This window comes from Bactrocera neohumeralis, unplaced genomic scaffold (assembly GCF_024586455.1).
Source record: "Bactrocera neohumeralis isolate Rockhampton unplaced genomic scaffold, APGP_CSIRO_Bneo_wtdbg2-racon-allhic-juicebox.fasta_v2 ctg453, whole genome shotgun sequence".
In the NCBI taxonomy this organism is placed as follows: domain Eukaryota; kingdom Metazoa; phylum Arthropoda; class Insecta; order Diptera; family Tephritidae; genus Bactrocera; species Bactrocera neohumeralis.
This window is the reverse complement of record NW_026091547.1, coordinates 98,458-170,546: the sequence shown is the minus strand read 5'-3', so window position 1 is coordinate 170,546 and position 72,089 is coordinate 98,458. Positions and strand designations below refer to the sequence as shown.

Below are 72,089 nucleotides of genomic sequence, written 5' to 3'. Positions count from 1 at the left end.
ATACTCAACTCTTTTCGTTTTCGCTTACATAAGTATGCACTAACAGCGGACATTACTAAAATGTACCGTCAAATAATTATGCATGAAGAAGACAGAAATTGTCAACTTATTGTGTGGAGAGAGCATCCTTCTGAGCAAATTCAAATTTTTCGTCATAACACCGTAACATACGGCACTGCGCCTGCTCCATTTCTCGCAACACGGTGTTTGCAAATGCTCAATGATGCCAATACGATGAAATATCCACTCGGTTCATTGGCCATCAAAAGAGATTTTTATGTTGATGATTTATTAACAGGGTCCGAAAGTTTTGAGTCTCTAGATCTTCTGAGAAGTGAGGTAATTCAAATATTAAACTCGGCCGGATTCACCTTAACAAAATGGTTTTCGAACCACCCTAAATTTTTCGACAGTGATTGCACTGAAAAGTCATTAAGCTTCAATGACAAATGTTCCACTAAAACGTTAGGAATCCATTGGTTGCCGAAAGAGGATTTGTTTCGATTTGTTTTAGATGACAATTTTAATGATCTGCGAGCTACTAAACGAAACATATTGTCAGTTTCTGCTCGCCTTTTTGATCCGAAATCCAAGAGTTGACTGACAAAGTACATTGGCGACATGTGACGACGAAACAAAATCCTGCGGATCAAGTGTCTCGGAGTTGTAACGTGGACGAATTGAATAATTCAATATGGTTTGGCGGTCCACAGTTCCTCCTAGAAGACCCCGCATTATGGCCAATTAATAATCACTTCCAGCGAAGAAGCATTAGAGAAGAAGAAAACTACATTTACGTTTATTTCGACTGTTGAGAAAAATTCAATATTGGACCTCATTGAAAAATTCTCTTCTCATAAAAAATTGCTTCGTGTGGTCGCATATATATTTCGATGGATCAGGCGACCACCAAAATCCTCCAGGGGTCAAGATCTGACTTCAGAAGAGCTAAACTTGAGCTTTCTAAAAATTGCACAGGTGGTCCAACATTCAGAATTTTCGGATGTTATTCAAAAACTGACGAAAGGCACCACCCTACCCGCAAACTTGCAAAAACTCAACCCGTTTTTGCATGAGTACTCGGATATGTCGCTGTCGTTCAAATTAATCCGAGTAGGAGGTCGCCTATTAAATGCACCTCTCCCATACGATGCCAAATTTCCGCTTTTATTAAATAAAAGTTCGCACTTCGTTATAACGTATTTACGGTTCCTGCACATTCGAAATCACCACGCTGGGGCTAAAGCGTTGGTTGCGCTTCTTCGAGAACGCATATGGCTAATTAATGCCCGAGAAGCTTGCAGTAGAACCGTAAGAAACTGTATACATTGTTTTCATTACAAGCCGAAGTGGCAAAACCAAATAATGGGAAATTTGCCAGTCGAAAGACTTCGAGCACTACGGCCCTTTCTTATATGTGGCGTAGATTTTTGTGGTCCGATATACACAATGTTAAAAATACGCGGCCGACCACCCGTAAAAACATATATTGCAGTTTTCGTTTGCTTTACTTCCAAAACAGTTCATTTAGAATTAGTTTCAGACCTGTCAATTAATTCATTTATTTTCGCCCTAAAAAGGTTTATTGGTCGCCGAGGAATGCCTCAGAAGATGTTCGTCGGCGCCGATCGCAAGCTGCGCGAGCTGAAAGAGGCGTTTCTGGCCCAGGCAACGGAATTGAAGGGATTCGCGGCAGATGAAGGGTTCAGCTTCACCTTTATACCACCGCGGGTGCCGCACTTCGGCGGATTATGGGAGGCCGCGGTGAAGTCCGCCAAAGATCTTATTGTTCGCGCAATCGGAAACGTGCTCCTCACGGCAGAGGAGCAATCAACACTGCTAGCCGAAGTGGAAGCAATCCTCAATTCTCGGCCCCTAACACCTCTGAACCAGGACCCCAAAGACGGCGAAGCGTTAACTCCGGCGCATCTCTTAATAGGGTGCTCCCTGCGATCACTCCCACCAGCACAGGTAGCAATGGACCCAATTCATTGCTGCGAGAAATAGCAACTTGTTTGCTGTCCCAAGCAACAGTTTTGGCGACAGTGGTCCAAAACATACCTGACGGGTCTTCAGGAGCGCACCAAATGGTTACACCCGAAACGGGTCGTCGCAACCGTCGAAGGGCAAGATGGCAAGGTGCGAGTCGCAGACATAACAACGAAGGCAGGTACGATTAAGCGCCCCATACACAAATTAGCCTTACTTCCAATGGATGTTGAAGGATCCTGATCCTGTCAAGGTGGCCGGTGTTGCGCCAAGCGACATCTTTTGTAAATCTAAATCTAAATTAGAAAAATGAAATATAAAATTATTATTAGAACTTATGAAATTGAACTTATAAATATTGAATTGTACAAAATAGCATACTTACCTTAATAATACATTTATATTACCTTCATTTATTACTTACCTTAATTCTATTACTATATTTAACGAAAGATAATTACTTACCCCTTGTATTTACATTACCACTAGCTTAAGCCGTTAGTTTTAACATTTAGGCTAAGCAATTCCAAGAACGGAATAATTGAAGCATTGTATTAAAGAACTTGAAAACGACCGGACGCGTCTTAATTTTTTATCGCAATTTTCGTGACAGGCAATTAGGCTTATTCATTTTATTCGCGCATTCCCAAGTTTTATTATCGCTTCTCAAAAACGCTTGAGAATTTTTCACCCTTTTTTTAGTGAAGATAAGGTGAAGTTAATTTTAGAACAAATTAAAAAAAGGTACATGAGTTCATTCAATTCAAAATGGAACCAGTGCCACAGGAAAAAAAACGTGCTATTTAAAAATCATCTGCTTGGCTGGATAAGAATTTTACTGTAGAGATGGTTGATAAATTATTACCCGGGACTTCAAATAAACGTAGTTTAATTGCTGGACGACCGGTAAAGAAATTTGAAGAATGTAGTCAACGGGCTAAACGTTACAAGGTCCAACAACTTCGAGATAAGTACTCTGAACAAGAGTTAAAGGCCGCAGCTGGATCAGCAGCTATTAAGAAGACATACTTTTATTTCGGCCGCCGAGAACTTCACAAATCTAGCTCATGTTCCAGAAATAATGACTCTAACATCGAAATGGGGTTGTGACGGTTCGTCAAATCAAAGTCAATACCACCAGTTCATACTTAACGAACTTGATGGTATATCTGATGCAAATTTATTTATGGTATCTATGGTGCCTTTAGTGCTTAAAACTATAGACCAAACAGACACGTTATGGAAGAACTTTAGGCCTTCTTCCACAAAGTTTTGTCTGCTGATTCAATTTCAATATGCCAAGGAAACCGCAAACCATACTAAAGAAATTGTCGAAAGGATACAGGAAACCATAAGTAACATATTGCCAACATTTGTGACTATAAAGTACAAGGTTATTGAAATACGTCACAATCTTTTATTTACCATGATGGACACAAAAATAGATCAAGCAGCAACTGGTTGTAAAGCATCATCTCTCTGTTACATATGTAATGCAAGCCCTAAAGAAATGAACAACCCAGAATCCGTCGTCAAAAAATCATGCAATCAGGAAGCAGTTAAGTTGGGAATTTCGCCCTTACATGCTAGAATTAAAACAATGGAATTTATTTTACATATTGGATATAATTTAACTCTTAAAAGGTGGTCTACCAATGCGTAAACCAAGCCACTTAAAGAAGAAAACAAGAAAAGGATTCATACAGAATTGCGCCAAAGATTGGGTATTAGGGTTGACCATGTTCAACAGGGATTAGGTACCACAAATACTGGAAATACGTCTAGAAATTTTTTTCAAAATCCCGAGTTAGTTTCAGAGGTAACTGGGGTTGACCTGAAATTAATCAAAGGAATGGCTACAATACTAGAAGTAATTACTTGTGGTGAGAGCATAGACCCAGTAAAATATGGAAAGTATGCTTTAGATACGGCTAGACTATTTGTTGGGACGTAGAACTGGTATTATACGAGTATGCCAGTGAGAATACATAAAATGCTGGTACATACATGGCGAAAGTATAATTAGAAGTTCTTTTCTCCCTATCGGTAATCTCTCTGAAGAGGCGCAGAGGCTCGTAACAAGGATTACAGAAACCATCGCCTGCGTTACGCAAGGAAATGCAGTCGAACTTCAACTAACGAAGATATTTTAAAGATACTCTTAGTTACTTCTGATCCACTTTTGTCAAGTGTAAGAGTTACAACTGTAATAAAACTCAAAGATCTATCAGAGGATGCAAAGGACTACTTTTAAATTACATCTCAAACTTATTAAATGAGAACGTATTATTTTTATAATCTTAGATTTGTTTATTACATGTTATCATTTTGAATATTTTGATAATAATACTAACCACTTTCGCACTTAAATAAAGATGCTCACACGTTTTAAATGTATAATCGTTTTAATTTATTGTTTACTTAAGAATGTTTACAAAATATAAAGTTATATTCGAAAGCCGAATATACGAAGCGAGTGGATATAATTCGCCAACCGGACCGCTGCGCGATTGTAGAAGATGTCGATGTGGCGCGTAGAATCGAAATCTTGATGAATGTTGATGAGCGAATGTTGTTTATTGTAGATGCTGGCGAACAGTCGACGTGGATTGTGATTGACTTTTATGATTAAGGGAGAGTAGCGTGAGGTGTTATCGCGACGCAGCGTATAAGCGAAAGTAAGAAACGATTGTGGCTGGGCGGCTTGTGTAGAACGAATTGTGTCTACTTTCTCCTTGTCCATCCTTTTTGATGAGTAGGTGTATAGGTATGGTGAGTTGTGTTGGTGTCATCAGCTGTGGTGAATTAAGCTGTCTTATTAGGGTGCGCCAATTTACACGGGTAGAGTGGGTGGATGCTTAACTCATTTAAACACATTTTGTTCAACTATGCCTTTAATTATACTCTCGCAACAAAGTTGCTAAGGAGAGTATTATAGTTTTATTCACATAACGGTTGTTTGTAAGAATTAAAACTAAAAGATCAGATATAGGGTTATATATACCAAAGTGATCAGGGTGACGAGTAGAGTTGAAATCCGGATGTCTGTCTGTCCGTCCGTCCGTCTGTCCGTCCGTCCGTCCGTGCAAGCTGTAACTTGAGTAAAAATTGAGATATCATGATGAAACTTGGTACACGTATTTCTTGGCTCCATAAGAAGGTTAAGTTCGAAGATGGGCAAAATCGGCCCACTGCCACGCCCACAAAATGGCGAAAACCAAAAACCTATAAAGTGTCATAACTAAGCCATAAATAAAGATATTAAAGTGAAATTTTGCACAAAGGATCGCATTAGAGAGGGGCATATTTGGACGTAATTTTTTTGGAAAAGTGGGCGTGGCCCCGCCCCCTACTAAGTTTTTGGTACATATCTCGGAAACTACTATAGCTATGTCAACCAAACTCTACACAGTCGTTTTCTTCAGGCATTTCCATATACAGTTCAAAAATGGAAGAAATCGGATAATAACCACGCCCCCTCCCATACAAAGGTTATGTTGAAAATCACTAAAAGTGCGTTAACCGACTAACAAAAAACGTCAGAAACACTAAATTTTACGGAAGAAATGGCAGAAGGAAGCTGCACCCAGGCTTTTTTTAAAAATTGGGAATGCGCATGGCGTCGCCCACTTATGGACCAAAAACCATATCTCAGGAACTACTAATCTAATTAATTTTACAACAAAATAAAAAAAAATATGTAAATGACGTATAATGAAATCTCGATTATCACTTTATCATGCGAGAGTATAAAATGTTCGGTGACACCCGAACTTAGCCCTTCCTTACATGTTATTGATTGTGTTTGATGTCCTCATGTGTGTGGTGTGAAGGTATGGTGTAGATCAGTGTTTCCCAAAGTGGGTGATAACGCCCCCTTGTGGGCGCTGCTGGTATCAAGGGGGGCGGTAAGAGACCCAGAAAGAAAATGGAAGCGATGTGTAGAGGCTTGGGGGGTTATTTGTAATTTTATTTAGCTAGAAGGCCTCTTAGAGAACGACTACATGAGCTCTCGACTCTCAACAACAACTTGTGAACATCAACTAATATGAATTAAAAGATTGCTCAAACTCGGTTCTATATTTCTCTCCGCGCAGTTCATATATCTGTCCTATTTTATTGAATATAGAAAAAATGAAAATCATGTCAATCGGTCGCTCCGTTTCATAACGGGGCATCTCGACAGGATAGAATTTATAGAATACTAACTGTCAAACGTATTGCTATTGCCATTGCCAAATCTGTATGTGGGCATTTGCTATCATAATATAATCATTTGCGCAAAGGTGTAGGGTAGGTAGGTTCGAGCTGATGTAGCGAATGCTTTGAGCTCTTGAATAATTTATTTTATCACTTGCGAAATGACGTCGGGTAGGTAGCTGAAATGTATTTCTGGAGAAAATAAAAAAAGGATAAAGATCATTTTTTTTACAAATGTATTTCTGGGAAAAATACGATAATAAGAAAACGAGAAAGATAATCACACACAGATTATTCATAAGTAAACATTAACTTAATTTTCGAAGGCTTGCAAGCTGGCAGCAACAAAATTCAGTCAACTACCCGCTGTTATGAGAGTAATGTTGTTGTTGCTGCGCTGTGAAAGTGGCCATTCACATGCTCATGGGAATGCGAAGTGGCGCCAGTTGGGTTGAGTACAAATGTGATTATCCGCAAACAAGTTGTAAGTGAAGTAAAGGTAACAGCAAACGCTTCTAAAAACAAATCATGAAAAAACAACATATGCATGTGAAGAAATGCGGAGTCAATGATTCGCTATGTAAAACATTCAAACTGTTTCTCTTTAGGTTGACTTTTGAAATAATTAGTAATGTCGATGTACATATAAAAAATCGGGAATAAACATGTTTATATATAATTAAATGTTTATGTATAAATAATATTAACTCCTGCCAACAGGTGCTATTTTGGACTGAGTAGGCAATTGAAAGTAAAGTCCTGTGCATAGACGATGCATAGACGATGACAACATCTGATGAGTCGTCGTTGCGAGTTTTCGAGACAAAGGTTTTGCAAAAGATTTTTGATACTTTGCGCATTGATCACGGCGAATATCGCATTTGATGGAACGATGAGTTGTATGAGATATGCGACGACATTGACATACAAGTAGTTCAGCGAATTAAATGACAGCGGCTCTGCTGGCTAGGTCATATCGTACGTATGGACGAAAACACTCCACTTCTTTTATGAGGCCACTTTGTATTGTTTTATGTTAAAAGCCAAATCAATTGATAAACAAAAAAATATATATTTCAAAACATAAGAATGTGTTCAATATTCTTGTAAGAATCATTTGAATATTTTTTTACTTCAGAAATATAAAATAACATCACACAGCTAATGGCGGGGTACAGTGGTTTTTGTTAACATACTTATATACATATGTATATAAATTAAAATCATAGTTGCAATTGAACACGAAAAAATTGAATAATAATTTGAGATGAGTGCATAATAACTGACAAATACATATTTCTGAAGATTACACAGAACAATGCAATATTTAAAAGGAACAATCAAGTCTGTGTTGTTTAGCGTGAAGTACGTGGGTTTTAGCCGTTGAATTTGCAGTGACATTCGATGAATGTTGAACAAAACATTACCATATGATCAGATATAGGGCGTGAGACGCACCCTCTTCTGCTCTACTCCGGCACTGTTATTCACTATAACATGTATCATATGTGTATATGCGTAAAGATGAACGATGTAGATGCAGAGACTGTAAAGATGTTTTACACCATACGCATTTATATATATACTATTCCTTAAGTGATTTACGAAGTCAATAAAAAATGTAATATGCCAATTTAACTATTCCATTATATAGTTATCACTATAAATGATATTCTTGACAAAAAGGAGCGAGCGGAGTCGCGGGATTATACTAGTACACAATAAAAATAATAAGGGTTGTGAATTTTTTTTATAAAAAAAATATAAAATAGATTATTATTCATTCCCAACATCGGAAATAATTTTTATTAACATCGCCCATTAAAAGTTAAATTTTAATTTTTAATTTCGATGTTGGAGTTAAAACATACATTTTTAGTTTTTAATTTTTAGAAGTAGATTTTAAGTTTTTAATCCAAGATGTTTGGAGGTAAAAATATAAAATCAAAAATTATATTTTTTAATTTAATAGTCAAAAATTTAAAACTTAATTTATTTAATTCAATTTCTATTTTTAATTTCTATTTTTACGCTTAATAGGATTTAGGGACAAGTGTCGGCGTATTTGAAAATTATTACCATTACCATAATAAGTATATTCCATTAGTCTCGAGTATATATCGCTGTTATTTTTATTTCTATAACATCAACATTATCATAACTATTGTTTTAAACTATATATTATTTCTATAGGTATTGGCTAATACTATAAAATTACCATTACATAAAAAACTCAGGATGAAATAAAATAATAATATATAATAATATCCTTAAACTGACAAAATTTTAGACAATTTCTTTGTTAGATATTTTTATACATACATTGTAAAAATTGCAAAGCACTTCGAAGGTGTATTGATTTTAGCAGATGCTGTAACCAAACTTGTTTAACAGATCGCGCCCATATTTGGCAAAGCAATTGAGGACAGTCCTACCAACTTACCAAAACAAATGTATTCAAAATATAATTAACCAGGCGAATTTGATTAAAATTTCCGGGTTCTTTTCTTCACAATATATAAACAATCAGAGTGTTAATTATAATTTATTTATTTGTATAATTTTCAAGTTGTTATTTTAATTGCAACTACCTCAGGATTTGCTTATATAAGTATTATTAAAATTATAATTACTATTACCATTACATTTAAAGCCAACTGTTATAACCAAAAATAAATGGAAATTACAAAGTATATTCTTACTATTATAGAATTTAAATAAAAATTTAAACAGTACTTTTAAATTGCTCAAACTAAACTCGAAAACTCCACACATTAAATACTGGTGCCATTTAGTGTACAAATATATGTATATGTATGTGTATATCTTACGAATAACTTTTATACATATGTATATGACCATTACGTGCAGGGTCTACACATCGTGGTCCATTAACTTGGACTCATAAACTCAATTTGCACTTTACCAACGCTAAACAGCTGTGATTGCCTGCAGCGGCAAATACAAACACGCACACATATGCATATAAATATATCGTGCAAAGTTTACATGCTACCTTATGAATGAGTTTGTTTGTCGATAAATATAAGGTACACACACATGTATAACTACAGTTATATTTTAGTATGCGCGCACAATGAGGCCGTTTGGTAAATTTTAATTAACAAAAACACAGAGAGAAAAAGCTGAAATGAGACAGAGGCAAGTGCTAAGTGGCAGAAGGCTGTTGGAAAAAGTAATGGTAAACCAGACTCGTTGGCGTCAATGTGCAATGGCAACTGAAAATGTCTAGCGCATTAGCGTGCAGTCACACACAAACACAGAAAGCGCAGCTCGTCAGCTGCGCATATTTCAACATGTATAATTGCATATCTACAGGCGTTCCATAGCATAGTGAGTTTGTGTTTGAAATTCAGCGAAGTGTGTGTATGGATGTGTGGAGGATACAGTCATGTGTAGAAGTTCACGTAAGTGAGGAAAGTTCTCTGATCGCCATTCAATTGGGAGTGGCCAGAAACGATTCTTTTACACATAGCTCAAGCAGCTCACAACTTCCGGTCTTTGACTAAGTATCCTCTGGGTAGCCTAAGAACATCCGTTCGAAGGCGAGATACAGTAAAAAGGCGAAATATCCACAACGCAGAGTTGTGCGCTGGGTTTGCGACCCGCCACGTAAAAAACGCCCCAATAAAAGATTACCAACTGCCTCGGATGAGAGACCCCCCTTTTGATGACGACCATGGCAAACGAAATAAGGACTACGATATTAGGGCATGCACCTGGAATGTCCGGACCCTTAATTGGGAAGGTGCCGCTGCCCAGCTGGTTGATGTCCTCGTGAAAATAAAGGCTGACATCCCCGCCGTCCAAGAAATGCGATGGACGGGACAAGGACAGAGACGTGTAGGTCCTTGTGACATTTAATACAGAGGCCATATAAAGGAGCGCAAGTTTGGTGTTGGATTCATGGTGGGAGAGAGACTCCGTCGCCGAGTACTATCATTCACTCCGGTGAATGAACGTCTAGCCACAATCTGCATCAAAGCGATGTGACCAAAGATGCCTTCTATGAGCGCTTGGAGCGCGCTTTTGAGAGCTGCCCCGCCACGATGTCAAAATCGATCCTCGCGACTTTAACGCCAGGGTGGGCAAAGAAGGTATATTTGGCACTACGGTCGGTAAATTCAGCCTCCACGACGAAACATCCCCGAATGGGTTGAGGCTGATCGACTTCGCCGGGGCCCGAAATATGGTTATCTGTAGTACTAGATTCCAGCACAAGAAGATACATCAAGCTACCTGGCTGTCTCCGGATCGAAAAGCCACCAACCAGATTGATCATATTCTGATAGACGGAAGACACGTCTCCAGTGTTTTAGATGTGCGTACACTCCGAGGTCCTAACATCGACTCGGACCACTATCTTGTTGCAACCAAGATTCGCACCTGCCTCTGTGCAGGAAAAAACGCACGTCAACAAACACAAGGAAGTTTCGACCTCGAGAAGCTGCAATCACAACAGACAGCCAAACGATTTGCTACTCGGCTTGCACTCCTGCTCTCTGAGAGCACTCGTCAACAACTCAGTATAAGGGAACTGAGGGACGGCATTTCAAACTCCTTACGTACAGCTGCAACCGAAATTATTGGTTTTCGGAAAATGCAAAAGAACAAGCTGGTACGACGAGGAGTGCCGTGTCGCAGCGGAGAGAAAACAGGTCGACCACAACACGTGTGGGATGGGATAGACACCGAGAGTTGAAGAGGGAAGCGAGACGCATTTGCAGACAGAAAAGGAAAGAGGCTGAAATACGTGAGTACGAAGAGCTTGATAAGCTGGCCGACAGGGGTAATGCTCGAAAATTCTACGAAAAAATGCGGCGGCTTACAGAAGCTTTCAAAACCGGAGCATACACTTGTAGAACCCCCAAAGGTGATCTAGTCACCGATGCCCAGAGCATGCTTAATTATGGAGGGAACACTTCTCCAGCTTGCTGAATGGCAGTGAACGCACAACACCAGGAGAAGGAGAACCCGATTCCCCAATCGATGACGATGGAGCAGACGATCCATTACCCGGTCTGTTATTACGGCTGTGTAAGCTGACGTTGAGCAACACGAAAAGCTCCGTCAGGATCGGGAAGGACCTCTTCGAGCCGTTCGATACCAAACGAGGTTTCAGACAAGGCGACTCCCTATCGTACGACTTCTTCAATCTGCTGCTGGAGAAAATTAATCGAGCTGCAGAGCTTGATCGAGCAGGTACAATCTTTTGTAAGAGTGTACAGCGTATGCCGATGATATTGATATCATCGCGCTCAACACCCGCGCCGTTAGTTCTGCTTTCTCCAGGCTGGTCAAGGAAGCACAGAAAATGGGTCTGGTAGTGAACGAGGGCAAGACGAAATATCTCCTTTCATCAAACAAACAGTCGACGCACTCGCGACTTGGCTCTCACGTCCCTGTTGACAGTCATAACTTTGAAGTTGTACATAATTTCGTTTACTTAGGAAACAGTATTAACATCACCAAGACTGTCAGCCTGGAAATCCAACGCAGGTGTAAGAACTCAAAAAAAATTATTTATTCCTTACCTCTGGTGGGGGGAAATAAAACCACCTTCATTGAGTGAGAAATATTTCATTCTTATTTGTATAAAATTGTCTAAGTATAAATATATTAATCATTCCGCCTTTTTGAAGTAATGATCCTGTTCAATTTTGAACATTCTCCCGGGCGGCAAAAGTGACTTCTGGGAAGTTGATTGCAGCTTGTAGTCGTCGCCTGGCCTTCAATCGATAGTAAATGAAGACTGCTACTAGTACGCCGATTGTAAAGAATAACAATGCGTACTGAATGTCCATGTTCATTTTTGAACAGCAGGATTGCTCTTGCCAATAGGTGCTACTTCAGACTGAGTACGCAATTAAAAAGTAAAGTCCTCTCTCGACGAACAAAAACCAAACTCTATAAGTCACCCATAATTCCCGTCCTGCTTTATGGTGCAAAGGCTTGGACGATGACATCAACCGCTGAGTCGACGTTACGAGTTTTCGAGAGATAAGTTCTGCGAAAGATATATGGTTCTTTGCGCATTGGCCACGGCGAATATCGCATTCGATGGAACGATGAGCTGTACGAGATATACGACGACATCGACATAGTTCAGCGAATTAAAAGACAGCGGCTACGCTGGCTAGGTCATGTTGTCCGGATGGACGAAAACACTCTGCGCTGTTATTAACTCGGCTATAATCGCGTAAGCGGTGTCTACGCCAATTAAGAAGAAGATGTGTGTATGTGTATTAGAGCGGGTTAATTTTTTTCTAAAAATCGCGTATACGTGAAATGTTCTGTGTATCATTTTGAACAATTTTGCCTAAAAAATCTGTATAATCTCTTTGGGAGATATGTGATATACATAGTTCTTCGATCTGACAAATCAATAGAAAATCAAAATAGACTTACTTAATGAATTTAATTCGGATATCTCAAAAACTGACAAACAAAATTATAATATCCCTTAAAAACTTCACCCTAGAAATCGCCTACTGCAACCGGTTTTAGACCCATAGTCTCTTAGGCAAAGTTGTTCAGAATGTTCGGTATAACATTTTCCGCACATGCGATTTTACCGTTTTTTACTCTCTGTAAATCGACCCACTGCAATTGGTATGTGTGCCGAGTGTGCGGCATGTTAGTGGATTAAACATCAGTAGTGACCAATGCTCTCTTGGTATACCGAATATTCCAACATTAAGCTTTGCATGTCTGCGATGTTTCTATTATGTCTTTATTCTCATAATTATGCGCTTTGTTTTCTTACTCATTTGGTGGTTTGTATGTGAGTGTTCGAGTTAATGCTGGAGCCTTTATGTGTGTTGGTATGAATATTTAGTTACTTTCTGTTTTGGGTTAATCTTCAATATTTGTGCAAATTACTGGTAATAATATCGGATACTGAGCAAAATTGGTATAGAGACAAGAACAAATGTTAATAAATGTTAAAACATATACCCTTCACAGGTGCATTTCTTTTAGTAGCTATGTGAACAGTTTGTATGGAAGCGATATGCTATAGTAATCCGATCTGAACAATTCTCTCGGAGATTAATGCGAAAGTTTTCCATACAACCCCTTGATTCCGATCGTTCGCTTTGTATGGCAGCCATATGCTATAGTGAGCCAATCTGAATAATTTCTTTCGAAATTACATTATTTCTATAAACAATAACTCATTCCAAATTTCTTGAAGATATATCGTTAAAAGAGGAAGTTTCCTATGCAAGCATTTGATTCCGAGCATTCAGTTTGTATGGCAGCCATATGCTATAGTTAACCGATCTGAGCAATTTCTTCAGAGATTAGATTGTTACCTTAAAAAATAATCTATATCAAATATCTTGCCAAAGGCAAAAGTTTTCCGTACCCGAACTAGATTTCGTTCGTTCTGTTTGTATAGAAGCTATATGCTATAGTAATCCGATCTTAACAATTTTTTCATAGGTAGGTAGGTAGGGTGTTACAAGCTTCGTGACAAGTTTAATAAACCCTGTTCAGGGTATAAAAAAATATAATGAGGCAAATATTCGGTAGTCGAAAAAGTCATTTCGTATTTCTGATGAAGCTTCAATTTATCTTTTGTATATTTATATTTTTAAATAAATAAATAAATATGTACCATTTTGGTACCACTTTTTGCCATTTTTCCGCTTAATATATATAAATAAATATATGGGTTCGAAATGCATCAAACGATTAGGTTCTCCGTCTGATCAAGTAAGTTGACCCGTGCGAAGCGTTATACGATCGCTGAGAAATCGAATCAGGGGCGGTTGTTGTTGTGTTTTGTTCTTTGGTGAGTAGAATTGTGTTAAAAATAGGTGTGATGTCCTCATGCGTGGTGTATTTGTTACGTAGATTGCCTCTTTTATTTCGTGATTGGCAATCCCAGTGTTGAATCTGGCAACTTACCACTCAATCGTGAAGTTTGACATTTTAGATTTTATATACTTAGTTCGTTTTGACATACTAGTGATATTTATGTTGTTTACAGTTATTTAAAATTTCGGCCAAAAAATGGAATTAAATCGCAATCATTTTTCACAACTTTGGACGCAGATTATATCAGCAACAGTGCATCGATGAAAATGTTTAAAAAAGTACGATAACGATGCTTCGAACATCAACAACATGACAGGTGATGAATCGTGTATTTATACGCATGAGTACGAAAGTAAACATCAGTCGACTGTCTGAGTGTTTCAAGATGAGCCGAATTCAAAAAAAGTTGCTCTCACACGAAGCACTTTCAAGCAAATGTTTTTCTGTTATTGTGGACAAAATGGACGTGTCGCAACCATACTACTAGAACAGCGCGGAATATTAAATTCTGAAGGGAACAAAATCATTTGTTTGCCAGTTGTCTTTCAAGAAATGGGAGCGTTCAAAACGAATGTATTAAGTTGTGTCAATATTGTGCCGGCCTGAGTGGTGTACTTCTACGTATGAGCAAAAAATAGTAAGACTTTGTTCATAATTTTTAATTTATCCTTTAAAATCTATGTCGTCCCCCTCAAAATATATTTGCGCCGAGTTTTTTTTTCCAATCCTCGGAATAGTTTTTAAAGTCAGGTTCCGGAATAGACTTCGATTCGTGTGGCGATTAACGTTTAATGGCTTCAATTGATTCAAAACAATCTCCCAGTTTGCTGAATAGCTAGAAGTCACGCGGTGCTAAATCAGGTGAATACGGCGGTTACGCTAGGATATTGGATGAAAATACGTTGAAAAACAAACTCACAAAGAATCAATGCAGTATGCAACGATGCAGTATCGTGGTGCAAAAGCCAAGAGTTGTCGGCCCATAACTGTTACACGTAAACGACTTATAACAAATCAAATATCAAATAGTATTCCTTAATGACAGTTTGGTTTGGTCGGAAGGGTTTTGGCGTGTACCATCGATAATCGAAGAAAACTTTTATCCTTCATTTTTGACCTGCTTTCACGTCTTCCTTTCGGACTCGCCTCAACTATGTCACGATATTCGGGAGTTTCGTGACATCCTGGTAGTTGAAAAGCTTTGTTTCACTGATGTAAACGCTACGCTGTTTTTTGAACAATTTGAGTGATTTTGGAAATAATCGCGCTTTTACTTTCCTTAGGGCCAAGTGATCTTTCAAGATGGTAAGATCTCTGGCTCCTTTTTTTAGGACGTTTTATTCATGAGTTGATGGTGATCGCGTTCTCGACCCTCTTTGAAAAATTTGTGTCAATAAAAACACTTGCTCGCTACAAAAAAATTACCACCAAAGGCCTTTTTAATATTCTGAATCTTTTAGTACCAAAAATTTGATTCCGCACACGAAATTTAATGGAAATGTAGAAAAAAATATTCCAACAAATGTGTTTTTACGCGAAATTTATATTAAAAACGTTTACTATTTTTAGCCAACAGTAGTAGTTCCCGAACAAGCTTGTGGGATCGGACTACCATAACATATTCCTGTCATACAAACTGATCGATCAAAAAGACGTTTTTGGCTTCGGGAAGAATCTTATAATTTTATTTTATTTAGCGTAGTAATTTTTTTGTGACAGACAATTTGCTTTTCAGCCTGATATAGTTGGTGTGATATTTATACATGTTTGCAACATTTCTAAAACTTAAGCAAGTCTTTCAATTTCACACTGTTCCATTTCGCTCCTTTTCCCAAACATTCCGCTCATTTCAATTAACCTGCTCTTAGTTCAGTTAACAGTCAATTTTCTCTGTCATTTGCTTTCCACTTCCCTTCCACACTCGCTTTCTGCGCTTTAATCTCGGAATTATTTTTGCAGCAGTACTTCGGCACCGATTATCTGCCAACTTATTTCACAGTCACTATATTATGTGCGCTCTACTTTTGCAAAGAAGTTATTTAGTTTAAATGCCGTCATTTTGCATATTTTTAATTAAAATTAAGCCGTTCAGCGCGACACTCAGACAAAGTTATTATAAACTCCTTCCTTCGTCACGGTTTTTTGTACCTTTATGGGTTTTTTAACAGTCAGTCACCAGCGGCTTGCGGGTAGCATAGTTGCTCCGAATATAGTGGAACTCGCCTTATCTGCATTCAGGCGAATTATCGGATTAATCTAATTATGTGTTGAAGGTAGCGACTGTGATACTGCGGAGCCGTGGTACATACACACATTTATCTTTATACATATAGGTTTGTGTGTTTTTAGTACAGTTCTATATACTGCCGTGCGACGTTTGTAGAGTTTTCATTTTAAAGTGGTCGTCGGGTGTACAACTGTTGTTACAGACATTTTTCGGTTATATAACATATTTCATATAGTCTAAGAGCCCGTGACATCCAGACCTTCGTCATTTTATAAAAGCTGAAAGTTTGTTGAAGTATGCTTTGAACATAGGTAAGAACGATGGCAAAATGTGAAATTCGAGTCATCGTGGCTTTGGGAGGTAGCGGGTGGGACAGGTGCATAAAATAACAGCCAACTTTCGTTATTTTATAAAGACCATTTTTTTAATATGTTATTCGGAATAACATTACAAACCATCTTATTCATTGCCAGACACTTTTTATGGTGGCAATCCCTTGCCAGACACCCTAAAACTTTAATAAATTTTAATTCTACTTTCATTATAGTATAAAAGTTAAAATTTATATATGTTATTTGGGTGACTATTATAAGATGTTTTCTCAGTTGCCAGACAGTTTCGACAGTTCCTACCTGGCCCAGACAAACATATTGGGTCCCTATACCAAGGGTATAGGTGCGAGCGCGAGGCAATATACAATCGTATAGGTGCGAGAGAGAAGCGCGTTAAGAGCGATCGAATGATGTACAATTAACCAAATGGTTAAATTTTTCAATATCTGGGATATTTGGATCGTTATGAACCAAGCTCTCGAACAAACTCATCAAATTTTTAAATTCTGAATATTCTCCCTTGAATTTCGGCAAATTCATTTTAGGGAGCCTTGAGCTGTGAGAAGCTACAAAAGATGTTTCGGCAAGTGAAGTTTTATTTTTCGCTAAAATTGACTTAATTATGGATTTTGTTCCAACGATTATGTCCTCTAACTCCCCTCGGGCCATGTCGTCTTCATCAATTTCTTCAATCTTTGATTGGCATTTCATCAATTTTTCACTATGTGAATTTAATATATCTAAACGATTCCAACTCTATTGGATCTAAAGACATAGTCTTTTCAAGAAGGCCCGTTTTAATTTGCAAAATACTACTTTTCGCAACCGTTCTTTGACGTCTTAACGATTTTAAGTCCGTCAACTCCTTACTTGGAGACAAGTTTGCGAGAGTTGGCTTTGGCTTGCTCATTTTTGCTTGTTTAAATTAAATTTCCGAAAAAATACTATAACGGTTGGCAACAGATATATTATGAATCGATAACGAAAACGAAAAATAAATGCCGATTCCCAAATATACGAAAGCCAAACCAATAGCAATAAAGTTGGCAACAAATATATTTGGAATCGGTAACGAAAACGAGAAAAAATAATATCGGTTACCAAAGTATACGATGCGCAAAATTAGCAATAGCACAAAAAAGTAATTTAATCGGAAAATATCCGAACGAAAATCGACAAAAATTGCGAAAAAACAACCGATAATTGCAAACGCGGATCGAAAAAAATTGCGAAAAACGAGATAATTTAATTTTGCAATTAATAATATTTTCACCTTTATTTCAAAATAAAGGGCTACCGCAAAATCCCAAAATCCCTTATTCACCTTGAATTCGTATATGTACATACATACGTATGAGTATGTACTAAGATATATATGTATGTATGTACAATAAATACAATCCAATACAATATAGTCAATATGATATAAAGTGAAAAGGGAGAGCCAAAAACTGAAAGGGCACTTGTTTTGTTGTAGTTTGCTTTTTTTTTGCACTGCTTTCAGTAATTCGCACTCGTTACCTGGTGCGTCGGCTGTTTGCCGGCGCTTACGTCCCTTTGGCAAAGGATGCAGCGGCAGCTCATTCCCACTACGGCAGCGGATTGATGGCAGCGGCGGTTTTATGGCAGCAGCGAGTGATGGCAGCAGCGACTGATGGCAGCAGCGATTGATGGCAGCGATGTGATGGAGTTGACGTAGCAAAATTGGACACTTCGCGACACTATATACTTACGGGGTTTGGTAGCGGCATTGGAAGTATTTAATAGCGGTACTTCACTCTTACGGCTCAAAAAGCGGTATTTTGTTGCGGTAGTGTTTAACGGCACTTCACGGTTAACTCATAATTTTTTGTCAGACGGCACTTTTACACAATGTATATAATTAATTTAATTATTTTTTTTTGTTTTTAGCCGAGACTATTTCGAACCGCTTGGTGTTATTAACGTGAAACACACTGTACCGCACCTTCTCCACGTCACGTATACGCGTATATATGTATGTATATATATGTATGTAGGTATTCTATTTTATCACTTCCTATGTTCCTTTTTTGAAGATTTGCCGCTGTACATGTCACTTCACTCCACTTCAACGTTGTATATACATATGTAAGTATGTAAGTACCACTTTTTATGTATTTCTATATATATGCATATATGTTTGAATTATTATTTTTCCCTTTTTTTTGTATATGTATGTATATTTGGCCACTGTTGCCACTTGGTCAAGAATTCACGTTTTATTTAGGGATAACTTTAGCGCTTGTTTTGTTTTTTTTTTTGTACATTTCTGCACTACACCACTTAGTCACTTTCACTATATATGTATTTAGGCTATGTAAATATGTACATACACAGACCGATATGTTTGATTTGAATTTGTTAATTTTTTTTTTTTTTGTTTTTTTTTCAGGTTTAATTTGTTTTCACTTCACTTGTCGAAAGGCCGAAAACAAAACGAGTTGACAGGCAATTAAAAACGAAAGTTAGCACTAACAATATTAGTTGGCAGTTTATTAAAAATATAACTATGTATGTAAGTTCACGCACTTAGCCCTTGCTCGGGCGCCATGAAAAATTCTCAAGCGTTTTTGAGAAGCGATAATAAAACTTGGGAATGCGCGAATAAAATGAATAAGCCTAATTGCCTGTCACGAAAATTGCGATAAAAAATTAAGACGCGTCCGGTCGTTTTCAAGTTCTTTAATACAATGCTTCAATAATTCCGTTCTTGGAATTGCTTAGCCTAAATCTTAAAACTAACGGCTTAAGCTAGTGGTAATGTAAATACAAGGGGTAAGTAATTATCTTTCGTTAAATATAGTAATAGAATTAAGGTAAGTAATAAATGAAGGTAATATAAATGTATTATTAAGGTAAGTATGATATTTTGTACAATTCAATATTTATAAGTTCAATTTCATAAGTTCATAAGTTCTAATAATAATTTTATATTTCTTTTTTCTAATTTAGATTTAGATTTACAGAAGATGTCGCTTGGCGCAACAAAGGGAATTATATCCCTCAAAAACTGCGTCAACATATCAATTTTTCGGCCGCACCGAATAAATTCTTCAGTAAGCTGTCGATTACTTATGGAAACGGATGACATTTTGCAAATATTATTTGCAATATATATTTATAAAAATCACACTTGTTTAGAACTGTTAGGTTTTTAATACACAACGAATTTCGAAATTGTACAAACGCTACTTTAAATTATCAATATGTGAAGACGCGCAATAAGTTAAACAATTGCGCCCGTTGTCACAACAACCGTTCATAGCTATCTTTGATCCTTATCCGCACGTATCCGCAGTTCATTTTTCGTTATCATATTCCTTAAAGTGTACATAAAATATTAGGACTAACTAGACAATGTAGGTACATGTAGCTAATAGTCAAAACTATAATTTTTATGTAAAAGTGTTTAAAAAATGGTTTTATTTTAAAACTTTGTCAAAATTGACATGAATTAGGCCTATGAAATGAAAATAATTATTTTATAATATATTATAATATACAAATATTAGGATAGACTTTAAAGTCACTTCTTTTTGCATAAAACGTCGAAACTCCATACGTCTGTTCTCATATTTTTCTCAATATTTTTCACAATTTTCAAGAGTTCTTTTTTTATTTTACTTTAATACGTTGTAATGTCAGTAAAATGTCAATTCGAAAATGCGTGATAAATTAAACTATATTCATTGTCTAGAAACACTACCGGAATGAAATTTTGTTAAAATTAGATAGTTAAAAATTACATATTTTTTCCGCCTTTTACCCACTGTGCGTCGCTTCAATCAATGGATATGTTGATAGAACACATCGGTGTGATATCAAAGCTTTAGACTTTTTCCTGTGGTTATATAAAGTCTAAAGTCCATGCGGACAATCCTGCTTCGATTCAGGCCTTCCAGCAAAACATCTCAGATGTCTTTCGCCAGTTCCCAGTCGAAATGCGTACATCGATAATTGCGCAGAACGGACTAACCGTCTGGGACGTAGCCGCGGTCATTATTTAAAAGAGATAATCTTCAAAAAATAAAAGCTAAAAGTTGTTATTTCGAGTGTTAAAAAACATTCCCAATGAATATAAAGTTTCCGTATTTTTTCTTGAAAAAGTAGGGAAACAAGAAATGGATCACCCTATAACAATTGCAACAAGTAAGGAAGGGTCATGTCCATATGTGTAACCGTATATTCCTTACAGATAGTCCGATATGCACTGGAGCCACGTTTTGCCTCCTTCGTTCTTGAAAAGTTATAGTGCAATTGCAATAAAGGGTTTGTCCAGAAAGTAATAGTGCTGATTTTCTTCCGCCGCGACTGTACTTCGGCGCGCACCGACTCGATTCGTAAGAGGGCGTTCCTAGCTAACCAACGATCGCTCAGTTGTCTCCGAGGCCTGGAGAGTCAGAACAAACATTTTCGAGCGACGTATTTCTGTGAGTGGTGTAAGCCTAAAATGCAGCGTCAGGCCAGTGGTACGCACTTAGATAATGTGTGAAACTCAGGCTTACCAAAATGTTGCTTTTGCAAGAAGTGGTGTGTTTCGGGGGCACCAGGCCTTTTTGGAGGGGCGGGAAAAGGTCACTGATGAAAAAGGGAAGAATAAGCAAATCTAAGGTGAAAACTATGCTCATTGTCTTTTTTGACATCAAAGGCATCGTCCACCATGAATTTGTTCTTACTGGGCAAACCGTCAACGCCAAGTTTTACGCGGAAGTCCTCAAGAGACACAAACTAAGAGTCAATCCTGTCCGGCAAGACATCGCAGCATGCACCTCGGCTCTCATGGCTATTCCGGAGAATGCTTCAATGCTTGGAAATCGCACTAACAGCGCTGCAACAACGCAGAAGGAGCTTATTTTAAAATTTTTTAAAGAGTTGTAACGATTGGTTCAATACATTTTTTTAAATTGACTCTGTCCTATTACTTTCCGAACAAGCCCTGTATTTTTTGGGCGTAAGACTAGATAACTTGAGAACACTATTTGTGCAAAGATTTATGCGGACACATTGTTTGGTTCTTGATTTGTATACTGGGAAGTGAAAAAATAGATGGAATTTAGAAGTGTGTTATATCGGAAGTAGGCGAGGCTTTTGTCTAATGTCGCCCATTATTTGGGAATTTGGTTAAAATTGATCTGGGTTTTCACCTAAATGTTAGCGGTGCCACGCCCTTCGCCTTAGACAATGCTCCGATTTGAAACTCGTCCTTACAGTTTTACCATAAAACACAATATCCCAGTTTTTGCTCTAGTTACAGCTTTCACGGAATGACGCACGGACGTACAGACACTTAGCCGAATTTCAACTCGTCTCGTAATCCTGACTACTTTTGTATATGTATATAACCTCATGTTTGCAAATAGTTCTTCTTCATTGTTTTAATATGAAGAAAAATGAAAGAAAACCTCGGTCATTATTGGTAGAAGTGTATGCTGAACACTCTAGCTGAGCGCACCTGCCAAAGTACTTTAACCGACTTAAAAGTAGTGATTTTCGAGGAACGGACCCCGCAGAATATTTAAGAGTACACAAGTAGCCATTTAAAAACGTTTAAAAGCAGCAGGAAATATTCTAAGGCGAGAGAATTGCCATATATAAATATAATATGCAAACAGAGGAACAAAGTTAAATCGACTCAGCCCGTCACGCTGATCACATATACATATTTTAAAGAGCCTTTGAAGCCTTCTGGATTTTACAAACTTGATGACAAGATTGATATATTGTTGAGGGTACAAAAAAGGGACTAAAATGTATATTAAAAAATTATACAAAAGTAAAATGGAAAACTGAATGAAAAATTCTCACTCAGCCAACACACACACGCCAGGAAAGAAAATGTTTTTCACTCATAATTCCTTGCTGTTGCTATTTTCAAAAGATTTATGAAAATGCAATTTCTTAACCACAAAAGAAATATGAGACATGAGAAATTTGTACACAAAACAATTCCGAATTATTCCTATGTGCATAAATTACATAGGTGAAACGTACTTTTAGGCGCCATACATTTTGCATATTTTTTTAGCTCGGAGCGCATGCGCGTGTACATGGATGTGTGTCTCTGTGCTTGGATTTGTGCAAATCTCCCTGCAATAGCTAATCAGCTCTTGCTTGCAATCCATTGATGAAACGTCATTGCCGTAGTGTACGAGTACGTGGGTTCTAATGCAACAGCAACTGGCCAATAAATTGCAACACTGTCAGATGGATATTCACGACAATTATATACCTTTTATGCAATCACAACAACAAAATAATATTTCTTTCGAGTTCGGAGTAGAATCGCAACAGAACCAACAACAAACGTGAACAAAAAGGGAACGTTAGAGGAGGAGAAGGACAAGAACAGAAAGTATAGACTGCAATTTTCAACTGCCAGCGGCTTAAGTGAATTGCCATGTACAGTCGTCTTCCAACATTCTGCCGCATGTTGCATGCCACGTGTGCGGCAAGTAGCAAATGCAATCTCAGCAATTTGTAGCTTAGGAGCGTCGGTATCGAGTGTGCGCCGGACGGAAAAACAAGAAAAGTTGTAAAAATAAAAACAAACGCAAATATAGGAACAACAACTACAAAAAATGCCATATCAACAATAATATTTATATGAATAAGTGGCAGCAATGCGTTTGTTGTTGTGGTATTCTTACTACGTTTACGTATAATAACGCAATAAATCCTTTTATTTTTCACACTTAAAACTGAGATTTCTCGGCAGCTTACCGCTTACAAGTACAACAAGTAAGGAAGGGCTAAGTTCGGGTGTCATCGAACATTTTATACTCTCGCATGATAAAGTGATAATCGAGATTTCATTATCCGTTACAAACAACCGTTATGTGAACAAAACTATAATACTCTCCTTAGCAACTTTGTTGCGAGAGTATAAAAAGTCAACTTCTATCCCATAAACACAATAAATTTAAAAATATTTAAAAACAAGTACAAACGTTAACTTCGGCTGCTTCGAAGCTGATATACCCTTCACAGGTACATTTCTTTTAGTAACTATGTGTTCAGTTTATACGAGTATGGAAGCTATATGCTATAGTAATCCGATCTGAACAATTTTTTCGGAGATTACATTATTACCTTAAGCAGTAATCCATGTCAAATTTCGTGAAGATACCACGTCAAATGTGAAAGTTTTCCATCCAAGCCTCTGTTTCCGATCGTTCCGTTTGTATGACAGCTATATGCTATAGTAAGCTGATCTGAACAATTTCTTCGGAGATTACATTGTTGGCCTAAAAAATAACCTGTGCCAACTTTTGTGAAGATACATTTGTCAAATGTGAAAGCTTTCCATACAAGAACTTGATTCCGATCGTTCAGTTTGTATGGCAGCTATATGTTATATTGGTCCGATATCGGCAGTTCCGACAAATAAGCAGCTTCTTGAAGAGAAAATGACGGTTGCAAAATTTCAAAACGATATCTTAAAAACTGAGGGACTAGTTCGTATATATACAGACAGACGGACGGACAGACAGACAGACGGACATTGCTAAATCGACTCAGCTCAACATACTGATATATATGTATATACTTTACAGGGTCTCCGACGCTTCCTTCTGGATTATTAGAATCAAAGTAAAATAGTAATATTTATTTATTATTAGATGTAAAATAGTAATACAATTATTATTTTACATTTTGATTGGAAAGAAGCACTAGCTACTGGGGCTTTCGGCTTACCTAATTCTTTACAATATAGTTATTTTTAAAATTATTTATACTTAATAGTGATAATTGACTTAGGGTGAAGTATACTCGTACATGTTGCTATTTAAATTATATAAGATGTTTAATTTTACATTTTAATAAAAATTGATTTATAAGTCTTATGTTAGCAGCATTGGTATTTTTTAGTAATTGTTTTGGATCTATTGTGCCAAAAGTGGTGAGTCTGTGTGCAGCAAGTGCAGGGCAGCTTAGCAAAATGTGATCCACTGATGTAGCGTTTTCATTGCATAGGAGGCATGGTGGTGGATTCGTATCCTTGAGGAGGTGTTCGTGTGTCAAAACTGTGTGTCCGATGCGAAGACGGGTGAAAGTTTGGGCATCGTGGTATGAGCATGTAATAGGAAAGGTTGGTTTAACACCTGCTGGATTGATGGTCGTGTAATAGTGATTCTGAGGTTGTATTGTGCCTTTCTTTACTTTGACGAAATCTAGACCTAAGCGGAGTATATCCGACTTATCTAAATAAGGGTATAAGTGTAGAGGTTCTTTTGTGGCTAGTCTGGCTCTGGCATCTGCTTCTTCGTTGCCGGGTAATCCGACGTGGCCTGGTACCCACATTATTTTAATTTGGTGCTCCTTTTTGATTAACAGATCTCTTGTAGTTGAAATAATTATGTTGTGATTATTTACATTTTGAATGGCTGAGACTACCGACTTGCTATCTGTACAAATTAGGTATTTGTGGTTGCGTTTTACTGCGTATGACACTGCTTCAAGAATTGCTGACGCTTCTGCAGAGAATACTGAGCTGCAGGGGTGAAGTATACCGGAATATATGGTAGAACCGTCTTCTTTTACCACTGCAAAAGCTGTTGCATGTTCCGTTTTTGAACCATCTGTAAATAAACATGTCCACGAACTTGATACAAGTGGACGAATTGCTTCATAGAAAAGTTGGTGGTAGGTAGATGCGTTAGTTGAGCTCCTCGGGTATTGCATGAGGTTAGTAACAAACGAAGATTTACTCAGGAGCCATGGCGGCGATGCGCTGTTTGTAGCTAATTGAAGGCGAGTAGTGAGATCGATTTCTTTTGCTAGATTCAAACATCTCATTATCCCCGATTCGATGCTGAAATTGCGTTTGTAGTTGACCGCCTTTTTTATAGTTCCGTACAAAATTTTGTTCTTACAGTTTAGCAGTTTAGGAAAAAGTCGGATGTAGTTTTGTAACACTCTCTCCTCGATTGAAGGAACACCGGCTTCCGTAAGCAAAGAACTTGTAGGTGACGTCGGAAATGCACGAAGACTTCTGCGAATGGCCATATGATAGGGACCGGATATAAGCTTGATGTTACTTTTGGCACAATTACCGTAAACTGGAAGACCGTAGTCAATTTTTGATAAAATAATAGATTTAGTGATGTTTACGAGGGTGGTACTATGAATTAAACTATGTTTGGATGAAAGATACTTTACAATATTCAAACGAGAAATTAAACAGTTTCTAATATAGTTACAGTGCACTTTAAAAGTGTGTTTTCTATCAAAGAATACACCAAGTATTTTAAGTCTATCGACAGTTTCAATAATTGTATTATTGAAACTAAAACTTATACTGTTACAACTGAGTTTTTTACACATGTGGAATATCTGACACTTTTTGAATGATAATTGGGCTCCTGATAGTTCAGACCAGTCTGAGATATCGGAGAGGATCTCGGAAAAGTGGTTTTTTTTACAATATTTAAATCTTTTATCTTAGTAAATATAAGAACATCATCAGCATACACAATATGATCAATATGATTATACTTATTCAAAATGTTACTGATAGCATTGAAAGCTATAATAAACAGCGTTACAGAAAGGGGCGATCCTTGTGGGATGCCGTTAGTAAAATTAAAAATCTTAGAATATATGTTGTTAGTTTTGGCTCTTAGTCTTCGGTTCGTTAAAAAATCTTTAATGAAATTAAAAATTTTTTTCCCGACCTTCCATTTTGTTAGCTGTTCTAATACTACGTGCGCCCCTACTCGATCAAAAGCTTTTTCGAAGTCTAGGCTTAAGACTGAGATATGGTTTTTCGTAGATAGTGCAATCGAAGCATTATGATCGAAGTAAAGAAGGGCATCCATGGTACTATGACCATTTTTGAAGGCGACTTGGTGTTGGCTGATTAGATTATTTTTTAGAGCGAGCCACATAATGCGTTTGGAAATAATTTTTTCGATCACCTTTCCCATACAGGGAATTAAGGATATGGGTCTGTAGCTTGAAATGGATGTATTTGGCTTGTTAGGCTTGAGAATAGGAACGACTGTGACCGTTTTCCAAGTTTGTGGATACACACCTTTATCGAAAATGTTATTATAAAGGTCCAAGAGCCTAGATTTAAGTCCGACTGGAAGATTTTTTAACATGTCGTAAGAAATCCGGTCAAAGCCAGGGGTTTTACCTTTCATTGAGGTGAGTGTTGAATTAAGTTCATCGTATGTTATTGGGAATTCAAGTGTTTTTGCTGTGGGAGATGGATTACAATGGTATGTTGAGTTAAAATATCTCAGTTTTTCGGATACGAAACGTTGGTGAAAGTTTGTGTCGCTGGAGTATTGGGACCAATTTGAGGCAAAACGATTTGCAATTTCGAGTGGGTGAGAAATAGAGTTGCCATTTTCCACCAAAAGTTTAATTTGGGATGGAGTATAGGGTCCTACAAGCATTTTGATGTTGGACCAAATTTGTTTTGGGTTACTAGATGGGTTTATATTATTAGTTAAATTTTCAAAGTTTGAGCGCTTAGCTTCTTTCAATTTTCTTCTAAAGGTGGCATTGGCTTTTTTGTAACTGATGAGATTGGCTGTAGACCGATTTCTCTTGAACATTTCCCAAGCATTTTGTTTAATATTTCTAAAATTTTGGATCTGGGTTCCACCACGGGACAACTTTCCTAGGGCGCCTGTGGTTTATGGCATTGGGCATGAGTTACATTTTTGGATAGATTTTTTGTTAATGCTGGTTGGATGTTGTTTTAGCTGAGTCAGCTCTTTCCAAAATGAACTTCGGTTTTGGGGAGGTTTTAATGTTAGGTTGTTGTGGAGGAAAAGTTGTCAGAATAGGGAAGTGGTCGCTACAATAGAGATCTTGAAGAGTTTTGCTGGAAAGTTTGGGTGCCAATGAGGCAGAGCTGGCAATGACATCGATATGGGTAAGAGTTTGATGCGTGGATATGAGTTGGTTGACCGTCATTCAAAACGACTAGATTGTTGTATAAAATTACGTCTTCAACAGATTTGCCCCTTCTGTTGACGGTGGGTGAGCCCCACATAGGGCTCCAAGCATTTAAATCTCCCAACAGAATGATTGGCGTAGTGTAACTGTTCAAAATGTTATTAATATCACTAGCAGCGAAATGCTGCTGAGGTGGAATATACATTGAGATAATGGTGAATTTATAGCTTAAATTTACTTCGATTACTATAGAGGAAATATCTGAGTTGACAGCTATAAGTTTATGAGGGATTGACTTTTTAATAAGTGCACCTATACCTTGCTTTTTATTAGTGTTGGAAGGCAGGTTGTGAAAGTAGCTGTGATATTGTTTAGGGGCCTGGGCGGATTTATTGAATGCCACATGAGTTTCTGCAAGAGATATCAAAGATGGGTTATATTCTTTAATTAGAATTTGAAGGTGATCGTAATTATTGTAATAGCCTTTGATATTCCACTGTAAGATGGAGAAAATTTTTGGTGAGAACTGAAAGAGCTAAAGCTATTTATTTATTTATTTTTTTTTTTTTTCTATTGTGTTAGTCATATCAGTATTGGGTGCTAATGAAGAGTTTAATTGTAGAATTGAGTTATTGAGAAATTCGGAGGGAAAGAAGTTAGAATGGGTTAAATTAATTTCTGTCGGTGAATTTAAAGTTGTGTTTGGTTGAGTAGAAGAGCTTTCGTGCGTGTTGGTTTCTGAGTAAGTTTTTAGTGAATTATTATCTGAGATCGTTTGTGTGAAGTTTGAGTGCGGAGAGAGGCTTGTTTGTGATCTTAGGCTTGAATTGTTGTTGGTAGGTGAGTGTTCATTAAAACTGGTTTTTGAGTGATTTATTGGTGGAGTCATATCTATGGTCGTTTGTGTGGGGTTTGAGTTAGAAGTGAAAGAGGAGGTAGAAGGAACTGATGATTGTAATTCAGCTTTTTGTTGTGGATATGTAATTTTTGGAGTTTTGACAGGTTGCTTGACATTTATTTCTTTACTTTTTTCCTGTACATATGTTTCTTTGAGGATGGTAGAAAATTAATTAGAAGAGGTGATCGGTAAAGGTGTTATATTACTTTCGTTATAAAATTTTATTGCATCGCGCATAGTGCATTTTCTTTCGGTTTTGATGCGTAATATTTCTTTTGATTGGGCGTATTTACGGCATGAATATTTACGAGTGCAAGCTTCGGGGTCGTGCGGGGGGAGGCCACACGTGTCGCAAATGAAGGCATTATTGCAGCGTTTGGTTGTATGACCAAGCTTTTGACATTTTTTGCATCTCATTGGATTGGGTATATATGTACGGGCTGAATGCCACGAGACTTGAACAGAGCTAGGTAGGTGGTAGCGGTCAAATGTTAACAGGCATACACCAGTTGGTTGGGGTTTATTATTTATTAATTTGGTAAATTTGAAAACTGCGATCACACCTTGATCACTTAAGTTATCAATAATTTCTTCTTCGGCTATGTCATTGAGGCAAGGAGCAAAGATTGTCCCTCTCGTAGAGTTTAGTTTGGTGTGATATTTCACTTCTACATAACAAAGGCCTGCTAATCTTTTGGTATCAAGAAATTTTATTGCGATCGTGGGGTTTTTTTCTAGAAGCAGGAGGCTGCCGTCACGTAATTCGGATATAGACACGATGTGATTGCAAATCACTTGTAGAGATTTTTGCACTGCAAAACACGAGAATTTCGTTAGGGGTTTGTTGGGTTCAAGTGAAGATATCACCAAATATTTTGGGTTTTCTTTTTGTATTTTTGGTAACTCGGGAAAAACGTTTAATTGGTTTTTAGTTGGTTTTTTCCTTTTTGGTTGGGGGCTAACAGCAAGCGCGGCAAATCTGTTGTGTATTATCACCACTGAAAAATATTATTTAATACGAAACGTAAAATAAATTGAAATCACTGAAATAAGAATGACCAACACAAAAGCTACGCTAAACTCAAGCAAAAAAGGAAAGTCACAGAGAGAAATAACTACGTGGACACACGAAGAATTGTGTATCACTTTGTTCAAAAATCTTGATATTACTTATAATCAAAATATTATTTAAAAATGCACTGAAAAACTACATTCTTTTATTTTCAGAGTAAAATAATAATTGAAAGTTCGAAATCATATTAGATTTGGGGTTCAATAAGAACCCATTTTTGACACACAGAGTTACTACAAAAGGATTCTCACGAATTTTCAATGATGTATTACTCATTTACTGATATTTTCAAAAAGTCCACTATAGGAAAGTCACCTAGAGAGAAATAACAAACTCATAACTCTAAAGACATTATTCATGAAATATGAACTGCCCCTTGATTTATAGACTGGAAGGTTAAAGAATCAAATGGAATTTGAAATTGTCTATGAGAAGTAGGCCCTCTCATATCACCTCAGGCGTAAACTTTTATCAGCCATTGATGATATATCTTAATTTTTCCTCAAGTTACAGCTTGCATGAACCGACGTTATATATAAGAGACAATACGGCTTTATATAAAAGAAAACCACTACTGACGCACTACTAGAAGTCATTCCTTTCTGTGATTCTGGAACTGGCAAAGCACAGAACAAAAGTTTTGCTTATAAGCACCAGGAAGATGGAAGAATGAATAAAGCTCACCATAGGGGAGTGCGAGATTACTTCACAGCCGGAGCCGAAGTATTTTGGAGTAATATTGTACTCCAAATTAAACCTCATAAAGCAAACAAAATGTATAATGCTCTATCTAGAATACCAATAAAGGCTGCGTAGGTACGTTCCAGCCGGCAATTCTTAAAAGCAGGAGCAATGAGCTTCGTAATACCGTACGCAGCTCCAATATGTATACAGACACTGGATATAAAACCGTAAGCTAAACAAAGAATTGCAGTACATAAGCTTTCTGCGATTCGAGTAATAAGTCCTTTCTGGACTATATCAACTGACGATGAAGTATTACCCCCATTGATATCCAAGGAGATTAATTCGAGCGATTATATCAGCTCCCAGTGCCTAAAACAGTATCATCAAAGACGGCTTAGAGGAACAAAAACACTTAAATTTGACAACATATCATATATCAGCTCCCAGTGCCTAAAACATATCATCAAAGACGGCGGAGAGGAACAAAAACACCTAAATGTGACAACAGAGGTGGAAATCCTCATCCAAAAGGCACCTGATCCATAGGCAGACTAGGCATCCGTCAGTCCGCGCAATAGAGGAGACTTAAATGTCTTGTCCTGAAATAAAATGTCTTTGTTTAATATATGTGAGCACAAAACTAGTCTGTCTCATATGTGAACTTTCTTTAGATAGTACTACTACTGCCTTCCATATGATTTCTATTAGTTAGATTATAACCATTAGTTAATGGGATATATAATTTTTGTGAAGCAACTTGTGTTGTTAAAATGGATCATAAAAGCAAAAGTTAATAAAGCATTGCTTTTTGGGGGGAAATACTGTTGAACTTGGGCTCTGCATCAGGGAGGTCAACCGTTGAAACGAGGTTTGCTAAGTTGGAAAAGAGGCGAAAGCTTTGTACAAAGTGGGGGCCACGCAAGTTCATAATCTAACAAAAACAACGAATTTCTGACTCTGAGGAGTGTTTGAGTGCTTTTTAATCATAATAAAACCGAACTTTTATTTCGGTGTGTGACAATAGAAATACATCTCCATCATTTCGCACTGGAGTCCAATCGACAGACATTATGGTGGGCTGTACATGACGAACCGGTCTTCAAGCGCGGAAAGACGAAAAAGTCGGCTGACAACGTTATGACATCAGTCTTTTGGAATACACGTGGTATAATATTCATAGACTGATTACATTGCTCTGTGTATTGTTGCAGATCTATTCTACTGTATTATTTTCCGGAAAAATCAGTTTGAAATAGTACGCATATACTTCATCGTTCCCTCTTAAATATTCCTCGCTAGAGAGATCCGATAATAAACGCGTCCGATCGCTGCTCAAATCAAAGTGCTATAGTGAGAACCGCGGCCTACGATGCGCTGTTTATAGGCACACTCCCGCCGACCCCGGCCGAAAGTTAGCCATTATTTGTAGTAAAAAGTAAATGACAAAAAAATGTTTTTGTGGGATATCCATAAGAAATACACATATACCATCACGGAGCTTTCTGCAGACCTTTTTAAAAAATTAGATAAAACGTATCCTACTTATGTCCTTTCCTTGGTTTTAAGCTACCTCCCCAATAATTTTCAGCCTAATCGGTCCAGTCGTTCTTGAGTTATAAATGTTGTAACTAATACGACTTTCTTTTATAGTATAATCGGTTGTCAAAAAAGTCTCGCGGTATTTTTATTGAATTTTTTTTTATTGAAATTGAAATGAATTTTCGATGACTCATGCCCAGCTCTTGACCGATGCTACGGCTGCTACTATGCCGGTCTCTTTCGACCAATTCAGCGATTTTATCGCAATTTTCGACGACAGGCCTTCCGGAGCGTGGTGCATCTTCGACCACCTCTACACCAGAACGAAAACGTTGAAACCATCGTTGTGCGATGGAAATGGAAACTGTATCAGGTCCATAAACTGCACAAATTTTATTGGCGGCTTGAGATGGATTTTTGCCTTTATCGTAGTAGTACTGTAAAATATGCCGTACTTTCTCTTTATTTTGCTCCATGTTTGCGACGCTATAACTCACGAACGACTTAAAAAAAACGACAATCAATCAAATACATGTTAGCACGTGAAATTAGCTTTCCAAAAAGGTATAGCATGACCCGATGTGACGAATAAAACTAAAACTACGCGCTTTCAGCGCCAACTAGCGAAAATACCGCAAGTATTCATCCCTCCAAGCGCTCCTCATATAGGTGGTTTATGGAAATCAGCGTTAAAAAGCTTTAAATCCCAATTTAAAAAAGTAGCTGGAACCTACAAATTTAATTTTGAAGAATTTACAACATTATTAATTCGTATTGAAGCCATTCAATTCATGGCCATTGACAACACTCTCGCAAGATCCCTCAGATCCAACAGCTCTTACACCAGGGCATTTTCTCAAAGGAGCACCCATTCTGGCCATACCTGAGCCAGGCGTGGAGTCGCTATCCTTATTAAACAGATGGAAACGAATTAAAATTCTCCATCATGATTTCAGCCGCCGATGGAAGGAAGACTACATAAAGGACCTTCACAAGAGATACCGGTGGAAAACTCAAGAAAAGGCACCAAAGCTTGGAGACTGCGTCCATATACAAGATGATTGTCTCCCTCCTACGGAATGGCGACTCGGCCGCATAAAACAACTTCATTACGGTTCCGACGGTCATGTTCGAGTAGTCGATCTCCGCGCCCAAACCGGAACGCTAACCAGACCGCTCGTCAAATTATGCTTCCTACCAACCGCCGAAGATAAAGAAACGTAAAACCGAAACAGCAATGTTAATAAATCAATAAATCGATAAAACATATAAACCGCTTACCAAATCGAAACCTCGAATAACCTAAGTGACACAAAAGACCTAACATAAATGTCTGATATCAAAATGACATCCTATTCATGCCACATATCGTGGCACAAAAGTCCATATTATTGTAAATTTCACAATATATTACTAATATCATCATTTCTCTCACAGAGTAATATGGACGTCGATATGGCATCATCGTCAACGCCAACCATGCGTTCGGCAGTTTCCGCCCCTCGCTCTGAAGCTGCCCCAATAGCAGCACCCCGGACCAACACTGCACCGGCAGCGCCTCGAATAAAGACAGGCTCCACCGCGACAACGGCTCCGCGTCAAAGCACGCCAGCATTACCAGCGGGTCTGCAACTAATTCGTTGTCCACTATGCCGCCGCCCGCATCGGCTATCGCACTGCGGTATCTTCAAAGGCATGCCGCCGATGCAACGCCAGCAGGTGGCACAGGCGCACGGGTATTGCCCGAATTGCTTGGCAACTTCCCACGCAACTCAGGAATGCCCATCACATAATCATTGCCAAATCTGTGTGCGGGCTCATCATACGCTGCTGCACCGTACTACCAGACGTGACTCCGGGCGCCCACCGGCTCCTCGCACCAGTAGTAACGTCAGGCGTTCTCAAATGACTCCTGCGACACCATACCGCCGGCGCGGACCTTCTCCAGCAGAATCCCGTCCCGGGCGCCAAAACCGTTCAACATCAACACGACGCCATCATCTTAGGCCGCAATCCCGCCGGTCAACAGGTCTCAGCAGCTACAGCGGCTTCTAGGCTAAATACTCGCCTAGAGGGGCCGGGATGGCTAAATGAGTAGCGACGTCGCATCACATTTGCATCAATTCACCACACCGAATCAACCATGCACCTCATCACGCGAGAGAACACCACACATTAACACACATACACGCACATGCACCCAAACGCGATTCTACATAAGTAGAACAAAAGGAAAAGAAAAATGATCTCGCGCACCTTTTGTCGATACGACGTCGATCAAGTAACAGCTCGGCTTTCGCAGCATCCCGGTTCTTTCCGCTAATTACCCGTCTGTGTATATATATATGTATCTATTTAACGTTTTCAAAAGAACTACTGTTTGGCAATTTGTAGCCGCGTTTGCTTATTTTGTACATGTATATATATAACATACATATATTTTAACTCTAACTTAAATTTTAAAACATTTTAAAACACATTTTTTATACTATTTTCTAAGTGCATTTTATAAAAATAAAAGTTTATAACGATTCTTTGGAATCTGGTGCATTTTTGGTTTTAAAAGAAAGTGTGATTGGCCAACAAGGTAAGTTTAGTGTACAATCGCCGACAAACAACTTAAGCTCGACGCTTTTGTAATTTTCATAACTGATAAATTTATTAATGTAGTCAATTAAAGTTTGCAAGCGCCTGTGTATATGCTACACAAATTCATTTATGTACGTACTTTAAGCAACTCGAAACACATACATATGCAAGCGTTTTAAAAATTATTTGGTTGTGTGGGAGATGGTGGGAATGTGCTCCAACAAATCCTTGTTGCACCTTATTCTTTCCGTCTGTGGGGAACACCTTTTCAAGCTGTTTCAAATGCTGCCACCGCCGAAAACTTTATTCAACGGATTTATGTGTTCGCCGGCAGCTTAATGTCGTTTAAATACATTGCAACAGCATTCTGGCATGCATAGCTCGTACATATTTACACATATGTAGCCAAATAAAACAAATGTTGGTGTATGAAGGTATAATGAGCCCTATCGGTCATATGTATTTTTATATGTATTTAACCCAGTATGGGTTGATAGTCTGCATGCAACGACTTACAAGCATATAAATATTAAATCCTTGTTTCAAAGTATTAATGTGAGATCTTCAATACTCCTGTAAAGGTATGGTAGTAAGTGCGTTGAGGTGTGCTTCTAGTTTATTTGGATTATTGTCATATTTATAGCAGCTACTTGGTGTGACTCTACACCTGCAAACTGATATGCGTATGTATTTCCGGAGTATTAGTATGACAACTTAAAGCTCCGTTACGCACACATACACAAACATAGAAAATACTGACACTAGGTACATTGGCTGCTAACTGCGGACGTTTACTACTACTCTTACATCTCACATACATATGGTATATACAAACCCATAACAAGCATGAACAAGCATTGCCATGAAAAACTTTACTGGTCTCCTAGTATGATTTTTCAACATTAACTCGGATCATACAAAATAATAGAATTGCAAATTTTCCAAAAGTTTAACATGTTTTCGATTAGGCCTTAAATGGATTTGAATGTCATGGTGGAGCCTTTTTATCTACTTTTCCCTTTTTCAAAAGTGGGGGTATACACGTTTGGCAATACTTAAGTTGTAAAGAAGTCTCATATGTAAAATTTACGTGCTTTAATTTGTATGCATGTGCATACAGTCATATACCTACGCATTTTGTATAGAAATAGTTTATTACTTTATTTCGGGGTACGATCTTTAGACCACCATGCATGAATTTATATATTAAAATGAATTTAAATAAAGAACTATGAGACATTGTAGGTTTAATTTTGATTATTAAAATATATTCAACTTATGTTGTAAGTAAAATCGAAAATTGCGTTTCGATTACGAACCGAATAAAGTATGTGAAAAACACATTCGGATCAAAGATACCGAAGTTTATAGAAGAATTGGTATGACTCTTATTTTCATTGCTTAATAATTTATGCATACAATGTTATCACAAAATTCACAAAAGATAAATTGGCTAATTTAACTCTGCGCTCATAAAAGTATGCATCATATCAAATCATCAAATGGGGTTTGGGTAAACACAACTATTTTGACTGTTTTCTGTCTCCAATATGTTGCTTATGCTTATGTCTTGTTTGCTTATATGTATGCTTTTGTCTAACTGCTGAGATATAGTATTTGATCTTCCAAGGGAGATTGTTGTTGTAAGCATATCTATAACTGTATCACCGTGAATGGGGCTTTAAGCCTAATATTATAAAATCGCTACTTTCACATAAAGCTTAAAAATATGTTTGTATATTAATTATATGTATGAAAAAATGTTTTCGAAGAAAGCATCGACTACTTAAAGAAACGATGAAAATAATAACTGAACCGACACATAATTATGGATTATTATTTTTTTAAACTTTATTAAGTGTTAAGTGTTCATAATGAAGGACCTGCTTTCGATGGTTAGACACAACTTTAACGTCTACTGAATTTATCTGACATTTTTCCCTGTGGTCGGGAAGCAAAATTACGTAGACAGCCCAAGTGCACCCAGTTCACAATTATTGTAGATACCACTACTTTCAGATCTTGAAGATAACAATAAGAGTTTTTTGAATACCCTCAGTTTACCAAATCCTAATATGTAGAGATGCATGGAATATAAAATATTGACCCCTTAGAAAATAATGTATTTATTATATAACTGAAAAATCAAACAATATTCGATGTATTGACCCTTTCCAATAAAATTGCATCAAATACTTAAACTCTTTGAGAAACAAGCTAATTGCCAATGAAATTACAACCTTAAGCTCAAAACAAGGCAAGCAGGTTTCTCTGAAAAAAAATTAAAAAAGTACTACATAAACATTTATTCTTTTGGTATCTTTTATTTTACATGAATTGAAATTATATGAAATATTTATATTATCTTAATCAGCGAATTAACTTCAATTTCCAAAAAACAAATCTCAGAATAGACACTCCCACAAAGCACTGCCTTGAACAAAAAAAAATTCCTTTGAATTCAATTTCTTTGATGATAAGCAAAATAAATATCATGTCAAGCCACCTGGCGTTTATGTCCAAAAGAAACTAAAAAAGTGAACAAACAGCTTTCACAAATAAATCAGAATAGGTACCGGCCAATGGTACCAATACAACAAATTAAAGGGATATTCTCATGTAAACACTTCTATTTTTATACAGCTAAGGAAGTATAATAGTTTTGATAACGGTTGTTTTTAATCCTAAAATAAAAGCAGATATAGGTTTATATATACCAAAGTGATCAGGGTGACGAGTAGAGTTGAAATCCGGATGTCTGTCTGTCCGTCCGTCCGTCTGTCCGTCCATCTGTTATATATACCAAAGTGATCAGGGTGACGAGTAGAGTTAAACCCGGATGTCTGTCTGTCCGTCCGTGCAAGCTGTAACTTGAGTAAAAATTGAGATATCATGATGAAACTTGGTACACGTATTTCTTGGCTCCATAAGTAGGTTAAGTTCGAAGATAGGCAAAATCGGCCCACTGCCACGTCCACAAAATGGCGAAAACCGAAAACCTATAAAGTGTCATAACTAAGCCATAAATAAAGATATTAAAGTGAAATTTTGCACAAAGGATCGCATTAGGTAGGGGCATATTTGGACGTAATTTTTTGGAAAAGTGGGCGTGGCCCCGCCCCCTACTAATTTGTTTGTACATATCTCGGAAACTACTATAGCTATGTCAATCAAACTCTTTAGAGTTGATTCCTTTTTCCATATACAGTTCAAAAATGGAAGAAATCGGATAATAACCACGCCCACCTCCCATACAAAGGTTATGTTGAAAATCATTGCGTTAACCGACTAACAAAACACGTCAGAAACACTAAATTTTACGGAAGAAATGGCAGAAGGAAGCTGCACCCAGACTTTTTTTTAAATTGAAAATGGGCGTGGCGTCGCCAACTTATGGACCAAAAACCATATCACAGGAACTACTAGACCGATTTCAACAAAATTCGGTATATAATATTTTCTAAACATATTGATGACATGTACGAAATATGGGTGAAATCGGTTCACAACCACGCCTTCTTCTAATATAACGCTATTTTGAATTCCATCTGATGCCTTCTCTGTATAATATATACACACAGCTATAATAGTTTCCGAGATATGTACAAAAAACATAGTAGGGGCGGGGCCACGCCCACTTTTCCAAAAAATTACGTCCAAATATGCCCCTCCCTAATGCGATCCTTTGTGTCAAATTTCACTTTAATATTTTTATTTATGGCTTAGTTATGACACTTTATAGGTTTTCGGTTTCCGCCATTTTGTGGGCGTGGCAGTGGGCCGATTTTGCCCATCTTCGAACTTAACCTTCTTATGGACCCTAAAAATACGTGTACCAAGTTTCTTCATGATATCTCAATTTTTACTTAAGTTACAGCTTGCACGGACGGACGGACGGACGGACGGACGGACGGACGGACAGACATCCGGATTTCAACTCTACTCGTCACCCTGATTACTTTGGTATATATAACCTTATATCTGACTCTTTTAGTTTTAGGACTTACAAACAACCGTTATGTGAACAAAACTATAATGCTCTCCTTAGGAACTTTGTTGCGAGAGTATAAAAAACAAAGAATTCAACCGATTGCTTTAAAATTTACATTTACATATGTTCTTCTACTCATTTATAGTTATCGTTCCTACCAGAATTGTTTATTTTCGAAAATATTTTCACATTTTTTTAAACGATTTTTAACGAAAAAAACAAGATTTTCGTGACTTTATTTTGAAGTTAGACATTTTTTTTTAAAGAAATTGATTATATTTGGTAGGGACGATAGCCGAAGAACTACTGAATAATAATCCATTCTATTTTGTTATTTCAGACAACATGAACAACCGCTGTCACCATGACCAGTAAACTACTTTTTTTTTTTGGGGACTACTTTGATTTAAAAAATATATATAAAAAGTGTAAAAAACGGAAAAAAAAATTTTTTGTACATTTCAAATAAAAATATATTAAACAAGTAAGGAAGGGCTAAGTTCGGGTGTCACCGAACATTTTATACTCTCGCACAATAAAGTGATAATCGAGATTTCATTATACGTCATTTACATATTTTTCAAATACCGTATTTTTGTAAAGTTTTATTCCGCTATCATCATTGGTTCCTAATGTATATACTCGTATTATTCAGAAGAGGCATCAGATGGAATTCAAAATAGCGTTATATTGGAAGAAGGCGTGGTTGTGAACCGATTTCACCCATATTTCGTACATGTCATCAAGGTGTTAAGAAAATATTATATACCGAATTTCATTGAAATCGGTCTAGTAGTTCCTGAGATATGGTTTTTGGTCCATAAGTGGGCGAGGCCACGCCCATTTTCAATTTTTAAAAAAAGCCTGGGTGCAGCTTCCTTCTGCCACTTCTTCCGTAAAATTTAGTGTTTCTGACGTTTTTTGTTAGTCGGTTAACGCACTTTTAGTGATTTTTTGTACTCTCGCAACAATGTTGCTAAGGAGAGTATTATAGTTTTGTTCACATAACGGTTGTTTGTAAGTCCTAAAACTAAAAGAGTCAGATATAGGGTTATATATACCAAAGTGATCAGGGTGACGAGTAGAGTTGAAATCCGGATGTCTGTCTGTCCGTCCGTCCGTCTGTCCGTCCGTCCGTCCGTCCGTCCGTGCAAGCTGTAACTTAAGTAAAAATTGAGATATCATGAAGAAACTTGGTACACGTATTTTAAGGGTCCATAAGAAGGTTAAGTTCGAAGATGGGCAAAATCGGCCCACTGCCACGCCCACAAAATGGCGGAAACCGAAAACCTATAAAGTGTCATAACTAAGCCATAAATAAAAATATTAAAGTGAAATTTGACACAAAGGATCGCATTAGGGAGGGGCATATTTTAACGTAATTTTTTTGGAAAAGTGGGCGTGGCCCCGCCCCTACTATGTTTTTTGTACATATCTCGGAAACTATTATAGCTGTGTGTATATATTATACAGAGAAGGCATCAGATGGAATTCAAAATAGCGTTATATTAGAAGAAGGCGTGGTTGTGAACCGATTTCACCCATATTTCGTACATGTCATCAATATGTTTAGAAAATATTATATACCGAATTTTGTTGAAATCGGTCTAGTAGTTCCTGTGATATGGTTTTTGGTCCATAAGTTGGCGACGCCACGCCCATTTTCAATTTAAAAAAAAAGTCTGGGTGCAGCTTCCTTCTGCCATTTCTTCCGTAAAATTTAGTGTTTCTGACGTGTTTTGTTAGTCGGTTAACGCACTTTTAGTGATTTTCAACATAACCTTTGTATGGGAGGTGGGCGTGGTTATTATCCGATTTTTTCCACTTTTGAACTGTATATGGAAATACCTGAAGAAAACGACTGTGTAGAGTTTGGTTGACATCGCTATAGTAGTTTCCGAGATACGTACAAAAAACTTAGTAGGGGGCGGGGCCACGCCCACTTTTCCAAAAAAATTACGTCCAAATATGCCCCTCCTAAATGCGATCCCTTGTGCCAAATTTCACTTTAATATCTTTATTTATGGCTTAGTTATGACACTTTATAGGTTTTCGGTTTCCGCCATTTTGTGGGCGTGGCAGTGAGCCGATTTTGCCCATCTTCGAACTTAACCTTCTTATGGAGCCAAGGAATACGTGTACCAAGTTTATCTCAATTTTTTACGGACAGACAGACGGACGGACGGACAGACAGACATCCGGATTTCAACTCTACTCGTCACCCTGATCACTTTGGTATACATAACCCTATATCTGACTCTTTTAGTTTTAGGACTTACAAACAACCGTTATGTGAACAAAACTATAATACTCTCCTTAGCAACATTGGTGCGAGAGTATAAAAATGAAAATGATTGAATCTTGTTGTCGCATAAAAAAAATTTTCCTAAAAAGTGGTAAAATGTATGCGTTCACATGAGAGTACCCCCTTAAGGCAAAAAAGGCCAAACTTTTTACTTCCTGATAACCAGAAAAAATAAAACAGTCACCATGGTGCCGGACGCATTTCTATTTGGCATACGTTGTTCTTTTTCATCTTTAAAAAAAAAAAGAAAGACACATTTGTGACTCCAGCACATTTGTCTACCTCTCAAAATGCCAAACATTACATTTGACCGAGAGATGTGCACGATGTTCATTTTATTTTCAGAGCTAACCGATGTCCTTAAGGCAAATAAGAGTGGTGAGATAGGTGAGGAGAGCAGCAGCTCGAGAACGAGCCTAGCTAAAAATAGTTACTCTTACTTAGGACTTACGAAAAACCATGAGCGTGTACACATAAAAATCACGCGTGCATTCAAATAGGGCAACAAAAACATGCTCTCACAGATAAGCACACAGTAACCTGCAGTTACATTGATGATGAGATCTGAAGTAGACTTTTCTGAGTTAGGAAAATAACTAACATTGAATTGACACCCAATTAAAGAGCAGCAAGTACAAGGAGGCATAAAGAACACAATTATCGACATGAAAACGAACGGTAAATAGGATATATAAGACAAAAGCAGAAGCAAAGCAGCAAAAAACATAAAATAAATGATAGCATATAGCACGACAGGCCGACTAAAGGCGATAAATTTGTTTATAAACCTTTGATACACAACTTATACAAGCAAATACATCTACACACCAACAATAACACACACATATACCCATAAGTTTGCATACATTTGGCTGTAGGTATGTGGATTTATGTAGAACTTCGTGTACAGCAAAATTACCGTAGGCAATTAAAAAAAATGCGCATAACACACATACAATGATATGTAGTACGAGCCCACGCATAAAAAGCAGCAACAACAACAACCAATGAACGCGTACACAACACAGAAAGCATGTATAGTGATAACATTGAATATTTCTGTGGAAGCCAGTGCAGGTGGTAAGCATGTTGTTGGCAATGTAGAGAGTAGCCTACATATAGGCGATTTAGCTATGTTACCCATAAAACCTGCTTTAGCACCGATAACACTGTGCTCTGAGCCTCGCCACATAATGATTGACAATGACTAGAGCAAACTAGTGCAAAATTATTTTATGGTAGTGCACAACAGGCTGAAGGGCAGCAGTGAGGTAGGAAGAGAAACATTGGGAAAATTAAAATTCGGAACAGAAATCAGTAGATCTACCAACCGAGCGCTGTAAACTCACAAAAAAATTATTTCAATTTGAAAAATGAGAAGACCCACAAAAATGTTGCAATGCGAGAAAAATCTAAATAAAATACATCCAGCGGACACATTTACGCGAACTGGTATACTCGCATATGGAAGATAAGTAGGCAGGTAGTGTAGTTTTGTGAGATTTGTTTTTTATGCTATGCAGATATATATGGATATTAGAGGTTATGATGAAATATTTGTTATGAAGGTTCAATGTGCTCAGTTTGGTTGCGGTCAGCAGTTAAATATAGGGTAAGTTTTTAAAATCTAACAGACGCGCTAAATGTTTTCCGCATTTTTATAAATACGTTTTTCTACTTAAAATATCCGCAAACAGGCTTATAACGTCAATCAATAGATAAGTCATTCAACACCAAAGTCAAGAAAATTTATAAATTCAATTACTGATCACCTCAAGCCTTCTTAGTTCCATCCTAATGCTGGAGCTGTCTCGAAAACCTCACTTCATTAAAAATAAATCGATTTCCAGTGAGCTTTACTGTATCAGCCTTAAATAGCACAATCTCAACGTATTAATAACGTGACCACCAAACCACTATACATGCAACTGTTGCCGCTAATTCCTCCAAGAAGATCGAATATTTCAGTTCCTAGAAGTGCACCTAACACAACCCGCTAATATTTCCTAGATCTAAAAAATTATAAAAAAGTTTTAATCTGGTAATGTCTTCTTTAGCATCAAACAGAATGAAAGCAAAGAGTTGTGTCTACTCTGTATATTTTGTTTAAAAATATTCAGGTATTTTAACCGTACCATTATAGTTTCTTTTTAATTACACAACATCCTAATAGGAAGTTTTGCTATGGTTGGGTGTAAAAAAAGGGCTTGTCAAAGTGTCATGCAAACCGGTCGGAAGATCACCTTTCACTATACTCTTGTGTCCAATGCAAGAAAACCAGCATGTAAATGAAGGATTTCGAAGGAAGAGCATAGCCACAATCGGTCTACAAGGGAGACATGCCATCCAGGACAAGAGCTAGGGCAAAAATCCGGCTACACCATCGCAGCTACACCAGATAATAGACCTCATTAGAGTTTGTAATTCAAAACTATATATTTATACATACAAATATCCCAGCGGATTTGATATTACTAAAAGGTCTTAGGGTTGCATCAAAAAAAGGTACAGAATATCTTGATCTTGAAGTGGATCTCACATCGAACGAGAAACCTGGAATGGGGTCAACCCCTCAATCAGACTCTGATAAAGAGGAAATATATATGTATCTGGCTATTTGTACGAATTTAATTGGTAGAGACAATCCTTAAATAGGCAAATAAGACAAGAATGTAATCTGGGTCGCACAGAACTATAGTAGGTGTTTTAACAGGACTCTGTCTTATTGGCAGACATGTCAAGAGGTAAGATCACACATTCTACGCGAATCCAAGATGTTGTATAGGAAAAGAATCGCAACTATTGGAAGAGGGTTTTGATGAACTTCATCAGAAGCACAAGGTGGTTCAAAGTGGCCATAATAAAGTAAAGTATTCTCGGTCCCGGTGGTTTTAGGTGTGTCGTTAAACATCCGCTCTGCATACATACCTATGGTAGGTACCTAACATGAAAGAAATCTTGAAGCCTTGTTAAGTCCCAATAGAAAGAGATTGGGGTAGAGCGAGAGAGAAAGATAGAGTTGAAGAGAAAGATTAAAAACGAGAGGTTTTATGTTCTGAATAACCAAATGATTTCATACATCATTATCAACAATTTTTCATCATAAAAGTTCTATAGCAAAATATCAGGTTATTTAGTCTTCTTTCAAGCTTGTATATATGTACATATACCATACATGTACATATAATAATATATTCGTTTTAGCTTATCATGTGTCGAATGAATTTATAGGTCTCACGTTTATTCAGTCAATTTGTAGCTACCAGATAAGCACTAAGTAAGAATTATTTTAATTAAAGTAAGACGAAGAAGCACTTTGACTAACTGTTCAAATATCATTAAACATGCTTACTTATCAGCAAAGCCGAAATTCTAGTAAATATAAAAAGTCATAAATTTACAGATGAGATAACATTAAACACATACACACATATATTAAATTGTACACTTGAATACAACCCCATATAGCATAAACAATATGGTGTTTTAAAAATTGTATAAAAGTAATGAAAATATCAAAATAAAATTAGAATGAATAAATTCTTCCTCGATATAAGACTTTTCAATTCCCCCCACCAGTAGTAAGGAATGACAAATTCTTTTTTAGGTCAATGTTTGATGATACAAATCAAACACTAATAGTTATACATATATCACAATTACATATACTTTAGCTCAATATTGCCGTCTCAGTAGTATGTGATCTCTCAAAAATTATTATTGAACATTATTTCACTAGCAACAAGTGATTATTGAATATAGTCAATCAGTTAACGGTAGCGGTTATCAATTCAAATTCAAAATCACAATAGTGACACCAATTTTAAATTCAACTTAGCTAAATTGTTGCTTTTAAACTTCCATAATATTTAAATTTCGCTAGCGACATCCTTTCAAAATAATGTTCCTACCCAAGTTGTAAAAAGTGTGCTTCAAAGTAAAAAACAAAAATAAAACTTATCAGCATTACAATTAAATAGTGACTTACTACATAACAAGCACCTAAAATTATCACAAAGCTACTACGAGGAGACAAAGTACTTAACTTTATTTAATTTAACCAACTCACTGCTGTAGTATGTAGGTAAGCAACAGTAGGAAAGCTACGAGGAAGCAGCATTGAGCAACAAAAACTGACAGCAAACAAGAAGAAAAGAGCACTAGGCGTGCCCTTGAGCACGAACATTAAGAAGATTGGCGAGCAGCAGAAGTAGCGGTTCTCCCAGTTTGCAGTTAAACATATAATAAGTGGTTGTACAATTGTCACACCTCTGTTGTACCTATCAACAACTAAACGGCTAAATAATAGAGTTGTAGACGTTAAGTTCTTCTATGATATACAATAAGTCAGCGCACATTCTGATAGGTTCTTCCTACTAAGAGCCATACCGAATTCGTTTCTACAAAAAAGTTTAACCGTTTAAATCAATTTCGGTTAGGTTACAACGAGAGTAATATCGCTTTTAATCTGCTCGAATTGTCTGAACTAAATGTCGAGATGTGTCCTTGTCCTGTTTTATGGGAATGAATGGTGAAAATAATTTCTGAACTCTTAGTTTTTTAAACTTAACGTAAAGTTATATAAAAATCTTTTCCAATCAGTCAGAAATTCTCTCAAACAAAACCTTCCTTTTTCAAATATGAAACGCACAAAACTATTATTTAAAGTAAATTGTGCATGTGTACTTGTAGTGAACACAAGTCAAAATATTTTCTTGAAAGTCCACCGCAAATTTATGACATGCCGCTATCTGAAAACTTCGAGAACTTGTAACAGTAATACTAACCAATCGAAGCAAATGTAGACCAAGAGCTTCTGAAATTATTAATGTTCACTAAAACCATGTTCTTCGCTTTTAGACAGAATCCCTCTTTCAGTAAACTGTTTCAATTTCTGTATCTCTATTTGGCCTCTCTCCTCTATTTCTTTACCTACATTTTTGCTCTCTCTTTCACTTTATTCCCCTCTCCCTCTCTCTAGTTTATCTCAAAAATATTACTTGCGATGATATTGACAGTCAAACAGAAAGCCTTCAATGCAGCTGTCCCGACAAACATTGAATAGTTCAAAATCTTGCCTCACGAAGCGCATGTCCCACAGGGCATCTCCTGGACTTATTTGAATTTGTATGCACGTGTTTGGCTTGTATGTATGTAGCCCGAGTTGAACTAACAGGTGGTAGAAACTTAGGCGGATCAATGCGGGTTCGACCGCCGTTTATCATTTTGAAAGTGACATCAATTGAATGGTGTGCAGGGTGTCCTTAACTCTTAAAGCATTTATAATTCAGATTTAGTTACGGTAGTAATGTAGAACGCAGCAATGCGCACACATACGGAAAGAAAGCTAGAATAGATTTACAAAAAATACGGCTTAGAAGCAAGAAATAAGCAAGAAGCGCTCGGAAAGTTAAAAGCAAACTCTGGCGCATGGTGGAGTCACGTGTTGAATAAATGGCAATGAATTTGATTTTTTTCACTCTCTCCCACTTCAAGCTAAGCACATGGTAAGGCAGGCGTAGTTGGTTTCAGCATTAAAAGCACTGCAACATCATGCTGCCGCTGCTCCACCAACAACCAATCACACATGTCGAACAACTCAAACGCAAAGTAATAACAAAGTTATTTGAAGTTGTCACTAGTTCAGTGCTTTTCATATGCTTACATACGCACACATCGACATATATACATACCCAGCAAAACCTGCTTGACCGAAACTCCCACACATTTACACAATTTTTACTTATTACTAACACACCCTCACAAATCATTTAATTGCGTAAAGAGTCTATCCGCTGTGCCTTTTGATTGTTTTATATTACAAGCTCTTCACACAACATCTTTTCTATAAAAACAAAACAAAAAAGACAAACTGATTTCGGACTTGCCACTGTTTATGGAAAACGATGCATGTAAAAGTATACAACATGATAACATGATTGTTTACATTCGTTTATTCGTTGCGAAAATTCGAATTCAAAGAAAAAGAAATTCGGCACGCGTGTTAAATTGTGAAAAATTTGTATTCTAATTAAATTTGGTTATATTTTATGAAAAAAGTGATTAAAAACGTGATTATAAAAGTGGTACATATATAATTTGAAAAGGTGAGTAAACGAGTAAATTTTAATATTAAAAAAAACATTTAGTGCTTGCATAAAAAAAAGGCTTTGCAAAATCTCATCGCCTCTTTATTTGAAAATATGTAGTATTAATGTGAATTCTGATAGTGACTCAAATGTGGAAGAATTGAGCTTTATATCTTTAAATGATTATGATAGCCAAGATACCATTGATAGTAATAGTGACAATGTGAATATTGTAGTGAAAAATGATAAATGCAAAGAAATAAAAGCTTGGGCTTTACGCAATAGAGTGTCCCACAATACAGTGACTGATTTGTTTCAAACTTGCGAAAAATAGGTTTAGTGGATTTGCCCTTAACAGCAAAAAGTCTATTAGGTACAAGTAGAAAAAAGGTTAATATTGAAACCATTCCAAGTGGCGCGTTTTTATATAGAGGAATTCAAAATTATTTTGAGAAAAATTCATTTCCCCACAAATAAAAGATAGCATTGTACTATATAGTAGATGGTCTTAGATTATTCAAAAATCTATATGCATACATTACTATTTTTCTCACATGTCTCTTTGTTTCTTTTTTCAGATTATTCACAAAAGTGATGAAATGCGCAGCAAAAAGTTCGTGAATGCAAGGTCCTCATCCGCAAAATTTATCAATCGGTATGCCGAATGACTGGTGAAGATGTCGACAACGTTCAAACCGAAATTGCTTCCACCCTACCATTAAATACGCTTGCTGCAGCTTTGGAAATGGACGAAAAATTGAAATGCGACGAATTTGCTGCTACAACGGTAAGTAATATATAAACTTTTTTCAATAAACAATTCAGTTTTTACAAACTATTTTTATTTACAGAAACAATTCGTTTTGAGGATAAAAGGTACTTCAGATAGTGTACATGATGTGTTGCGAAGTCTGTACACTGATGAACTTCTTTATTTATGTAACTGGGACGGTAGGGGTGGGAAGCAACCTCTCTCCAAATTCCTGCTGGTTTCCAACATTTTATACGGTAAATTCTGTTTTTTATTTAATTTTACTTACAATTATTTGTTTTAATTTGTAATTTTCATTATGTTTTTTTATAGATTCATTCATAACGTATGGATTGGCAATGTTCGAAAAACAAGTTCGAAAAGCCATTGAAATGAGCCACCATAGGCACAAACAAAGAATTTATAGGAAGAGGAAAACTGAGGAGTGAACCCTTTAAATATTTAATAAAAAGTTATATGTATTTCTGATATTATTAAAAAAAATTATTTTAATACATACTAGATTTTAAGATAGCATTGCAAAGCAGGAATTGAATTAATTATGAAATATTTATTTTAATTTAAACTTTAATGTAATTTTGGTTAAAAATAATTTGAAAAAAAATTAAAAATTAAAAAAAATAAAAATCTTTTATTTTGAGATTCGAACTCGAGTCTCACGGAATACCAAGCCGTGCGTTTAACCACTAGGCTAGTATAGCATGCAGCGTCGCGCTTCCCTGGAACCAGTTTTCCCCGTTTGCCTTAAATTTAACTAAAGTGTGAGTAGCGAGGATATAGTTTTATTGTAGCAGAAAATGTGTGCTCAAGAAGGTGATAAAAAATCACATGTATACAAAAGTTTTGGGAGGTTTTTTGATTCGCCCTTAAGAACGTGATAGGAAAGTGTGACAATTAAACCGGCACGCGTTACCGGCATGTCACTAGGTAACATGACCGGCACTGTTCTAACTGGGTACTGTATAATAAAAGCGCATTTAGCTGCAATTACTTATTAGTGCCGGAATACAGATTTTTTTGTACGTTTTATAATTGAATAGTTTTGGATTAAAAACAAAAATAGTTCCTTTATTTTAAAAAAGCTGAAAATTAATAAGCAAACAAAAGGCAAGCAAAGTAATTTGCGCTGTAAGGGAATGAGAAATTGATGCGCTGCGAACACAAGTAAGAGCGAAAATCATTTAGAACTAGCATTAAAGTAGCCGAAAGAATAATTTATAAGGCAACGCCGCACAAAAAATGAGACGAACAAAAAAGCAGCATATGAAAAGAGCTCATCAAGACCAGCAGGGACGAGTTCGCGTTGCGAACATATGTTGAGATGAAGTGGAAATGGAACGTTGAAAGAGGGCATAACATAGCTGAGTAGCGATATTTAAAGTTTCTGAGAATAGTTTGATTACTCAACACTTCACTTGTTGGCAGAGAATTTGGTCTTTAAAAGGATAAGAGAGTATAAATTAGTAAAGGGATTAGATGTTTAAGACATTTATAGATTAGTAGATCAAAGACAGGCTACTACTAATTTTGCAATGAAGAGAGATTCATTGTACATAAGATGGAGCATCAAGTAAAGAAACCTATTAAAACCTATTTTATTTTTAAATCACGTTGTGAATATAAAATTATTGAGTAGGTGACTCTTCTCGAAAGGTGAATTAAAAACAAATTATTCCACAAAAATAAGCTTTCTGTAGCATGAAATTGCCGATCGCTGTTTTTAGCTCCTTAACTCTATAACTTCAGAATACGTTGTATGTATTATCGGCTAAACAAATCAGTATAAAAATCGTGTAAGTCAAAATATCCCAGCCATATCGCTAGATTTAGATGTTCTTCAATTAAAAGGCAAATTAATCGCACGGGCAGCATTCAAGAGCACTAAGCATATTAGAAGGACTAGAACTAATGAGCAATTGCTTATGGACTTGGACTTTGTTGGGGCGCATATAATCTATGGTACAACGAAAGGCTGACATCTTGGAGATACAACAATTGAAAAATCCCCGGCTTACCGTAATAAAATACATCTTTTTGACAAAAAAAAAAAACATAGCTCCCTTCAAGGGCGATACACCTTCAATTTTTCGGTATCATTTTTATGGCACAATTTGTCTTTTTGTTTAAATAGGCTTTCGAATAAAATTTCTTCCTAGCGAGCATTCCTTTGAGATCTTCTTCTTAGTTGGCGTAGACACCGCTTACGCGATTATAGGCCAGTTAACAACAGCGCGCAAGTCGTTTCTTCTTTTCGCTACGTGGCGCCAATTGGATATTCCAAGCGTAGCCAGGTCCTTCTCCACCTGGTCCTTCCAACGGAGTGGAAGTCTTCCTCTTCCTTTGCTTCCCCCGGCGGGTACTGCGTCGAATACATGACCTAGCCAGCGTAGCCGCTGTCTTTTAATTCGGTGAACTATGACAATGTCGTCGTATAACTCGTACAGCTCATCGTTCCATCGAATGCAATATTCGCCGTGGCCAATGCGCAAAGGCCTATAAATCTTTCGCCGAACTTTTCTCTCGAAAACTCTCAACGTCGACTCATCAGTTGTTGTCATCGTCCAAGCCTCTGCACCATATAGCAGGACGAGAATTATGACTGACTTCTAGAATTTGGTTTTTGTTTGTCGAGAGAGGACTTTGCTTCTCAATTGCCTACTCAGTCCGAAGTAGCACCTGTTGACAAGAGTTATCCTGCGCTGGATTTCCAGGCTGACATTGTTGGTGGGTTCTCAAATATACGAAATTATCTACAACTTCAAAGTTATGACTGTCAACAGTGACGTGAGAGCCAAGTCGCGAATGCGACGACAGTTTGTTTGATGACAGGAGATATTTCGTCTTGTCCTCGTTTACTGCCAGACCCATTTGCATTGCTTCCTTGTCCGGCCTGGAGAAAGCAGAACTAACGGTGCGGGTGTTGAAGCCGATGATATCAATGTCCTTTCCGATCCTGACGGAGTTTTTCGTGTTGCTCGACGTCAGTTAACACAGCCGTATTAGTTTTGCGGGGATACCAAATTCAGACATCGCGGCATAAAGGCAGCTCCTTTTCGTGCTGTCGAAAGCAGCTTTGAAATCGACGAAGAGGTGGTGTGTGTCGATTCTGCTTTCACGGGTGCATGCTCCTTATCTCCCCCCAACCTCCCCCCGCCGCTTTGTTGTTCTTCAGACGGGTAATTGCTATTCGAACTTTTTCATGGTCCGGCAATGGAACGTCCGCTCTGTCGTCATCGATTGGGGAATCGGGTTCGCCTTCTGCTGGCGTTTTGCATTCACTGCCATTCAACAGGTTGGAGAAGTGTTCCCTCCATAATTTAAGTATGCTCTGGGCATCGGTGACTAGATCACCACGAGGGGTTCTACAAGAGTATGCTCCGGTCTTGAAACCTTGTGTAAGCCGCCGTATTTTTTCGTAGAATATTCGATCATTACCCCTGTCGGCCAGCTTATCATGATTTTCGTACTCACGCAGTTCGGCCTCTTTCTTTTTCTGTCTGCAAATGCGTCTCGCATCCCTCTTCAACTCTCGGTATCTATCACATCGCGCATGTGTTGTGGTCGATCATAACGTTGCGAGGTAGGCAGTCTGTTTTCTCCCCGCTGCGACACGGCACTCTTGCTTTTCTTTGTCATTTTCCGAAAACCAATGGTTCGGAAGCAGCTGTACGTAAGGAGTTTGAAATGCTATCCCACAGTTCCCTTATACCGAGTTGTTGACGAGTGCTCTCAGAGAGCAGGAGTGCAAGCCGAGTAGGAAATCGTTCGGCTGTCTGTTGTGATTGCAGCTTCTCGACGTCGAACCTTCCTTGTGTTTGTTGACATGCGTTTTTTGCTGCGCAGAGGCGGGTGCGAATCTTGGCTGCAACAAGATAGTGGTCCGAGTCGATGTTAGGACCTCGGAGTGTACGCACATCTAAAACACTGGAGACGTGTCCTCCGTCTATCACAACATGATCGATCTGGTTGGTAGTTTTTGATCCGGAGACAGCCAGGTAGCTAGATGTATTTTCTTGTGCTGGAATCTAGTACTACAGATAACCATATTTCGGGCTCCGGCGAAGTCGATCAGCCTCAACCCATTTGGGGATGTTTCACCGTGGAGGCTGAATTTACTGACCGTAGTGCTAAAGATACCTCCTTTGCCCACCCTGGCGTTAAAGTCGCCAAGCTCGATTTTGACATCGTGGCGGGGCAGCTCTCATAAGCGCGTTCCAAGCGCTCATAGAAGGCATCTTTGGTCACATCGTCCTTCTCTTCTGTCGGGGCGTGCGCGCAAATCAGTGATATGTTGAAGAACCTCGCTTTGATGCGGATTGTGGCTAGACATTCATTCACCTGAGTAAATGATAGTACTCGGCGACGGAGTCTCTCTCCTACCATGAATCCAACACCAAACTTGCGCTCCTTTATATGGACACTGTAGTAAATGTCACAAGGACCTACTCGTCTCTGTCCTTATCCCGTCCATCGCATTTCTTGGACGGCGGTAATGTCAGCCTTTATTTTCACGAGGACATCAACCAGCTGGGCAGCGGCACCTTCCCAATTAAGGGACCGGACATTCCAGGTGCATGCCCTAATATCGTAGTCCTTATTTCGTTTGCCATGGTCGTCATTAAAAGGGGGGTTTCTCTTCCGAGGCTGTTGGTAATTTTTCATTGGTAGAGTTTTTTACGTGGCGAGTCCCAAACCCTGCGCACAACTCTATGTAGGGGATATTTCGACTTCTAACTTTAGCTCGCCTTCCAACGGATGTTCTTAGGCTACCCAGAGGATACTTGGTCAAAGACAGGAAGTCGTGAGCTGCTTGAGCCATGTGTAAAAGAATCGTTTCTGGCCACTTCTAAGTGAATGGCGATCAGAGAACTTTCCTCACTTGCGTGAACTTCTACACATGACTCCATCCTCTTTTGAGATCAGAGAACAGAAAATATCTACTGGCCAGTTTTAGGAGAATACGGTGAATGTGGAACCAATTCGAAGCACAACTCATAGGTTTTTCCCAACGTTTTTCGCTGACTTGTGACACGGGCATTGTCTTGGTAAAACAGAACTTTCATATGTGACCATTTTTCGGCGATGATGTAATAGTCACTGTTTATGGTCTTTCAATTAATATCGTGCCGCGACCACCGTATTCGCGTGATTTGGCCCCTTGTGACTTCTGGCTATTCATCAAACTCAAAAGACCACTGCGAGGACACCGCTTTGACTCAATTGAGGATATAAAAGCTGAATCGAAGAAGGCTCTGATGGTCATCAAGACGGAGGATTTTGCCAAGTGTTATGATGGCTGGAAAATTCGTTGGCATAAGTGTATTGCAGCGGGAGGGGATTTCTTTGAAGAAAATGAAATGGAAAAAATTCGCCTTTCGATTTGATCATATAATCTGAATTCTCCAAAGCTGTAGGCATTTACATACATATTTATCACTACACTTTCGACCACCACTTGTGACATAACATCAAATTCAAGCTGTCAAACAAATACTGTTGCCATCCGAGTAAGTCCAAAGAAATTTCGTTTGCAAAAACTGCTTTAAGAGTTTCACGAACTCTCAATGCATTGTATGCTCAACTACAATGACATAAAATAAAGCAGCAAAGTGGTAAAAACTTTTGTCATAACACAAGTATGCGTTTATATTGTGGCATACTTTTACAATGACAGTTATATTACATTCCTCTTGTTTCAATTCCAATACATACTAATGTAATGCAGAGAGAGTTAAAGTATAACATGAGTGGTATAAGCAAAAGCGAAAATAGAGCTGATAATTTTCATAACGAAATTTATTTACTCATTACGATATGTGTGCTTACTGAAGAAACGCATGAAAATCCAGTTGTCCAGTCCAGTTAGACTAGCATATAATACAGAATACTTTTACCTGATCATGACTGGATCGTGTCAGAGCGGCACAAACTTATTCTTTCTGTATATGCCGGCGTCAACGTGGAACCTAACAATTTCGGTAAGGAAGAAGCTATTGGGTACAGCGGGCCGACATACATATCCATAAGAAGCGGGAAACATGCATCCTCCACAGTGAACACTCATGCTTATGATCTCGAATCATTTTTATCAAAACCTTCATTCAAACCCTTAATGATGACAGAATCGAACACCGTGAAGCCAGTGATCATCATCTTTGTAGATGGTGGGCCGAACGAAAACCCGCATTATCGCAAAGCCAAGAACTTTGCGATTGAACACTTTAAAAAATACAACTTGGACGCCCTGTATATAGCGACTAATGCTCCTGGGCGGAGCGCATGTAACCGAGTTGAACTTCGCATGGCTCCCTTCAGCAAACGCCTGTCAGGCGTCATTCTGCCTCATGAACATTTTGGTTCTCATCTCGACAACAAAGGAATTACTACGGATGTTGATTTGGAAAAACGCAATTTTCAGCACGCTGGAGAAACACTTGCAGAAGTGTGGAGAGAAATGAAAATTGATAATTACGACGTTTCGGCGGAGTATAGACAGCCCGAAGATAGCATGCAGAATCCAGCAGAACCAAATCTGGCGTGGTATAGCGTTGACGTCCGTGAATCGCAATATTTCTTACAGGTTATAAAGTGCGCGGATGAATCCTGCTGTTCGCCACCGAGAAGTGCATTTAAATCTGTGTTTGCGGATACTTTCATGCCGCCACCTTGCCCAATACTTCAAACCCCGAGCAAGGTCTTAGTACCCAGTTTGCTAGACAAAGGAACATCCAAGATTTCACCACTTCTTGTGAGGTTGTCCCTTCATCTGTCACCTCCTCTTTGTATTAAAACTAAATATTATAATATTTGTTATTTGCTTAGAAGGTCATTTTTTTTTTTTTTTTTTGATTGACTTTGTTCTTTTCAATCTGTGACAAATGCCTGCTATTTAAAACAATAAAAGCTAGCCTCAAAAATAAACTAGTTATCGGGCTTCAGCGTTTACGTGGTTTTGCAAAATTGTGGCATGTTTCGATGCCGTTTCGCGAATGACTTCCCGAACCATTTTTATGTGAAGATCACGATGTAGATCTGAGTTCCGTATGTACCAAGGGGCATTTACAATTTTTCGCAGGACTTTATTTTGGAATCTTTGCACCATTTCGATGTATAACGGTGCAGCGCATCCCCATAGCTGAATTCCGTATGTCCAAATGGGCTTTAACGTTTGATTGTAGACTAAAATTTTATTTGAGGTTGTTAGAGGTGATTTCTTGCCGATTAACCAATTTATTTTGTTGTATTTTAGTTTTAGTTCTGCAACTTTTCTTTGTATATGTTCCTTCCACTTTAACTTTGCATCCAGCGTCAAACCAAGATATTTCGCCGAGGTGGAGTACGGAATTACTTCATTCCCAATATATAAGGGGATATACGTATCAGTTTTGTTAGTGAAGTTTGTATGTATTGACTTCAACTCGTTGAGAGTAATATTCCATTTTTTTGTCCATTCTACAATTAGGTTGATTGAAGACTGCATTCTGTTCGACGACTCTACTACATTTTTACCAGTAGTAATGATGCAGGTATCATCTGCAAATGTGGCGATTGTGCTGTTTGGCGGCGTAGGCATGTCGCTAGTAAACAAAATGTATAAGAGTGGTCCCAGGACGCTTCCTTGGGGTACTCCTGTTTTTATTGGCTGTAACGCAGTATATGATTGTCCCTGCTTGATTCTGAAGTAGCGGTTGCTAAGGTAAGAGGCAAGTAGCTCAGTAAGATGCTGTGGGAAGAGAAGTCTTAATTTATGAAGTAAGCCCTGGTGCCATACTCTGTCAAACGCCTGAGATACATCAAGAAAAACAGCTGTGCAGATTTGCTTTTTTTCCATCGCATCCTCAATTATATCTGTTATTCGATGAACTTGATCGATTGTAGAATGTTGCGATCTAAGTCCAAACTGATGAATTGGTATAAGGTCCTTTTCTTCAATTATGTTCTGAAGTCTTTTTATAATTATAACTTTAAGTAATTTGGACAAAATAGGAAACAGTGAGATTGGACGATATGATGATGCTTCCTGTGCGCTTTTCCCGGGTTTTTGTACCATAATGATTTCAGATACCTTCCATGACAATGGAACGTATCTGAGATTTAAGCAAGCGTTTATTATCGATGTAAGTTTTCTAATGCTTTCCGTGTTAGATTTTTCAGTACCTCAGCTGTCACCAAGTGGAAACCGGGCGCTTTTCTTGGTTTAAATCTACTTTTAATTATATTTTCCACTTCTTTAATCGTTGCTGGTTGGATTTCTTCTACGCATTGCGATCCTTCCATCTGAGGTAAAGTTCCATGGAACAGAATAGGACTAAACGTTTTAGCGAGTTTCTCTGAAAAACTTCCGCTTTTTCTTCGTCGCTTTTGGCCCAGGATCCGTTTGGCTTTCTGAGGGGTGCATTTGACAATATTGGTTTCCTAGCATTTTTTACTGCTTTCCAAAGGGAATAATCGGATTGTTTGTTTGGCGTTAGTTTCTCAATATAATTAGAAACATTTTGATTCGTGAATAACTTTATTTTAGTACTGAGAAGCTTGGTTAAATTGTTCAGTTCTGTTTTATATTGGGAAAATCGCGTGATTTGCCATTTTTTGCGTAGTTTTCTCTTTTTCTTTATGAGATCTAAAATGTCCGATGGATATTTAATATAAAAGTTTTTTTGTTTAGGAACAGGAGTACTTTTCCAAGCCGATTCCTGAATAGCTTTCGTAAATGTATGAACTTCATCTTCTAAGATATCTTGGGTTGTTATATTTGCTTCAAAATCAATATTTTTGTCGAGCATCACTTTGAAATACTCCCAATCCGTATGTCTATTAGAAAGATAAGGCGGTATGTCGATTTCTTTTATTTGGCCATTTAGGATTAGATATACTGGCGAGTGGTCCGAATTTAAGTCCAATCCATTTTCAATAGTAATGAATGTCTTGGATATTTGTCGAGTGATGAAAAAATCGATCAGGTCAGGTAATTTCCTTGTGTCGGAAGGCCAGTAAGTCGGCTTGCCAGTAGACATGAAGTCGCATCCAGAAGCCGTAACAGCTTTAAATAGCTCTCTCCCCTTCGGTGTCGTAACTCTTGAACCCCATTGTGAGTGTTTTGCGTTAAAATCACCACCCATGATGAATTTCCCATGGTGTTTTAATATAAGTTCTGTGTACAAGTCCATTTTAATATTGTGTCTAGGTGGGCTATATATTGCGGTAATGCTTATTTTTCCGAAACTAGATTCAACCGATATGGTCGTAGTTTGGAATTCTGGGATATTTATATTAATTTCTTCGTAGTGGGGAATATTATCTCTGATAATTATGGCACTCCCCCCTCTCGCATTGTTATTTGGGTGGTTCGAGCAATACGTCTTGTAGTTTTTGAATCTAACAAAAGTCTCATTTGTGAAATGAGTTTCTGATATAAGACAAATATCAAATTTTTCAACATGGAGTAATGTCTCTAATTCTTTACTACGTTTGAGCAGGCCATTTGCATTCCAGGTCATAATTTTCATCGGCTTCATTTTTGCGCCTTATTTTCACTGTGCTGTCTCTCTAGTTTAGTAAGACGTTCGTGGGTAAGTCTATTTTGCTCTTCTAGCTTATTAAGCTTGTTGAGAATTAACGAAAAATTACCAATAATATCACCAGTGGCATTCGTATTTGTATGATTTTCAGACAGATGTTGTTGAGCTTTATTAGCACCTTTAGTTATGCTGGCAAATGAGGGCTTTCCAGATTGATGATTTACATTAGTGTCTTCTTTCTGAGGAGCAGTGGAAGTGGTTGTGCTTAAGCGTTTTGGTTCATATTTATGCTCTTTATTTTTCCCAGTCGCCTTTTTAATTTTTTGAAGTTGCTTTGCCATTCACATCCCCTATAGTTCGCAGGGTGATTTTGACTACAGCTACAGCATTTTGGCGGTAGTTCGGCAGGTTTTGTACAGCTTAGTGTTGAATGATTTCCGGCGCACTTTACACACCGCGGTGGCTTACAACAATAGTTTCTAGTGTGACCGAACGCCTGGCAGGATTCACACTGCGGCACAAGATTCGATGGCTTGATGGGCTCGAGTTTAACGACAGAATTTAGAATATATTTGATTTCGTAAATTTTCTTAATGTTCTCTGTAGGTTCAAAACATACAATAAACATATTTAACGGGTTTTTTGTTTTATATTGAAGTTTGTTTAAGACTTTCGTAACTTTAAACCCTTGCTTTTGAAGGTCTGTGATAATACTTTCAGGCTCACATGAGTGATGAAGGTCTTTTACCATTACGCGTATATCACGCGATTGTTTGTCTTCGTACGAGTACCAAGGAATTTTCGAGTCGTTTAATTTCCTTGTAAGTATTCTGTAGTCGGAACTATCTGAAAGATTTACTTTACAGGAACTTGGGCCAGTGAGCTTGAGTGTGTAAGATTTTTTTACATCTGCGTTAATCAAGGAACGCATCAAGGGTTGGTTAAAATTTTCCGATATTATAATTGGCGGAGGGCGATGGATCCAAGACAATTGTGAAACTAAAGTACGGCCGCAGCGCCTTGCTGCCAGGAGGGCACATAAGCTTCTCTGCATTGTGCGTAGTTATGAAACATCGTCTGAGGATGCTGACTGGCTCGATGAAGACGAAGGTGATGCAATTGGCTTAACAATTCCAGAATCATCCTTGTCAGCACTCCAGATGCCAGTGATGAAAAAATCTGAGTGGCTAGCAAACCCGTGGGCAGAGGGACAGTAATTTTAATCGAATTGTTTTTAATAGACCGCAAAGGCAATTAAATTAAAACCAAAGATAAAAACTATAACTTTTGCGACTTTAGGGCAAATTATAAAAATTGAATGTTACGTAACGTTTAAAGAGGGGGAGGGAGGACGTGGAAAAACGTTACGGTCCATTACGAAGGGGGAGGGGCGGTCAAAAATCTCCAATAATTGTGTTACGTAATATTTGAACGCTCCCTTTTACATATACTTGAATAAGTAGTGGCACAAGGTACTGGAAATGATGGTCGTAGTGTTAATAGCATGGATAAATTGATCCGAAACTCTTTGATTCGAGAGAGCGCTGTCAAAGTCCACATTTTTTATAACATTTGCCAATGATGCCACTGCTGAAAAATATTAGATTGGGTATTTAATAAATTATACAAAACACTAAATTAAACACTTTGAAAATGTATGCATATATAAATGATAAAATGCTAAATCATTAATTAATTTACATAAACATTTATTTTGCCAAAATATGTTCGCACAGTTCAATGAAATTTCATTTCTCACTAATTTCGTCTAGCTTTTCGTCTGGCAGTTCATTGTTTTGCTTGTCACCTGATTCGTAGCCCATGAACTTCCAGTATTGCCATACCAAACCGTGAGATCTTGGGCTCTCTCAGAAAGCGAAGAGAGGAGTTTCGGATCAATTTATCCATGGTAAATAGTACTAAGGCATCGTTGAGTGACATAAAACTCTTAAACGTATACCTTGTTCACGTGGTAGGAATGTAACGGATAATTCCGTTTTTATTTTTTTTTGTGTGACAATCAAAAGTTGTACTTTCTACAACAACAAACCTGCACGTGGGGCAGATGAGGAAGAAAACCGGTATTTCGGATGTGTTCTTTAAAAACACAAAAATAAATAATGCAGGTCACTTCTTCAACTATTCGCGCGTGTGTGAAACGAAAGCAAAAGTTATGAGCTACGAGACGTGGTAGCAGTAAAAGATATAGCAAACTAGATGGTATTTTTTGGCATACTTCGGTTGTTAGCTAACAAAGTGCGGGCAACACGAGGTAAATTTTCGCCGCCGCACAAGACGTGACTTGAGCACAACAAAGCAGAAATAACACCACAACCAATAAGGTTACAACAACATATCACTCTTATGCCCGGTTTCACAGTCCATACTTAAGTTGTGCCTAAATAAAATCTTAGCTAAGTATTGTTGCAAACTGAGTGGTCGTTTGCGTTTCACAGTCAATGCTCAATTTCTATAAAATTTTATAATGATATATGGCCATGTTTTGGGCAACATACATACTAGTTTGTATTACAAATGTCATACATAAAAATATGTTTGAAATATTTAAATTATAACAGACAATACATAAATTTGCGAGGAAAATTATATCAAAAATTGATAAAAACAACAAAAGAACCCCAAATTTCATCACTAGCGAGTCGGAGCACCTATGGGAACTGAAGGAAAAGTATAAGCTGTTATTGAGTGCAAACGAACGGACACTTGCCCTACGCTACGAAAGATGTCGCTGAAAATTCAAAGCAAATTCAAAACAAAATCAGCTGTTATTTAAGCACTGCTTAAGTCTCCTTTTCAGTACTTAAGCATTACATAAGTATGAACTGTAAAACAATATTTTCCTGTTTTATCTTAAGTACAACATAAGTATGGACTGTGAAACCGGGCATTAGTATTAGAAATTTGTTTGTGTTGTGCATTATTGACACCATAGAGTCTCTGACAGAACAAATTGAGGTTATGACCGATAAATAGCCCCATCCAGTCTGCTATGAAAGGCAGATAAATATTTTGAGCTTATGATAAAATTTCAAAAATGAGTACAATGTGGCTCAATCGAATTTTTGTAGTTTTTCATATTGTCGAAGACAGATGATGGCTTCCTAGCTAAATATTGCAATCGAATGCGTTACATGTAGGAGCATCGAGGTAAATAATTAAATGTTGCAAAAATCTCTCATAAATGTATTATTTATATAACTTGAATTTCCCAGACTCTTCGAATTTCAATTATTTAGTAAATGCACTTTGTGCAATACCTTGTTAACATCATTTTTTTTTTCTGAATACAATTTTTTATTCTTCTTTTATTTTAGTATTCTGGTTGCAATCTAGTCACATTAATCCGTTATCAATTTGCAGCTGAAAACAAATTTCCAAATAATTTTTAACTACAAGAACTGTTGATTAATTGTATAGAAAATAATTTCGGCAGGATGTCCATTAATTCTTAAATTGGGAAAGGGTTTTCTAATGCATCCCGAAGTTTCAGTGTTGGGCCTTAAAACAAATCCACAGTAAATAAGCCCTTTATTATCCCCCGAGTGTACGGGGAACCCTACAAAGTATATACTATATATAATTAATCAAAGTAACGGGCTAAGTCCATTTAGTCTTGTCCGTCTGTATATATGCAAACTAGTTGCTCAGTTTTTGAGATATAAATCAGATATTTTGCACACGTCTGTTTCTTCCCAAGATGCTGCTGATTTGTCGGAACTGCCTATATCCGACCACTATAGCATAAGGCTGTCATACAGACTGAATGATTGGAATCAAGTAGGGAAAACAGAAACGAGATATCTTTATGAATTTTTGTACGGATTATTGCCCAAAGCATGGCTACTATATCCGAAGAAATTGTTCAGTTCGGACCATTATTGTATATAGCTGCCATATGACCGAACAAAATCAATATAAGGACTTTTGTATACTATCTTTTGCTATAAAAAATACACCTTGTGAAGGGTACTATAACTTTGTGCAGCTGAATTTAATTTTCTTTTTATTATTAATTTCAATCCTGCCTAAACCATTTTACCTCTCCCATATACTTTATATGCCATTTCCTAATATTTTGCAAAAAAGCTTTTATATCCAAAGCTACTAAATTTACAACTTTAAAAAATTAATATACCAATAAAAATTTTTTTAAAATTTTTTTTAAAAACCTTCCTTTAAAAGTTGTACGCAGCATAAATCACTTGTGTGAATGCTCAGGTTGTTTGATCTTTCAGAAAACAGAAAATATTGGACTACAATATCACTTTTTCAAAGTTGTAGTTTTATTTGCTTACTGCAAAATATTGAAAAATATTATACACTTGGGATTTTGACGGGTTGTTTACGTTGGACATATATAGGGCAAAAACTGAAATGTAAGGACTGTTTGAAAAAAAAAACAGTCAACTTGGAAATAAGGAACACCATAGTGTGTATGCGTGTGTCAATATCAGCGTATAACATAACATGTCAAAATTAAAATTTTAAATTCAAAATATTAAAATATTTGCCAAAATTAGGTTGGCGTGAAGGCAGGCGCATGTATGTATCTAGAGTAATTATTTGTATGTGTGCTGCGTGTTTTTTTTGTGTGCACACGTAATTTGTTGACTTTCAATTTTGACATAAACGCAAATATGCGCAATCGTTATATTTTTGACTAAATTGCAGTGATTCGAAATAAAAACAAGTTCGGGTGTAACCTAACATTGTATACTCTTACAGCTTGCAAGAATCAAAGCCAAGGAAATACTTCAAAGTGTAAACCCTCTCTCTCCACACGCTCTTTTATTATAATTTGGATAAGACACATATCCAGGGTCCGATTCAACCCTTTTTGACATACAGACAAACCATTACAAGAGAAGGATTATCCCTATATTTCAGTTATATATATCACACATTGACTGACATTTTCGACAAAAGGTATCTGTAGGTACCGGGGTCTAAATATTCGGTACCTAGTGGCTTGAACAGTTTTTGTTGGATATAAACAATTTTTGGTGACACTGAAGACTATTCAGGTAAAGGATTATTCCGTTATATTAATTGCTTCTTGGTGTGTGTACTGGAAACTGAACGAATAAAGTGGAATTTAATATTGTGATCTATGGGAAGTAGGCGTGGTTGTTATCCGATTTCGTCTATTTACATAATGTGACATTAGAATGTAAGAAGAATCTTCTTCTTCTTCTTTATTGGCGTAGACACTGCTTACGCGATTATATCCAAATTAACAACAGCGCGCCAGCCGTTTCTTCTTTTCGCTACATGGCGCCAATTGGATATTCCAAGCGACGCCAAGTCCTTCTCCACTTGGTTCTTCCAACGGAGTGGAGGTCTTCCTCTTCTTCTGCTTCCCCCGGCGAGTTTCAGAGCTGTCTTTTAATTCGCTGAACTATGTCAATGTCGTCGTATATCTCGTACAGATCATCATTCCATCCAATGCGATATTCGCCGTGGCCAATGCGCAAAGGACCATAAATCTTTCGCAGAACCTTTCTCTCGAAAACTCGCAACGTCGACTCATCAGTTGTTGTCATCGTCTAAGCCTCTGCACCATATAGTAGGACGGGATTAACGAGTGACTTATAGAGGTTGGGTTTTGTTCGTCGAGAGAGGAATTTACTTCTCAATTGCCTTCTCAGTCCGAAATAGCACCTATTGGCAAGAGTTATCCTGCGTTGGATTTCCAAGCTGACATTGTTGGTGGTGTTTACACTGTTCCCACGACTTCGAAGTCATGACTGTCAACAGTGATATGAAAGCCAAGTCGCGAGTGCGACGAATGTTTGTTTGATGACAGAAGATATTTCGTCGTCAATATGTAAACGTATGCCGATGATACGTCAGGAGCTGTACACTCTTATAAAAGATTGTACCTGCTCGATTAATTTTTGAAGCTCGAAAAATTTTCCACAGCAGCAGGTTGAAAAAGTCGCTTGATAAGGAGTCGCCTTGCCTGAAACCTCGATTAATATCGAACGACTTGGTAAACATGTGGTCAGTTGTTGATTTGCCAGGTCTAAAGCCATAAAGGCCAATCAGTTTGCTGACGGTGGGCTTTAATTTTCCACACAATATGCTCGGTATAACCTTATACGCGATGTTGAGGAGGCTTATCTCACTGTAATTGGCGCAGATTGTGGGGTCTCCCTTTTTGTGGATTGGGCAGAGCACACTTAAATTCCAATCGTTGGGCATGCCTTCGTCCGGCCATAACAAGCTAATGCATGTTCCTTATCAGTTCATCGCAGCCGTGCTTGAATAGCTCAGCCGGCAATCCATCGGCGCCCACCGCTTTGTTGTTCTTCAGGGGGTAATTGCAATTCGAACTTCTTCATGGTCGGGCAATGGAACGCCCGCTCCGTCGTCATCGATTGGGGGATCGGGTTCGCCTTCTCCTGGCGTTGTACTTTTAATGTCATTCAGCAGGCTGAAGAAGTGTTCATTCCATAATTTTAGTATGCTTTGGGAATCGGCGGCTAGATCACCTTTGGGGGTTCTACAAGAGTACAAAGTGCGCAAATTAAACAGAAAGTAACGGTACTACAAAAGTACCGTTGCCACTAATAAGTACTGATCAATAAAGAACAAATAGGTCGCAATAGCTTGCATGCATTCATTTTCAAAAAACGCTTGTATACTTCCCTAATTCCCATTTTTTTAGTTTGTACACTATACTTATTTCGGTGACTGTATGCTCCGGTTTTGAAACCTTCAGTAAGCCGCCGCATCTCTTCGTAGAATTTTCGAGCATTACCCCTGTCGGCCACCTTGCCAAGCTATTCATACTCAGGCATTTCGGTCTGTACTTAAGGAACTTGAAATGCCGTCCCATAGTTCCCTTATACCGAGTTGTTGATGAGTGCTCTCAGAGAGCAGGAGTGCAAGCCGAGTAGGAAATTGGCTGTCTATTGTGATTGCAGCTTCTCGACGTCAAACCTTCCTTGTGTTTGTTGACGTGCCTTTTTTGCTGCACAGAGGCGGGTGCGAATATTGGCTGCAACAAGGTAGTGGTCCGAGTCGATGTTAGGACCTCGGAGCGTACGCACTTCTAAAACACTGAAGGCGTGTCTTCCGACACAATATGATCGATCTGGTTGGTGGTTATCCGGATCCGGAGACAGCCATCTGGACTACAGATAACCATATTTCGGGCCCCGGCGAAGTCGATCAGCTTCAACCCATTTGGGGATGTCTGATCGTGGAGCCTTAATTTACCAACCGTAGTGCCAAAAATACCTTCTTTGTCCACCTTGGCGTTAAAGTCGCCTAGCACGATTATGTCATCGCAGCAGGAGCAGCTCTCATAGGTGCGCTCCAAGATCTCATAGAAGACATCCCTGGTCACACCGTCCTTCTCTTCCGTCGGGGCGTGGGAGCAAATCAGCGATATGTTGAAGAACCTCGCTTTGATGCGGATTGTGGCTAGACGTTCATTCACCGGAGTGAATGATAGTACTCGGCGACGAAATCTCTCTCCCACCACCAATCACACACCAAACTTGCGCTCCTTTATATGGCCACTGTAGTAAATGTCACAAGGACCTACTCGTCTCTGTTGTTGTCCCGTACATCGCATTTCTTGGTCGGCGGTGATGTCAGCCTTTGTTTTTACGAGGACATCAACAAGCTGGGCAGCGACACCTTCCCAATTAAGGAACCGGACATTCCAGGTACATGCCCTCAAATCGTAATCGTTGTTTTGCTTGCTATGGTCGTCATTAAAAGGAGGGTCTCTCATACGAGGCAGTTGGTAATCTTTCATTGGGGCGTTTTTTACGTGGCGGGTCGCAAACCCAGCGCACAACTCTGCGTAGTGGATATTTCGCCTTTTTACTTTATCTCGCCTTCGAACGGATGTTCTTAGGCTATCCAGAGGATACTTGGTCTAAAACCTGAAGTCGTGAGCTGCTTGAGCCATATGTAAAAATTCGTGGGCGGTGCCACACCTGTCATCTAATTTTTATACCAGTTCTTATAAAGCTTTCTCATAAGTTATTTGTTGTGGCATAAGGGGTTTAGGGGATAAGCACATTAAGCTTGCTAGAGGGCGGGGCCACGCCTACTTTTCAAAAATTTTTACCCGCAGGTGTCTCTTGTTCTTGCAATCCTCTGTATCAAATTACAGATTTAATGCTTAGTTATTCCGATAACGGTCCGATTACGGCCATCTGCGAACTCTAAATTTTTTTTTGTACTAAGGAACGTAGGTGCTAAGTTTCGTAAAGCCATCTCAATTTTTTTCTCAAGTTATAGCTTGCACGGACGAACGGACAGACAAACAGTCAACCGGATTTCAACTTTTTGCGTATATCTGTCTCGATTATTTTTAGGTGATACGTACAACCGTTAGGTGAACAAAACTATAATACTCTGTAGCAACTGGTTGCAACAGTATAAAAATGAAAATAAATGCCAAATACATTATTGAAGAAAACCACTACTAATCACACATTCTTCTTCTTCTTAATTGGCGTAGACACCGCTTACGCGATTATAGCCGAGTTAACAACAGCGCGCCAGTCGTTTCTTTTTTTCGCTACGTGGCACCAACTGGATATTCCAAGCGAAGCCAGGTCCTTCTGCACTTGGTCCATCCAACGGAGTGGAGTTCTTCCTCTCATCGTTCCATCGAATGCGATATTCGCCGTGGCCAATGCGCAAAGGACCATAAATCTTTCGCAGAACTTTTCTCTCGAAAACTCGTAACGTCGACTCATCGGTTGCTGACATCGTCCAGGCCTCTGCATCATATAGCAGGACGGGAATTTTGAGCGACTTATAGAGTTTGGCTTTTGTTCGTCGAGACAGGACTTTACTTTTCAATTGCCTACTCAGTCCGAAGTAGCACCTGTTGGCAAGGGCTATCCTGCGTTGGATTTCCAGGCTGACATTGTTGGTAGTGTTAATACTGGTTCCTAAATAGACGAAATTATATACAACTTCAAAGTTATAACTGTCAACAGTGACGTGAGAGCCAAGTCGCGAGTGCGACGACTGTTTGTTTGATGACAGGAGATATTTCGTCTTGCCCTCGTTCACTGCCAGACCCATTTTCTGTGCTTCCTTGTCCAGCCTGGAGAAAGCAGAACTAACGGCGCGGGTGTTGAGGCCGATGATATCAATATCAATACACTCTTATAGAAGATGGTACTTCTCTATTTAGTTCTGCAGCTCGAACTATTTTCTCCAGAAGCAGGTTGAAGAAGTCGCACGATAGGAAGTCGCCTTGTCTGAAACCTCGTTTGGTATCGAACGGCTCGGAGAGGTCCTTCCCGATCCTGACGGAACTTTTCGCGTTGCTCAACGTCAGTTTACACAGCCGTATTAGTTTTGCGGGGATACCAAATTCAGACATCGCGGTATAAAGACAGCTCCTTTTCGTGCTGTCGAAAGCAGCTTTGAAATCGACGAAGAGATGGTGTGTGTCGATTTGGAGTCATGTGTAGAAGTTCACGCAAGTGAGGAAAGTTCTTCGATCGCCATTCACTTGGGAGTGGCCAGAAACGATTCTTTTACACATGGCTCAAGCAGCTCACAACTTCCGGTCTTTGACCAAGTATCCTCTGGGTAGCCTAAGAACATCCGTTCGAAGGCGAGCTAAAATGAGAAGACGAAACATCCCCTACACAGGGTTGTGCGCTGGGTTTGGGGATTACCAACTGCCTCGGATGAGAGACCCCCCTTTTGATGACGACCATCGCAAACGAAATCACATATTAGCAGCGAATAAATGAAGCGCACGTAAATAAGGTGAGGAATTTGTAGTCATTTAACTTGCTTTTGAATATTCATTAAATAATATTTTCCATTTGGCAAGCACTCAAACAAATAATTTTCTCTATAAAAAGGTAAATGAAAAATTTCAATTAGACTTAATTCAAATAAATAATGTGTGTATGTGTAAAAATTAGTTAGTAATGAAGCATCATCAGCGTCAACATTACTTAAATTATTAATATTCAATGACTATAACAAAAACAGAGTGCAGCTGAGCATTGCCAACAACCACAAATATCAGCACCATACTGCCAAATACGTGAATTATTGTTATTTTATTCATTGATAATTTTTATACTCTCGCAACAATGTTGCTAACGAGAGTATTATAGTTTTGTTCACATAACGGTTGTTTGTAAGTCCTAAAACTAAAAGAGTCAGATATAGGGTTATATATACCAAAGTGATCAGGGCGACGAGTAGAGTCGAAATCCGGATGTCTGTCTGTCCGTCCGTCCGTCCGTCCCGTCTGTCCGTCCGTCCGTCCGTCTGTCCGTCCGTCCGTGCAAGCTGTAACTTGAGTAAAAATTGAGATATCATGATGAAACTTGGTACACGTATTCCTTGGCTCCATAAGAAGGTTAAGTTCGAAGATGGGCAAAATCGGCCCACTGCCACGCCCACAAAATGGCGGAAACCGAAAACCTATAAAGTGTCATAACTAAGCCATAAATAAAGATATTAAAGTGAAATTTGGCACAAAGGATCGCATTAGGGAGGGTATATTTGGACGCAATTGTTTTGGAAAAGTGGGCGTGGCCCCGCCCCCTACTAAGTTTTTTGTACATATCTCGGAAACTACTATAGCTATGTCAACCAAGGTCTACAGAGTCGTTTCCTTCAGGCATTTCCATGTACAGTTCAAAAATGGAAGAAATCGGATAATAACCACGCCCACCTCCCATACAAAGGTTATGTTCAAAATCACTAAAAGTGCGATAACCGACTAACAAAAAACGTCAGAAACACTAAATTTTACGGAAGAAGTGGCAGAAGGAAGCTGCACCCAGGCTTTTTTTAAAAATTGAAAATGGGCGTGGCGCCGCCCACTTATGGACCAATAACCATATCTCAGGAGCTACTAGACCGATTTCAATGAAATTCGGTATATAATATTTTCTTAACACCCTGATGACATGTACGAAATATGGGTGAAATCGGTTCGCAACCACGCCTTCTTCCAATATAAAGCTATTTTGAATTCCATCTGATGCCTTCTCTGTATAATACGAGTACATATGTACTTTAGGAACCAATGATGATAGCGGAATAAAACTTTACAAAAATACGGTATTTGAAAAATATGTAAATGACGTATTATGAAATCTCGATTATCACTTTACCATGCGAGAGTATAAAATGTTCGGTGACACCCGAACTTAGCCCTTCCTTACTTGTTTTACATTTACATTAGTTACATTAACAAGTAAAGAAGGGCTAAGTTCGGGTGTCACCGCATGATAAAGTGATAATCAAGATTTCATTATCCGTCATTTACATATTTTTTTATTTTACTGTAAAATTAATTAGATTAGTAGTTCCTGAGATATGGTTTTTGGTCCATAAGTGGGCGACAACACGCCCATTTTCAATTTAAGCAAGTAAGGAAGGGCTAAGTTCGGTTGTCACGGAACATTTTATACTCTCGCATGATAAAGTGATAATCGTGATTTCATTATCCGTCATTTACATATTTGTGTAAAGTTTTATTCCGCTATCATCATTGGTTCCTAATGTATATATTATACAGAGAAGGCATCAGATGGAATTCAAAATAGCGTTATATTGGAAGAAGGCGTGGTTGTGAACCGATTTCATCCATATTTCGTACATGTCATCAGGGTGTTAAGAAAATATTATATACCGAATTTCATTGAAATCGGTGGAGTAGTTCCTGACATATGGTTTTTGGTCTATAAGTGGGAGACGCCACGCCCATTTTCAATTTTAAAAAAAGCCTGGGTGCAGCTTCCTTCTGCCATTTCTTCCGTAAAATTTAGTGTTTCTGACGTTTTTTGTTAGTCGGTTAATGCACTTTTAGTGATTTTCAACATAACCTTTGTATGGGAGGTGGGCGTGGTTATTATCCAATTTCTTCCATTTTTAAACTGTATTTGGAAGTGCCTGAGGAAAACGACTCCATAGAGTTTGGTTGACATAGCTATAGTAGTTTCCAAGATATGTACAAAAAACTTAGTAGGGGGCGGGGCTACACCCACTTTTCCAAGAAAATTACTTACAAATATGCTTCTCTCTAATGAGATCCTTTGTGCTAAATTTCACTTTAATATCTTTATTTATAGCTTAGTTATGACACTTTATAGGATTTCGGTTTTCGCCATTTTGTGGGCGTAACAGTGAGCCGATTTCGCCCATCTTCGAACTTAATCTTCTTATGGAGCCAAGAAATACGTGTACCAAGTTTCATCATGATATCTCAATTTTTACTCAAGTTACAGCTTGCACGGACGGACGGACGGACGGACAGACAGACATCCGGATTTTAACTCTACTCGTCACCCTGATCACTTTGGTATATAAGTTAGCACCCCATACATTTAAAGAGTATCATATGATGCATTAATATCATATGATACAAAGCAATATAATATGACACCACTAAATCGCTGAGAGTGCGACACGTGTAGTGCCAACCTGTGGGAAGCGCAGCGTCAGCAAACTCCATACCCGTTGCAGCGGCAAACGTAGGTTTAGAGTTAAGCGTAAATAATTGTAAAATTCAGTTCTTAAGTGGAATTCAATAAAGGAGCATAGCTCCCAGAAAACATTTTTTTAGTAAAAATAACGAAACGTTTTTTAACTGGCGCCCGAGCAGGGACCAGCGCGCGAAAGTGGTAATTGCCTGAAAAACAAAAAGTAAGGCATCGCGAGTGGCGAACGGTAGTGATTGTGAATAGAAAAGGAAAAAAGCCTGAAAATAAAAAGTAAGGCTACGCGAAAAGTGTAAATACAATAAATACTGTGCTAACGAGCGGCTACAACGCACAACGTGGGATTTTTAAACGCCGAGGGACCTCAGTACTGTTAAAGAAAAGGGACAACCCCGGAGCGCATCACAACATCCTATGGAAAGCTGGCAACACCTAATGTAAGATTTATAAAATATTATATTTTAAGACTATTATAAAGAATATCATAAAGAATACGGAATTCGAATTGAAAGAAAATAATTATTCGACACAAAAAGAAAAAAAGAAATTATAAAGAATATTATTATTATAAAGAATACGAAACTTGAATTGAAAGAAATTAATTATCCGATACAAAAAAGGAAAAAAAAGCCTTAAATTAACGTAAGCTTTGCAAAAAGATTCTAATACTGTCAAAGAAAGTGCTATTACAAAGAAATTTTTTTTTTAAAGAACTAATTAACTTAAAAGAAAAGATTATCATAATGCCGGATACAGCTGAGGAGCTAATTGAACAATTAAATCAAATGAGGATAGACTATGGGCAAACCACCCATCCTACAAATCCCTCCAACCATCCTTTAAACCCTCCCACCCCTAACCCAACTTCCATAACGACAATAGTTCGAGAAGTACTCGAACGAATGAGTACTCAGAATATTACTGACTTTACCGAATCCGACCACAGTGTAACACTGAACGCGAATAACATAAACGAACTAGATAAAATTCCGGACAAGGTTAAATGCCTTAGGAAATTTTCAGGACGACCAGGAGAATTTAACTCCTGGAGGAAGAGCGTAGACAGAATTTAATTAGCGAGATAAAAAATATCACAAATAATATAATTAAAACCATACAAAAAGAAAAAGTTTAGAAATTGAAACATTTTTACAGCTAGAATACAAATTAGAAATAATTAAGGAAGAAATTTTAAATATTGCACACACAATGCATTGGGCAAAAGCCAACATAATAAATTCTTTTATTCTATTAAATGAAGAAATAAATATTGTGAAGGAAGTAATAGACAATAACAATATTTCATATGTAAATTTAGACGAAGCACTCGAAACTTCCGAAGTAAAAATTGCAACTAATGGCAAAATTATAATTTATATTGTTAGCCTCCCAACCGTAGATAACCAAAATTGTAAAACATTAGATACTAAGCAGCGAAACATAACGGGAGAATCAATAAAATCAATTTTAATACAACTTTAAACTGCGAAAAGGGAATTTATGGAATAGAAAATTATTGTAAGAAATACAATTCCCTACAAATATGCTTAAGCAATAATGTAGTAGATTTAAGTAATGATACTTGTATGAATAATCTTTTAAAAAGTCTTTGCCAAACTGCACGGAGGTCAACAATCAGCATATCCCAACTATAGAGAAAATGGGACCTGGAAAATACATCGGAGAAATTTCAATAAACAACGAATTTACATTTTTAAACGGGACCAATAGAAGGACTCAACCAAACTTTCAATACACCTAAAGACTCAAACGAGGACGTTTGAATTTCAAGGGGGGACTAGTTAGCACCATTTAAAGAGTATCATATGATGCATTAATATCATATGATACAAAGCAATATAATATGACACCACTAAATCGCTGAGAGTGCGACACGTGTAGTGGCAACTCGTGGGAAGCGCAACGTCAGCGAAGTGCCAACCTGTGGGAAGCGCAGCGTCAGCAAACTCCATACCCGTTGCAGCGGCAAACGTAGGTTTAGAGTTAAGCGTAAATAATTGTAAAATTCAGTTCTTAAGTGGAATTCAATAAAGGAGCATAGCTCCCAGAAAACATTTTTTTTAGTAAAAATAACGAAACGTTTTTTAACTTATATAACCCTATATCTGACTCTTTTAGTTTTAGGACTTACAAACAACCGTTATGTGAACAAAACTAAAATACTCTCCTTAGCAACTTTGTTGAGAGAATATAAAAAAAGCCTGGGTGCAGCTTCCTTCTGCCATTTCTTCTCTCTATAGAGTTTCGTTGACATAGCTATAGTATTTCCCGAGATATGTACAAAAAAACTTAGTAGGGGCGGGGCACGCCCACTTTTCCAAAAAAATTACGTCCAAATATGCCCCTCCCTAATGCGATCTTTTGTGCCAAATTTCACTTTAATATCTTTATTTATGGCTTAGTTATGACACTTTATAGGTTTTCGGTTTTCGCCATTTTGTGGGCGTGGCAGTGCGCCGATTTTGCCTATCTTCGAACTTAACCTTCCTATGGAGCCAATAAATAAGTACGTGTACCAAGTTTCATCATGATATCTCAATTTTTACTCAAGTTACAGCTTGCACGGACGGAGGGACAGACAGACGTCCGGATTTCAACTCTACT

At 37.8% G+C, this 72,089-nt stretch overlaps 2 protein-coding genes across 2 annotated transcripts; both read left to right on the top strand.

The window, feature by feature from the left end:
* Positions 1-33,101: 33,101 nt before the first annotated feature.
* Positions 33,102-34,039, top strand: LOC126767183 (uncharacterized). Its single transcript, XM_050484761.1, has one exon. It carries the CDS (start codon positions 33,165-33,167, stop codon positions 33,774-33,776), a length of 612 nt encoding a protein of 203 aa, XP_050340718.1. The 5' UTR covers positions 33,102-33,164; the 3' UTR covers positions 33,777-34,039.
* A 12,120-nt stretch (positions 34,040-46,159) lies between these two features.
* Positions 46,160-47,996, top strand: LOC126767192 (uncharacterized). Its single transcript, XM_050484768.1, has 4 exons — positions 46,160-46,216; positions 47,303-47,482; positions 47,547-47,703; positions 47,780-47,996. The coding sequence occupies exons 1-4, from the start codon at positions 46,160-46,162 to the stop codon at positions 47,893-47,895; spliced, it is 510 nt and encodes a 169-aa protein (XP_050340725.1). The 3' UTR covers positions 47,896-47,996.
* The last annotated feature ends 24,093 nt before the right edge of the window (positions 47,997-72,089 follow it).

What these genes read in the sequence shown, in the direction of transcription:
- LOC126767183 (XM_050484761.1), top strand. Translation starts at nt 33,165, where the DNA reads ATGGACGTCGATATGGCATCATCGTCAACGCCAACCATGCGTTCGGCA.
- LOC126767192 (XM_050484768.1), top strand. Translation starts at nt 46,160, where the DNA reads ATGCTGCCGCTGCTCCACCAACAACCAATCACACATGTCGAACAACTC. An exon ending in ACGAATTTGCTGCTACAACG is followed by an intron (nt 47,483 to 47,546) that starts GTAAGTAATATA and finishes TTTTATTTACAG; the next exon opens with AAACAATTCGTTTTGAGGAT. An exon ending in GGTTTCCAACATTTTATACG is followed by an intron (nt 47,704 to 47,779) that starts GTAAATTCTGTT and finishes GTTTTTTTATAG; the next exon opens with ATTCATTCATAACGTATGGA.